The sequence below is a fragment of the Dromiciops gliroides genome, chromosome 3 (assembly GCF_019393635.1).
Source record: "Dromiciops gliroides isolate mDroGli1 chromosome 3, mDroGli1.pri, whole genome shotgun sequence".
Lineage (NCBI taxonomy): Eukaryota > Metazoa > Chordata > Mammalia > Microbiotheria > Microbiotheriidae > Dromiciops > Dromiciops gliroides.
The window spans coordinates 373000998-373073086 of record NC_057863.1 but is presented as its reverse complement, the minus strand read 5'-3'; positions in this window follow the sequence as shown (position 1 = coordinate 373073086).

The following is a 72089-nucleotide window of genomic DNA, read 5'->3' as shown; positions in this document are numbered from 1 at the left end:
CTTAGCAATTTAATGACAGTATTTTCATGAAACCTAGCCAGTTTGTTTTATTGTCATATTTTATACACATAACATAGCCAATTCTCTCAGAAATGTATGTCTTTGGCCATATATGGGATTAGGTAGGGGAGCATATTGTCAGTGCATATCCTTCCCTAAAACTGCTACCATTAGCACCCTACTAAATTTTCAGGATGGTGGGGCCTGTTTTAATTCTTATTTTTTTCTTTAGTACCAAAATGTTTTGCATTGTGTAAATGCTTAATATTTTTTTTGAGTGAATGAACATCGCAAAACCAACAACACACACACTCTATTGATGACAGGACCTTGTATTGTGTCCAGTAGAAGGCCAAAAGAACTCTTGTGTCTTGAAAGTAGGGGCTATTTTCATTTCATCTTTCTCTCCTCAGAACAATTTCTTGAATAAAGTAGGCATCTAATAAATGCTTGGTGGATTGGATCTTCGTATTGGATCTTCACATACCCTGGATGATATGTTGGTTACAGAGTAAAGGGCTTGCAAAGTCTTTAATGTTATCCAATTCAGATTTTACTTCAATATAGAACTGGGTGACTCTCCTATTCCTGATGTTCTGTGGTGAAGGTGAAAGTATCCCCACTCATTGATTTTAGTGTTAAAAAATGCTTCTGCCAGGTCATTCTGCTTTCACACTAATCTGTATTCTTCCTACCACAATTTTAACTTGTCCTTTTTAGAGATTCTTTTCTTTACCTTCTCCCCCTTCCCCTGACTAGAAATTAAATTAAAGTAAATTCAATTTCCCCAAAATGTTCTTTCCTGATCCTCCCTCAGTAGCCCCTAGAATATTTACAAACAGAATGGACTTTTGTGACTTTGCTGTCTCCTAAATTCTTTGTCTTACTAGGAGCTCTTGCATCAAAAATAGATTAGAGCTTTTCTGTGCAAACAAACTGAATCTTTTCTTGACCTTCAGCTATGCTCGTACCTTGATGTAGAGTTATCTATGTTTTTTGCTTGTTTATTTGTTCTAAATCAGTTTCTTCCTGAGAAGTGGTTGCATTTGGCTTATGAAGAACCTTTTAACACCAAGTTGGGCTTTGAATGGATTGTTTTATCTCATGAGAAAGTTGAATTTCTCTGCAAATATCTTATGTAGATGATAATATTTAACTACTGCCCACTCAAATGGTACCTGTGGGGAGTGGGTAAGAAGTCTCATCTTTATGCCCGTCTCACTTCTTTTCAGTAAGTTGCATCTTTGCTACGTGATAATTATGCCACTGTTCCCAGTAGGGGTTATTAATCTGGATGAGGGGTTGAAGGGGAAGTTTGCTCCTCCTTAATACCATTGTGCTCAGCAGCTCATCAACACAATGAATTTTCTGTTGCTTAAAGGTTTGGAAGCAGAAATGCAAAAAGATTAAATGGCCAGTGAGTCAATTTAAACTTATTTACTAAAGGTATTTTTTTTCTTTCTTGTTCATGGGGGAAAGGGGCATTCAGGGAAATTACATGAACACTTTCATCACTGGAAAATATAATTCTGGGAAATACAAAATGTGAAGAGTTTATTGTTCAAAATGGAGCTTCATGGAGTGCTTTCTTTTATATATCACAATGGCATATGAGGAGACAGATGCCTTCCTTTTAATTCCCTTTTCTTCCTATGTCCTGTAGTGCTGCCCAGGAATCAGAGCTTACAGATGAATCTCTTACTGGGTTGCCTCATTATTGATGATTCAACTTACCCTGTTGTCCTGTCTGCATGACCTCAACAATCTCCTTCCCTGACCCAAACCTTTACTTTTGGAAGAGAAGGGAGGAAATAGCTATGCCTCACTGACTTAAAAGAAGAAGCAAGCTCTCATAACCAAACCTTGTCCTGCTTCAATTTTTTTTGTAAAATAAAATAAAAATTAGCTTTTTGCTTTGTTTTATTTTATTTTCTGATAAATAGAAATGGCATTGGAGGAAACATTGCTTTATATTAGTTCTCTTTGTATGGAATCACCACCCCTGTCTTTATCAAGGTTCAGGGCTCCAGAAGGTGACCTATGCATCTGCTGCAGTACTAAATTCTGCCCAGGAACAGGAGGCAGAGCTCCTGGGTGACTGTTTCAAGGACTTGAGCTGATGCACAGAGCTCACAGAGGTGAAACAATTCCCCAGAGGACATATTACACAAAAACAAAAACAAAAACTTCAAAACACCAAGGCTCTGTGATTATAAAGTATGCAGTAAGTTACTAAATGAAAGATTACTTACATCTGCAGAAGTAAATTTATTGCTTTATTCCTATGAGAATCTATATTCAAGGAGCACATGAATTAAAGTCAATCTAATGTGAACTTCATACTTTAGCATCTTCCATCTCTCCCTTGCCATTGACTTCTTCCTTCTGATTACAAATATTGGATCTTTTAAATTCTTAAATAAAACAAAACAACAATAAAACAACAAAAAACCCCTGCCACTGAACTTTGTACTATATGCTCATTTTGTGTACCAAACTTCTCCCTCTCTTTTATTATCCTTCAAGTTTCTTTTAAAAAATCATATTTATACCAAAAGGCCTCCATTTTATGCATCCGTTTAGCCTTTGTTGTTGTTGTTCACTCATGTCCAACTCTTCATGACCCTGGAGAATAAACTGTTCATAGATTTTTCTTGGAAAAGATACTAGAATGTTTTCCCATTTCTGTCTCCAGTGGATTAAGACAAACAGAGGTTAAGTGACTTGTCTACAATCACATAGCTAGCAAATAGCTTAGGTTAGATTTGAACTCAGGTCTTTCTGACTCCAGGCCAAGTGCTCTAGCTACTGAGACACACTGTTACTTTATAAGTAAACAGAGATTTAGTGACATGCCTGATGTTACACAATTTGTAAGTGTCTGAGACTGGATTTGAGCTCAGGTCTTCCTTACTCCAGGTCAAGCACTCTAATCACTGAGCCATCTAGATGCTTCTATTTAGTTCTTACTCCCTTTCAGTCTGCTGCTTCTCTCCACCACATTTTGAAACTCCTTTCTTAAATGTCTCTAGCTATCACTTAATTGTTAAATCCAGTGGCATATTTTAATTCCTTTTTTCTTTGTCATAGTCCAGTATGGTGTTCAGCAAGTGATGCCTATGGGCCAAATCTGAACTACCATCAATTTTGTATGGCTGAAGAACTAAGAATGGTTTTTACATTTTTAAATACAGTGGATTGCATCAGATTCAGGGTTAGAAAGCTATGGATTGGGGCAGCTAGGTGGCGCAGTGGATAAAGCACCGGCCCTGGATTCAGGAGTACCTGAGTTCAAATCCGGCCTCAGACATTTGACACTTACTAGCTGCGTGACCCTGGGCAAGTCACTTAACCACCCATTGCCTTGCAAAAAAACAAAAAAAAAGAAAGAAAGCAATGGCCTGAGGCCTGCCTCTGATATACAGGCTGAATGAACCAGGGCCAGTCATAACCTCTCAGCATTCCTGTCAACTATCTGAGATTATAAATTGTAGAAAAGCTGCTGATCTGCATTGGTAGAGAGTTCTTTCCATTGGCATTTTCCTAAAGCAATGAAATCTAACTTGTGTAAATGCGTGCGCGCGCGCGTGTGTGTGTGTGTGTGTGTGTGTTGATAGAAAATAGTAGTGGAATACAGTGGAAAAAGCCTTGACATTGAAGTCAGAAGCTTTGGTTTCAATCCTGTGTCTGAAACTTACTCTTCATTTGATTCAGGCTTAAAGATTAAACTTTCTGGTCCTTGTGCTCCACATTTGTGAAGAAGATTAGACTAGATGGCTTCTGAGATCCTTTCTAGCTCCTGTGATCCAGTGATCACTATTTACTTATATAAACTTGGAATAATATAGGTATGTATTCCTCCTTGATAAGAATACTTCTCTTTTGTTCTTAATAGTAACCAATTTTTGGATTTTCAAATCATGAAGCAGTCCTTATCAATTAGAGGATCAAAGCTTTCTTGCTGACAGTTATTCTTACAATGACTGGAGAAAGTGGTTCAGAGTGTAGTATGTGAAAGAAGGGAAATCTATTCATCCAAATGTTTTAATAGGACTTAGGGATAAATGTTAGCTATAGCATATGTTCTTTTTTAAATTGATTTTTTAAACATTACCTACGTTTTCCCTTTTTAAATTTCTCGCCCTCTCCCTTTCCAGATTTTATATATAAACACACACATACATGTATATAAATGTACACATACATGTACAACACACATATACAACGCACACTATCCATGCACATACACATGCACATGTATATGCACGTGTACACAATACGCATTCAAACATGCACACATACACATATGTGTTTATGTATACCAACAACACATTAGTGTCCCAGTTTTCCTATATCTCCTCAAACATTTATCATTCTCCTTTTTTCATATTAGGCAATCTGATTGGTGTGAGGTGGTTACTCAGATTTGTTTTAATTTGCATTTCTCTAATCAATATTGACAGAGTGTTTTTTTATATGACTAGAGATAGTATTGATTTCTTTGTCTGAAAACTGCTATATCCTTTGACCATTTATAAATTGGGGAATGACTTGTATTTTAATAAATTTGACTCAGTTCTCTATATATTCAAAACATGTAGCCTTTATAAAAGATATTTGTTGCAAAATCCACCCCCTCCAGTTTTCTGCTTTTCTTTTCATTTTAGTTGCATTGGTTTTGTTTGTGAAAAACTTTATAATTTTATATAATCATCTACTTTACATTTTGTAATGCTCTCTGTATCTTCTTTGGTCCTAAATTCTTCCCTTATTTATAGACCTGACAAATAAACTGTTCCATGCTCTCCTATATTTCTTATGGTATCATTCTTTATCTGGAAATCATGTACCATTTTGACCTTATCTTGATATATGGTGTGAGACCCATTTTGACATTATCTATGGTATATGGTGGTCTCTACCTAGTTCGTGCTATGCTGTGTGGTAAAAATTATTTATGGTAAAGATTAATATTGGAAGTTTTAGCTGAATCACTTGAGAGATTGTTTCTATGATTTGTGCATTGACTCATTTATTTTGTTAGGATAGGTTATTTAGTTTTCAATTAATTTTAAATGTATTTTCCATTGTCCATTATTGAATTTAATTTTTATTTAATTGAGGCAATTGGGGTTATGTGACTTGCCCAGGGTCACACAGCTAGTAAGTGTTAAGTGTCTGAGGCTGGATTTGAACTCAGGTACTCCTGACTCCAGGGCCAGTGCTCTATCCACTGCGCCACCTAGGTGCCCCCTGTATTTAATTTTTAATGTGTTATGATCTGAAAAGGATACATTTACTATTTCCACTTTTCTGCATTTGGTTTTAAGTTTCTATGTACTAATAAATAGTTATTTTTTTTTTGTGAACTGGCCCTGACTCCAGGGCCAGTGCTCTATCCACTGCACCACCTAACTGCTCCCTCTCATTTTCTTATTTACTGTTGTTGTTGTTGTTGTTGGGTATTTTTTTGTGTTTTTGTTTTTTGGTTTTTTTTGGTGAGGCAATTGGGGTTAAGTGACTTGCCCAGGGTCACATACCCAGTAAGTGTTAAGTGTCTGAGGCTGGATTTGAACTCAGGTCCTCCTGACTCCAGGGCCGGTGCTCTATCCACTGCGCCATCTAGCTGCCCCTCTCATTTACTTTTTAGTTAGATTTATCTAGTTTTGAGAGGGGAAAGATAAAGTCCCTCACTAGTATAGTTTTATAGTTTATTTCCTCCTGTAACTCATTCAGCTTCTTCAAAAAAATTAGATGCTATACCATTTGGTGAATATATATTTAATATTGATATTACTTCATTATTTATGGTATCTTTTAGCAAGATGGTTTCTTTCCTTAGTTCTTTTATTTGATTTATTTTTGCTTTGTCTCAGAGAACCATCTATTTTAATATTTTTGAAGAAAATAGATGAAGAAGGAAAGTAAAAACCATATTTCACATCTGTGGACTCTGATATTTTTTAAAATAACAGGGGGAAGTGTCCTCTAGTATCTTTTCTTTTGTGCCTTTTTTAATGATTTCATAATATTCAGTTTTGATTATTTTGTGGTTTTTCTTTCTTTTGTATTATTATAGTCCTTGAATGTATTTTTTTTTAATTGCTTACTTCAGTTTTTATAGGTTTATGGAAGTCTTTCCATGCTTCTCCACTTTCATCATGTTCATTGGTTCTCTCAGCACAGTAATATTCCACCACATTCATGTACCACAGTTTATTTGCCATTCTTAAATTGATGGACAACATTTACTTTTTACTATTACATAAGGCTGGCTTACACAGTGCTGAAAAAATGGGATTTCCAACATTAGGACTCTCATGGATTCTGAAATGAGTCAAACAAGTATTCATTAAAAAACTATTATATGAGGGGCAGCTAGGTGGCACAGTGGATAGAGTAAGGCCCCTGGAATCAGGAGGATATGAGTTCAACTGCGGCCTCAGATACTTAACACTTACTAGCTGTGTGACCCTGGGCAAGTCACTTAACCCCAATTGCCTCACCAAAAAAAAAAAAAAAGGCACTATTATATGGATTACTATAAAGACTTCCAGGGGAGAGCCAAGATGGCAGATGAAAGGCAGTGAACTCTTGAATTCATGACACAATCATTCCAGAAAACATTGAAGTAATGTCATAGGACAATGCCTGGAGCAGCAAAACCCACAGAAGAATGTGTTGAAATCATCCTCTAACTAAAAATGGCTTGGGAGGTCAGAAGGAGGGAGCTGTTGTGCTGAGACAGGAGTGGAGCCCAAACCCACAGTCACCCTGACACAGATCCAGTCCAAAGAAGGCCTCACCAGAGAAAGAGATTCCCCAGAGCCTTTGAATCAGCTGAAGTGCCAGTGTCATCTGGAACTAAGCTCACAGTCTGGTGAGAGGGCTGAGCCCTTGGTAGGGGGAAGACTACAGGGGTCTATGCTTGTGCTGAGGCAGAACTTTGTTTTTTCACCCCTGCTGGGAACCAGGAGGTAGGCTTGAGTAGCAGTGGACCAGGTGGGGGAGGAGCACAGGCTCATTAGAGCTGACAACCACAACACACAAAGCTGGTTGATTAACAAGTTGTTCTGGGGTCATCTACAGACCAGGGAACAGGCCAGGTGAGTGAAGAACCTGTTCCTCCTTAAATCATACCACCTGGGACTTCTGAAGCTTGGCATACTGCAGCCTAGAAACAGTACCTCAATTTAAGGAGCTAAAAGTCAAGTTTAAAAAAAGGCAAGATGAGCAGACAGAGAAAGGTGAGGACCATAGAAAGTTTCTTCAGTGACAAGGAAAATTGAGGTGCACCCTCAGAAGAAGATGTCAATGTCAGGGCCCCTATATCTAAAGCTTCCAAGAAAAATATGAATTGGTCTCAGGCCATTGAGGCATTCAAAAAGGACTTTGAAGATAAAAAAAAAACTATTATATGCTAGGAACTGGAGAAACAAAAAGAAAAGTGAAATAGCTTCTGTCCTCAAAGAGGTTATACTCTATTGTGGAAAAAAATATACTTATAAGTAGAAACAAAATATATAGAAAGTAAACTGGAGGTTTCTAGGGTCATTGGATCACTAAGCTTTGGAATTCTCAGCCTGAAATTTAGCTACTGTAATTGTTGAATGATTGAGTTTAAACTTAACTCAATTAATATAGTAGATCTAACCTCTCAGGACATTAAATAAGATATAATGTTTATATTAATAGCACTTTCAGGTTTAAAAAGCACTTTACATTGTTATCTCATTTGAATTTAATAATTATTCAGAGTAATAGGGGGTATTGTTCCAATTTTACAGGTAAGAAAACTGAGTCACATAGAGGTTAAAGCAACTTGTCCAGGGTCATACAACTAGTATCTGAGGAAGAATATGACCTCTTGTTTTCCTGACTTGAAGTTCAACATTTGATCCATTAGGCTACCTATTATCCTCACCACATATTGATCTAGGCATCTATTTGGGCCATTTAAATGTTTATCCTGCTATCTTGAAGGATAAAAAGGGATATTCCCTGCTGAGATTCTCCAGACACTTCTTTCCTTGTTTACTCTATCTTTATTTGTGCTATTTCCCCTGTTAGAACACAAGCTTCATTAGAAAAGGGATTATTTCTTTTATGTATTTGTATCCTTATCTCCTACCAGTGTATCTTATACCTACTATGAATTTTACAGATGTTTTTGCTTTCATTCATTCACATGATTGAGGCAAGATTATGCCCTAATTGCTAGGGGAATCAGGAAAGGCCCCATGTTGAAGCAGAAGTACTTCAGTGATCTTCAAAAAAAGCTAGGGATTCTAAAAAGTAGAAGTGAGGAGGACAAGCAATTGTAGGCATTGAAGGGCCTCAAGGTTATTTCCACATTACAATGTCTTATTGGAGTTAAACTTTTTGTAGGAAATTTTGAGATAATCCCATTATGTATACTTATATATATATATATATATATATATATATATATATATATATATATATATATATATATAGTGTGTGTGTGTGTGTGTGTGAGGCAATTGGGGTTAAGTGACTTGGTGACTCACCCAGGGTCACACTGCTAGTATCAAGTGTCTGAGGCTAGATTTGAACTCAGTTCCTCCTGACTCCAGGGCCAGTACTCTATCTACTGCTCTACCTAGCTGACCCCCTCCATTTGATATTAATAAGCTGGAGAATGTCCAGAAGAGGATAACCAGGAGGGTGAGGGGTGTGAGTGTCTATGCCATATGAGAATTGTTTGGAGGAACAGGGAGAACAGAAGGGAAGGGAAAGAAGGGTGGCCTAATAGCTGTCCTCAAGTATTTGAAAAGCTGTCATATGGTAAAATACATGACTTGGTTTAATTCTGTCTGGGCACTGAAAGAAGAACAAAGAGGTCAATATTGTAATGAGGAAACTTTAGTCTTGATATAAGGAACAACTTCCTAATGATTGGAGCTGTCGAAACATGGAAAAGGCTGCCTTAGAAGGTGGTATTTTCCTCCCAAGGATGTGTTGTCAAATGTTTAACAACTGGTTCTGTGGGGAAAAATGTATAATCAACACACTTTTAAGTTCAATTTACATTATTAACATTTTAACTTATTAACATGAACATCTCCATTACTTTAATTCTAGACTAGACATTCACCAAAAATAAATTAAGCCATGATTCATAGAATTTACTAATAATAAATTTTCATGCTAAAAATTTAATAATCATCTCTCCAAAGTCAGTATAAGCTGACTGTAGCACACCTCTGGATACATGAATGAATACTTATCAAGTGTATGACAGTAAAGATTCCTTTTAAAAGAATAAGTTGGACTGTGTGGCCTCTGAGAACTCTTCTATCTCTAAAATGTTATGATTCCTTCTGTACAAAGCAGAGTATAAATCACTTATCTGAAAAATACATTTATTCTTTAGCATTTTCATTTAGAAGATATTTTTAGCTTTAGTTTACCCAGAAATTTCTTCAATTATGTATTTTACATCTTGTTTATCTTTAAGTTTAATTTGTCAAAAGCTGTAGGGCATTCTGGGAAGAAATTTACAGGCTTTCCAGAGTTCTTCCACAAACAGACAATGAATCACCATGAAATGAATGTAGAACACCAAAAATAAAGGGGTAAAGCAGTTGTCCTCCTAAGAGGTCCTTCTGAGGACTTCAGAAAAAACAGGACCTTTAGCGGCTGAGGTTTGGCCTAAGTGTAGATATCTCCTTGCTGACTCTACTGAATTAACAGTAGTCATTGACAGAAGCTCTGTCAGGAAACAGACTCAGCCTCAAGACATTTCACTTCAGGGACTTTCACCTCACAGTCTCACAAACTTTTACCACACAAACTTTCATCTAATGAACAGCAGATGGCTGAGTGGGGGAAGATTAAAGGACCCCCACTCATCCACCCCATCCTATTTCCAGAATCCAGGCCTAGCAGTGCTGACCAGAAGTGATCCTGGGATGTGGCTATAGGTGAGGAGCAATAAGCACATGACTGATGAGTTCAGTACCTCTTGGGAGTAAAAACAGTTTTGGAACAGCATGGCTGAGGGCCTTAACCATGCCTTAGGGGAGGAGAAGAGTCCCTCAAGTTGAGGCCCTGTACAGAATTCAGAAAATAACAGTAAAGAGGATCTGCAGAGTAGGACATTACCCACCACTAAGGATTAAAACCTTATTATAATAATAAGCAGATAAAAACAAAATCAAACAAAATGAAAATAAAAGTGAGTAAGCAAAGAAAATAGAACCCAACCATAGATAGCTAATTTGGTATTTAAAAAAAATCTGGGTTCATATTCAGAGGAAGTTAGTGAGGTTATAAAAAGCCTCTCCTACCCCAAAGAGTAACATTAAATGGTCACAAGCCCAAAAAATGTTCTTAAAAGAACTTAAAAAGAAATTTAAAAATCAAATAAGAGAGTTCCAGGAAAAATATAGGGAAAAATAAAAGCAATCCAAGAAAATTATTTAAAAAGGTTAACCAATTGGAAAAAAGAGATACAAAATCTCAAGGATGAAAATAACACCTTGAAAACTAGAATTCGGGAAAAGGAACTAAAATATATAATAAGACATGAAGAAATAAAAAAAAAACCCTGGAAAAAGTAGAAGAGGATCTGAAACACCTCACTAGAAGAACAACTAATCTGCAAAAGAGATTGAGGAGAAACAGTATAAGAATTGTCAGACTACCTAAAAGTTATGATTTAAAAAATAATCTGGATACATTATGAGAAATTATTAAGGAAAATTGTTCTGAAGTTCTAGAACAAAACTGTAAAACAGAAATAGAAAAAAATTGCCATTCACCATCTGAAAGAGATCCCTGGAGGAAAACTTGCCAGAATGTCATAGGCAAGTTTCAAAACTCCTAGATTAAAAAGAAAATATTGCAAGCAACAAGAAAAAAGCCATTTAAATACTATGGAAATACAGTCAGGGTTTCACAAGATTTAGCAGCTTCTACTCTAAGGGCCTATGGATTTTGGTACATTTTGAAGAGTAAAAGAGCTGGGGTTACATTCAAGAGTAACTTCCCCAGCAAAGCTGAGTATAATCTTGAATGAAAAGAAAATGGAGATTTGACAAACCGAAAGACTTTTAGGTATTTGTAACAAAAAGACCAGAACTCAATGGAAAATTCAATATAAAGGATCCAGAAGAAATATAAATAAAACATTAAAGACTAATTAGAAGGCACTTATTAAGGTCAAACTGTTCACATATATATATATGAAGATGTTATCGGGATTCTTCAAATTGTCATCATTACTAAGATTGAGAGAAAGATTAGGGCTGAGTTGTGTATGATGGGGTGATTCTAAATAACAAAATTGGGTAAAAAGGTAAAAGAGTAATTATATCATAAAAATGGTGTGTTAAGGGGCAGCTAGGTAGCACAGTGGATAGAGCCCCAGCCCTGGATTCAGAAGGACCTGAGTTCAAATCTGGCTTCAGACCCTTGACACTTACTAGCTGTGTGACCCTGGGCAAGTCACATAACCCCAATTGCCTCACCAAAAAAGAAAATGGTGTGTTCAAGGAGGAACTAATACAGAGGAAACTGGTTTGGGTAGAGGGCTGGTAATATTGGAACCTTTTCTTATCTGTACTGAAGAGCTAAGAACATGTACATCTGAAAGGGTGAAAAAGTCTTCTGAGCATATAGAGAAGTGAGAAAATTGGGGAACAAGGTGGGGAGGGAATTTTAGAGAGGTGTATAGATTGGGATTTGGGAAAGTAGAAGAGAGGATAGGTGAAACTCTTAAAGGGGTGAGTGGGATGGAGAATGGGACAGTGTGGGGAGAATATATGATATCAGGGATAAGGTAAAAAAAAGAGGCTGAGAGAAAATAGTGAGTAAAAATAAGATGGAGAGAAATTCACAAATAGTAATTATGACCTTGAATACGAATGGGATGTTTATAGCAGCTCTCTTTGTGGTGACAAAGAACTGGAAATGCAGGGATCCCCATCAGTTGGGGAATGGCAGAAAAAGTTGTGGTGTATGGTTGTGATGGAATACTATTTTCTGTAAGAAATGATGAGCTCAATGATCTTAAATAGTCATGGAAAGATTTACATGAAATGGTGAAGAATGAAGTGAGCAGAACCAAGAGAATATTGTATACAGTAACTATAATATTGTTTTTTTGTTTGTTTTTGTTTTTGTTTTTGGCTCAGGGCAATGGGGCAGTGCTTTATCCACTGTGCCACCTAGCTGTCCCCTACAATATTGTTTTAAGAATGATTTTGAAGGGGAAGCTAAGTGGCACAGTGGATAAAGCACTGGCCCTGGATTCAGAAGGATTTGAATTCCAGTCGGGCCTCAGACATTTGACATTTACTAGTTGTGTGACCCTGGGCAAGTTGCTTAACCTTATTGTCCTGCGGGGGGAAAAATGATTCTTGTTTTTTGCTCTAACATGATTCCAACTCTTGCTTTTTTGGATTCATCTGAGAAATAATAAATTTTGTTTCAGCCCTTTATTTTTATATTGCATATGTTTTTTGCTTTTTAGTAGCATTTTTAGTTAGCAACAGATGGAAGGGATTTTTTTTCTTATCCAATCTGTCAGTCTCTTAAATTTTATTGGATTGCTTAATCCATTCACATTTGAATTTATCAGAGTTAGACTTATATTTTCCTTCATTCATCTCTATTGCTTTTTATTCCCTGAATTAGGGCTTTTCCTTTTGTCCTTCCTTTTCAAAGACTGTATTTTGACACTTCAATTATTTTTGCTTAACATACTTTAAGGCAATTCTATTCCAAAAGTGTCTATTCCCCTCATGTTCAACATCTCTTTGCCCTGTTTTGCAGTTTTACTTAATGTATTAATTGCATTATTTTTTTCCTTTTGTCTGGTTATATCATTCTTCCCCTCTTTCCTCCTCTCAGTTAAGTAGTTAGTAGAATTTTCCTCATATGTTTTTTCAATTTTTGTTCGTTAATTCTTATTTTCTGCATCTTTTTCTTTTAAAAAGTTTTCTTTTACTTTTCTTATTAATTCTCTTCTCTTTCTATTCTAAATTTTAATTTTTCAATTCATGGTCTTTCTGCTTATTTATTACTTCGTTAGTCTTGATCATAGAATTAAAGTTTCTAAACTGCTTATTTTGACTTCATTCCTCTAAAAAATTTCTGTTATTGCTTTATAGATCTTTGTTCCTACCCATTTTTCTCTTGTACCTCATTATTAGCAGTATCAATTGCTATAAGAGATAGAGATGAGAGAAATATTGCTTCCTGAGTATAATTTTATGTCTCATTGTCACATTTACATTAGAACGTCCTCTTTGCTTCTCTGCCTCCAAACCCTTCTGAGTGGATTCTAGCGGTATTCAGGAATTCTGACTCTCCCCTGTAGGCAGGATATAGTCCATGGAGCCAGAAGACTCTAATTTTACATATTGGAAAGTGTGTGTTTTAGTTTATGCTTCCATCTATTCATTCATTTATTCATTTATCTATTTGTGTATTCATCCATCCATCTATTAATTAATTTATTTACTAACAATTATTCATTCATTTATCTATTTATTCATCCATCCATTTATTTATTCATTCATCTACTCACTCATCCATTTGTCTATCATCTATTATCTATCTATCTATCATCTATCACTTCATTCATTTATATATTTATTTAGTCATTCATTAATTAATTTATTTATTAATTCAGCTATTCATTCATTCATTTATTTGCTTGCTTACTCATTTATTTGAAGGAAAAGTATTTTATTGTTTTCCAGTTACATGTAAAGATATTTTCTATTTGTTTTTACAAGATTTTTATTTCCAAATTTTTCTCCCTCCCTTCCTTCCCTCCCCTCTCCCCAAGACAGAAAGCTATCTGATTTAGCTTATATATGTACAATCACATTAAACATATTTCTGCATTAGTCATATTGTGAAAGAAGAAGCAGAACACAAGAGAAAAACCTCAAAGAAGGAAAAAAAAAACAGCCAAAAAGTAGAAACAATATGTTTCAATCTGCATTCTGAATCCACAGTTCTTTTTTCTGGGTGTGGAGACCATTTTCTATCATGAGTTCTTTGGAATTTTCTTGGATCATTGCACAGCTGAGAAGAGCCAAGTCTATAACAGTTGATCATCACACAATATTGCTGTTACTGTGTAAAATGTTCACCTGGTTCTGCTCACTTCACTCAGCATCAGTCCACTTAAATCTTTCAAGGTTTTTCTGAAATCTGCCTGCTCATCATTTCTTACAGCACAATAGTATTTCATTACATTCACTACAACTTGTTCACTCATTCCCCAATTGATGGGCATTCCCTCAATTTCCAATTCTTTGCCACCACAGAGAGAGCTGCTATAAATATTTTTGTACATGTAGGTCCTTTTCCCTTTTCTATGATCTCTTTTGTATACAGACCTAGTAGTAGTATTACTGGGTCAAAGGGTATGCACAGTCCCATAGCCCTGTGGGCATAGTTCCAAATTGTTCTCCAGAATGGTTGGATCAGTTCTTGTCTCCATTTTTACAGATATATATACATACATACATACATACATATATATATATATAGTGTGTAAATTAATATATGCGTAAGATATATATAATATATGTATATGCCTGTATGTATGTATGTATGTAAGGTTGGATATACAAGGGATCAATGTGATGCATACACACATACTCATAGAGGTATGTTATCTATTAGTGAGGAATTTAAATAGATAATGATGTATATACATGTACCTTAAATATCTACATATGCATATTATATATACACAGATGTTACATATATACATTGTTAAAATATATGTGTACTATGTAAGCATGCATTCATATACATGTGTGTACCTAACTGAATAGATGGCAGTGGCAATTATGTGGCACAGTGAATAGAGCAACGGGACTTCAGTCAAGAGGCCTTGAATTCAAATCCAATTTTAGACACTTATCACCTATGTGGCCCTGATCAAGACACTCAACCCCGTTTGCCTCAGTTTCCTAATCTTTAAAATGAACTAGAGAAGGAAATGGCAAACTACTCAAGTAATTTGCTAAGAAAATTCCAAATGGAGTCATGATAACTTGGATACAACTGAAAACAACTCAATAACGTTAACAAACTCAGGTTTTTTTGTGTTAAAAAACAGCATAGTTACCTGGACCACAATAAGTGCTATGTAAATGTTAACTGCTCTTACTCCTCCTCTTTCTCTTCCTACTACAATTACAACAACTATTACTATTGCTTTTATCCATCCTTTTTTGCTTCTAAGAGAAGCAATGACACCATGGTGTGATGTCCACTCATGTGTGAATTGGATTTAAGTGAGGAAGAGTTGCACAAAGTTGTCAACCTCCCTCTTCCTCCTATAGCCATCCTATAGTCAGTAGCAAGACAAAAGTCAGGATATCTAGTGATGGCTTAGGATGGGTGACTTTGGCCTCTTCCATATATCACCAAACTCTAAGGGCTCCATAGTTTCTGCTTCAGCCACCTTCATGGCTCATCTGCCCATCACCTCCCTCCTGGGGAAAAGGTCATATGCTTGGGTTAGACACCCCTTAACTTACTAATGGACTTGAGACCTGTTTGTTACTCTTTACTTGGTTTAGCCCATCCGTCAAGACAGTTTGCTGTGGTGTGGTCACTGTACATTCCATAGCTTCTTGGACTACAGGTAAGAGTTGAATGCCAGGTGGATACCAAACGTGGATGAGCAGACTGAAGAGGACACAGCAAGCCTTCCCAAAGGAGCTGTTAGTCCTCTTTGAAAACCCTATATACCCTCCTCGTCCCCCTCCCCCTTTCCTCTTCTCCCCCACTACTATTACCACCACTACCACCACTACCACCACTGCTACTACTACAACTCCTCCTTCTCCTCTATTATCATTATTATTGCTTGCAATATACATATATACACATATATTCTTTTATACATGTACCTTACATATAGAAACATACATATACTTATACCTTAAATACATATAATTTATATACATACTTTTATTTGTATATATACTGTATCTACATATACTTTATATTCATAGAGGTATAAACATATATACCTTGTGTACATATAACTTACATGCATATGCATATTTTATAATATGCCATATACAAATAAAACCACACACATATACCTTATATACATATACTTAAAGTACACAGATACACATGTATCTATGACTGTTAATGCATATGTGACACACCTTATATACATATAATTTGTATACATGTATATACATACACTCTACAGGTATGTATATACACAGAACCATATGCTTCTTTTTATACATATGTATGTGTGTTTGTGCATGCATGCATGTGTGGTATATATGTGTAATATATTTGTCTGTATAGATAAATAGCTATATGGATATAAAGTCCCACACATGTATATACATACATACATACATACATACATACATACATACATACATACACACACACATAAGCATTAAATAAATACCTAAATCCATACAGACATGGATATATATGTTTTATGGACAACATTCTGTACATTGCACCATTCTATATGTGTGATATGTGTGTATGAAAATACATCTATTATCTTTGTCTATACCCATATTTACAGGGTAGGTCAAAAGTCATGATGTTTTAATAGCTTTTTGAAAATTTTATTCTTCTTTATATCTAGAGCTACATCATCTTCATTTATATCTATATTTATATATCTTCCCTTCTGCTGAGGAATCTTTTATACTGACCACTCAAACAGATCATGTGTGTGTGTGTGTGTGTGTGTGTGTGTGTGTGTGTGTGTGTGTGTTTTTACACTTTTTTGGGGCCAGGATGCCCTCCTATTTCCCTTGATTATATTAAAGAAATCTGCCCCTGGCATAGAAATGAAAGAAAGGGGAACTAGTTGAGCTATGTGGTTAGGGCAAGAGGAAAACCATGATCATTACACCATAATTATAGCATTAAACAGGATCTAAGAAGCCATCTAGAAACAACTTCCCCCTCATTATAGAGAGATAGCTAGGTGACACAGTAGATAAATTGTTGGGCTTAGAGGCATGAAGACCTGAATTCAAGTCAAGCTTCAGAGACTTATTAGTTATGTGACCCTGGGCGAATCATTTAACCTTTGAGCCTCAGTTTCTGCATTTTAAAAATAGGGATAATAATAGCACCTACTTTCCAGGGGTATGTGAGGATCAAATGAGATTTTAATTATAAAGTGTTTAACACAGTACCTGTAATATAGTAAGTACTATATAAATGTTAGCTATTATTATTATTATTATCAGAGATCAGGAACCTTAGCCTCATGGAATTCAAATGATTTGCCCAAGACTACTCAGCTAATAAGTGACAAGGTAAAATTGGAACCTATGTCCTCTGATTCCAAATCCAGTTCTTGTTCAACTCTACCATTTCCAAAGCTATGTTAGCTCACTGGAAAAAAGTCCTAAGTTACCCCATCCTAAGTATAATACTGCCTAAGAATGAAGGGTAGGAGAGTGGAGACTGAAAATGAGTGAGCTGTTTGTTTTAGTATCCTCAGCTGTGAGAATTCTACTTTTTGGTGTTTGTTTGCCATTCTAAATATATTTCTTCTTTCCTTTAACTTGCTAGGAATATTTGTATTTTTGTCTGGGAAAAGCTCATTTACTTTTAGAAAAATTTTTCCCCCAAATGAGTATCATTACACAATAATATTTTACATACTAATATATAACATAATATTTTGTTTCTGTTTCCTTCATTAAAGTCCTACATCAAATTTAATTATAATATAAAGTTCACCTTAGTTTCTTGAAAGTTGTACTAGCAGAATTTAGGCTCTGGGAGGTTTTACCAAACTGGAAAGGTTTCAGGATTTTAGGCAGTCCCAGACTTTATATCTATCAGCAGAGTCAGCTTGGCTAAATTTGCTGAGGCTAAGTATTAGAAGATTTATTGCCGGGTAATAATTTTTTAGCCACAACCCTCACAATAACTGTCTACTAAAGTGTAGAATGCTCATGAAATATTGAGGTAAGTAGGGGGAATCTGGTGTGTAGAGAGCGCTGTGCCAGTCTCAGAAATAAGACCTGGGCTTAAGTATTACCTCTGACATTTACTGGCTATGTTATACTGAGAAGGTGCTAAACCACTCAGTGCTTCAAGTGACTGTTAAGAGATTCTTCACTAGGTCTTTATACCACTGAAATCAGAGATCCAGTCTTAAAAATTTTCTCCCTAGTGCCTAACACAGTGCTATGCACATTCTATGAGCTGTGAGAAAATAATGGGATTTGGCAGATGCTCAGAGGCCCCACCTGAAGACTGATTTGGATTTGATTGAATTGGGTGAGACTGACTGAGAACCTACTTAAGGTTGATTAACTCTAGACCACACTTGGCCAGCCCTGAGTGGGGTGTTGTTCTCAGAGGCTGTGGACCATGACATCAACACAAGACCACCCTCACCCAATCAGCTTGAAGGACCTCCCCTTCTGGGGGAGGGGTCCAGGAAGTAGGAAGTGAGGCTGACTACTTGGCTCTGGTCTTTTTAGTTCCAGAACCTCAGGTTGGTGGCAGAAACGGAAGGAGAAGAAGGAGGCCAGTCTGAATCCTAAGGGAGATAGGCTTTTCTTCCTCTATTTTCTGTACTCCTCGTGTTCTCATTGAGTCTTTAATAAATGCTTAATGCCCCAAACTGGTGCTGATGTTTCTAGCTTATAAGTAAACCTTAGCTAGTTCTCCCCCAAACTGGGGGTAGAAACAAGGCGACCACACATTAGATTTTAAACATCACAGAGCTTAACAACTATTTATTCAATGCATTGGTGAGTAAGGTTTTTTTTTTTCCTTTGACAATTGATAGTATAATTGGGAGTGGAGGGTGGTGCTGGGAGTGTGTTGGAGCCAGCTTGGACTAGTTTTCAGAAAGTATTTATGCATTGGAAGTTGGTGATCTAAAGATCAGGGATAGATGTATTAATTTGCTGGTTGTCTAGACTTAAGAAAGTGGTGGAGAAAAGCATTAATAATGAAGATTAAACTGAAGACTATGTCAAGAGTAGTTTTTATTTTTCCCAGAGGTCTAGTTTTTAAACATTTACCAGCATAGTCTTAAGAAGGTGAGGGTATAGACAGAGTGGAGGTTATTTTGGAGTATGAATGAGACAATACTTGGCAAAGGCAGACCTGGGTAGGATGTCTTAATGGATGAGTCTCAATAATCAAGGGAAACTAGAAAAAAACAGGGATTTGGGGGAGGGGTAGCAGATGATTTAATTTTGGGTAAGAAGGAAAAAAGAAAAGGGAAGAAGGAAGAAATTGATGAGCAGTTTTGTCTCATTCCAATGTTAGCTTGGGTTATTCTACCTGCTATTGATACTTTTTTCTTCAATATTGTGTGTTTGTTTCTCATTCTTCCCTCCCCTCTCCTCCCCTCTCCTCCCCTCTCCTCCCCTCTCCTCCCCTCTCCTCCCCTCTCCTCCCCTCTCCTCCCCTCTTCTCCTCCCCTCTCCTCCCCTGTTCTCCTCCCCTCTCCTCCCCTCTCCTCCCCTCTTCTCCTCCCCTCTTCTCCTCCCCTCTCCTCCCCTCTCCTCCCCTCTCCTCCCCTCTCCTCCCCTCTCCTCCCCTCCCCTCCCCTCCCCTCCCCTCCCCTCTCCTCCCCTCTCCTCCCCTCTCCTCCCCTCTCCTCCCCTCTCCTCCCCTCTCCTCCCCTCTCCTCCCCTCTCCTCCCCTCTCCTCTCCTCTCCTCTCCTCTCCTCTCCTCTCCTCTCCTCTCCTCTCCTCTCCTCTCCTCTCCTCTCCTCTCCTCTCCTCTCCTCTCCTCTCCTCTCCTCTCCTCTCCTCTCCTCTCCTCTCCTCTCCTCTCCTCTCCTCCCCCTTCCTTTCCTTCCCTTCCCCTATATATGCCAAATTCTCAAAGCCCAATATTTAGGATCTTCATATTACTAGACAAGAAATCATATTTCTCAGTCAGACTGCCAAAGAAAAGAATGATCTTTTATTTATTCTCTGACATAACAGCATGATTACATTTTCTCTCAGTAATTACCGAATTCTCAGTAGTCCAAGCAATTATATGTCTGCCAAAAACATTCTCCATATCAATAAGCTGTAAACAGTACAAAAAGCATCTACATAGGGGTCCTTCCCCCATGGAACTAGATGTTTGCTTTGTTGGGAGACCCAAGGCCTTATACTCTCCCCTTCTCTATAGCTTCAAATACACGGCTACCTCCTGGGCTCCCTAGTTCTGTTTGCCTGCTGCCCAATTAACGTCCTGTGAAATTTAGTCAGCCTTGTTTTTGAAAAAAACTCCAGAATCTTTTCATCTTGTTTTAAGAAATAATGAGGGTGACCTGCCGTGAGAGAGAATGAAGCTAGACTGAAAGAGGAATTCCCCAACAGTAGCCAAAGAGTGGTGAAGCATTCTTCTGGAGCTTCCAAAGGAAACTCATCCATCTAGTTAGTTCAAGGAGCAGGACTTCCTTCAACAGGAAGAAATGTCAGAGATTTTCAAACTTTAAAAAATATACACACGTGTATGTACACTACATGCAAACACATATACAAACACATACACATATACTTCAAAAACACATGTATATACACATACAATACATATATGCACACGTGTCTACATATATACACATATACAATACATATACACATACATGAAATATATGGCATTTTCATGCAAGTGGAAAAAATTCTCTCTATTGGCTTAGCCACATGGCAGGAAGCATGAAAAGGGGGAAAATGCTAAACTTGGAGTCACAGGACCTGAGTTTTAATCTTACTTATGCTCCTTACTTCCTGTGTAACAATGCAATTTGCTTACTTTCTCTTGGCCTCAGTTTCCTCAGCCATAAAATGAGATTAGATAACATGATTTTTAGTCCCACTGAGCTCCAAAATCAATGATCCTATGAATATTGATTGAGACGTAAAGTTTCAATGTCATAAGTAAAAGATTAAATACACACATACATATATGTACGTGTATATGTGTATATATCTATAGTACATACATATATAAAGTTTATAGACAACACTCCACTTAGGGAGCATCTGATTTAATATTATTGATAACAATATTATCAATAACAAGAGTCAAGATGGTGGCACAGAAAATGGAGTTTCCCTCTAGTCAGGAAGACCTGGGCTCAAAGTTTACCTGTCGTATTTATTACCTCTGTGACCATTGGCAAATCACGTAAAATCTCTGAACCTCATATAAGTACCTGAGATTTAAATTACTGGGAATATTTTGCTTCTCAAAATCTTATCCTCTTAAGTAACACATTTGGCATTTTGGGGGACTTTCTGCAGAGATAATACTTTAAACCTAATGAAACTACTGATGGGAATTTCAAACACTATGGTAGGACAAGGTACAAGAATGTCTTCCCATTTTACATAGGCAGGCAGCTATAGCTTCTTTACACAGGGCTGTTTCTGACTGAATATAGACAGGCTAGAGATTGAACCCAAGATTTCTTTGGAATAAGGAATTCTGGATGAGCAAGCTCCCTTTATTAATGTAGACTGCCATTTCTTCTGCAAATTGTCTTAAAGAGGTGTCTGAAGTACTGAGGTTATATAATGATCATCACTAGCATTTGTTGCTTTAGGGTTTGCAAAGCACTTTAAAATTTTGTTTTTTGCTGAGGGTCACAGAGTATTTGTGAGAGCTGTGACTTGAAATCAGGTCTTTCTGGGAATGATCCTCAAAATTCAGACCATGGGGCCTCTTGACAAAATATATCATTTGCTGAAATACCTGAAAGTATTATTTTCTACACCAGAACATATGCTTCATTGCTCCCAAACTATTCATTTTTTTTTCTTTTTTCTTTTCTTTTTTTCTTTCTTTCTTCTTCTTCTTCTTCTTTTTTTTTTTGCAGGGCAACAGGAGTTAAGTGACTTGCTCAGGGTCACATAGCTAGTATGTATCAAGTGTCTCAGGCCAGATTTGAATTCAGGTCTTCCTGAATCCAGGGCCGGTGCTTTATCCTCTGCACCACCTAGCTGCCCCCAAACCATTTTTAAAAAGACTCTGTAGTAGTTTTTATTTTATTTCTTAGTCATCTGAGATCATCTTCTGTATTTTGTAGCACTGCTGAGGTTAAAAAAAAAGAAAAGAGATTACAATGGTGTGTGTGTGTGTGTGTGTGTGTGTGTGTGTGTACACATATGCATGCGCATATGCGCACGCACATATATGTGTGTTTTCAAGCAATTGCTTGTGCCAGGAGGGAAAACACTCTCCACTGGCTTAGCCAAGTATATAACAACATTTGCAAAAATGCCAGAAAATAGACACCAGGTTCCAAAGGAAAACATTATAGATCATATGGAGGCAGCCTCTGGCAATGAATGTGCTTTTAGTTTATGCAGAGATTAAAATGAGAGGAAAAAATGGATCTTGAAAAGCACATTAGTTTGTCTGGGATGGTGATGAGGGGAAGGAATATTGAATGGAAGTAAACTTTTGATTGTAATTAAATAAAAAACACTGTCGCATTGACTAATGCCAAAAAAGCATGGAAGGGAGAAGGAAGGTTAGGGAAAGAGGAAGAAGGGAAAGGAATAACATCTAAAATAAAATTTGAAAATTTCCCATGCCATTCAGGTGATATGCTTGCCAGCTGTACTAAAGCAGTCAAGCAGGTATATAGGACATTCCCCAAGTAACTTGTAAAAATGGTTTGTTACAGTGGCTTGACTGCATGGAGATAGAGAGGGTGCCCAATTCTTTTTTTTGGGGGGGGCAATGAGGGTTAAGTGACTCATCCAGGGTCACACAGCCAGTAAGTGTCAAGTATCTGAGGCTGGATTTGAACTCAGGTCCTCCTGAATCCAGGTCTGGTGCTTTATCTACTGTGCCACCTAGTTGCCCCCTTGGGTGCCCAATTCTTTTCCTCTTCTGTAAAATGAACTGGAAGAGGACATGGCAAACCACTCCAGTTTCTTTGCCAAGAAAAGCCTACATGGGGTCACAGAGAGTCAGTCACAACTGAATAACCAGAAACAATAGTTATCTACATATCTTTATCTACCTAAAGTTTGTGTTTTGAAGGCTAAGAAGTTCTTGCATAAAATGAGGGAAACAAGGTGTGGCTATGAAGTCATGAAATCACCTGTTTAGCCTCCAGATTGGATTGTTATGAAGGGGAAATAGTCATTTAGACATTTTAGACCTGTTATGCTAAAAAAAAATCTCTCTCATTGCTTTAAAATAAGACCCTATATTCTTTGGTATCAAATTTGTGATAAAGGTCAAAGATTGAAATGGTGCCGTAAATTAAAAAGACATTCTATTTTGTTGTCTCTAAAGATAGGATGAGTTCAGTGTTGGCTAGTTAGTGTTATCCATATCTGAGATAGACACCTATCAGCAGTATACTGTAGTACTATGATTCCCAAACTTTTTGAAAAGGACCAGATGATACATATTTTAGGCTTTGTGATCCTAGAGACAAAATCAAGAATAGTATTTAGTTTCTTATGCAACAAGAGAGAAAACAAATTTATACAAATTCTTCATTGATAAAAATTCAAAATATGATGGAGTATAATTTTTATTCAATTTTATTTTATTTTCATTTCCAAATTCTCCCCCTTTGAGAAGGCAAGAAATACAAAACCCATTACAGATATGAAGTCATGTAAAGCAAATGTCCACAGTGGCAATTAAAAAAAAAAAAACAGCAAAAAGAAAGAAAAAATGTGCTCAAATCTCTACTCCAAATCCCTTTATTCTCTATGTGGAGGCAAATTGCATCTTTCATCATGAGTCCATTGGAGTTGTGGTGGACCATTGTGTTGATCAAATTTATTAAGCGTTTCACAGTTGAATATTATAACAATATTGCTCTTACTGTGTAACTTGTTCTCCTGGTTTTGCTCACTTCACTTTTCATTAGTTCATATAAATCTCCCCGGGGTTTTCTGAATCCATTTTCTTCACCGTTTCTTATAGCATAATAGTATGCCATCACATTCACATACCATTACTTGATCAGCCTTTCCTTTAGTTTCCATCTCTGCCGTCAAAAAAAGCCCCACAAGAATTATTATAAATATTTTTGACATACAGGTCCTTTTCTTTTTTCTTTGATATCTCTGGTAGTACAGACCCAGTAATGATATTGTTGGGTAAAAGGGTCCTCATAGTTGAACATCTTATCATATGCTTTCTGACTCATGGTTAACTTTTTTATATCACAATTCCAAAACACAAATACTCCATTCCAGTTAAGCCAGTCTTGACATTATCCCTAATTAGTTACACACTATCTTCATTCCTCCCTCCATGACTTTTTTCATCTTCTAAGTCCTGCCAGCTCTCATCATCCCAAAGAGCAGATGGGGTCAGTAATGTCAGACTTGGTTTAGAAGGAAGTTGATTTTCACTGTTAATGAGCATAGAGCCTGGCTCAGGTTGCTCTATGGGTTTGTTTAATTCTCTGTCTAAGGACTACATCGGCTTGAGGGCATTTAGCCAATAAGTGGGGGAAGTAAGGGGAAGGCAAAGGGAAAAGAAAAAGGAGAGGAGATGAAGTGGCCCAGACTGAAGGGATTTTGGGTAGGGAGCTCGGGCAATAATTATAATCTCCTTTTGTACATTTTTCAACTGAAAGAGGAAACAATGAGCTAAACCAAAAGGTACTGTAAAAAAGACAAATTTGTCTGGTTTTGATACTAATACAATTCTTCTTTACAAGTACTGACCTGGGACATCGTATGTGAAAAGTGCTTTTCAATCAAGATTATTACCAACCTTGTTCTATAGGCCAGTAGTTTTACCTAAAGGGAAGTATGCTCCCTTAATCTAAAGTCCCTAAACTCTAAACCATAAAAATTCATTCCACTCCCCCTACCCCATTCATTTATTCATTAAAAAAAGATTTAATGATTACTTTTATAAAATTTAAATAGGATTTATTTTCAATCTCTTCCATATACCCCCATCCCACCCTATGGGCATGGGAGGAGAAACACACAATTAGGGAAAAGGGAATATACAAATTCAAGAACCCTACACCAGAGTGAACCAATTGGACACAAATATCTTTATAATCTGAGATTAGGTGGCACTTGAACTTTAACCTAACCTTAACTCTATCAAGATTGCCTTAGACCCCATTTGTCTCTTCTTGCCTGCAATCTCCTTCAACTCTTCTTGGATCCTTAGATAAGTGTAAACTTTTAATTTCCTAAAAAAATCATGACTGATTTTGACTTTCCTCAACTACTAAAATGAGTTTATTGGCATGTTTTACATATCTAGGATCACATTTAGCCAATTTTCTTACTTGTGACACCCTTTCCCATACACATTTTCTAGGTAACTTACCTTCTCTCTTACTAACAAACAAATAAGGAAATGTAAGCAAGGAGGTGAAGGAAATTGGATTTGGTTTCACAATGCTTGTTTTTGTATCCCAACTCTGATATTCTGTGACCATGGGAAAGTCATTTAACCTGTATGGGAAACTGTGGCAGATAGAACTGGTGGCTTGTACATGGTCTCACAGCTAGTAAGTCTTTAGGTCTTCTAGACTCTAGGGCCAGCACTCTTGTCTGTTGCACCCTCTAGCTATCCAAAAAGACAATGAGCAGCAAACCAGGAAATCTACTAAATCTGGAAATTTCCATGAGCTATTAAACCTTGAAGTGGGAGATAAGTCAATTCCAGGAACTCAGAGGATGTGTATGATGAATTAAGCATACCTTAAAGGTCAACTGAGGCAAAGAATTAGATTCCAAAATCTCAAAGGAATAGAGGTAGTGAACAGAAATATAAAAGTGAATTTTCATCTTTTCTCTGCACTGTCATACTTATAAGCAGGACTGGACTGCTTTGGACTTATGAGCATTTAATTGTACGTAGAGAACAACTCAAAGCCTGTTTGTAAGTTACTTTTGATTTAATTTAGGGGGTTAGGGGAGCTTTTTACAAAAAGACTCAAGATACAAATGCTGAGGCCAAGAGTTCTTAAGGTTGATCTACAAAAATGTGATACCCAGATTTCTAGTATGTAAGTATATATATAGACAACATTTGTGACCTTATCCCCATTGTGTAACATCATGGTTGTAGCCATTAGGAAATCAATCTGTTTAATTTGAGTCCTACAAACCAGACCTAGAGGAAAAGGACTTATGCCATTTCTGGCTCTGGCTCTGGCTCTGGCTCTGGCTCTGGCTCTGGCTCTCTCTCTCTCTCTCTCTCTCTCTCTCTCTCTCTCTCTCTCTCTCAATTAAAAGAGGATAAAGGTTCTCTGGTTGAGAAAAGAATTTTCTGAGATTGAACACAAGATAATAGTTGGATTGTTATTTTAGGGTAGATAAGATAATTTGTTAAATCTTTTAAGAATACCCTTCCTTGTACATTCCTTTAATTACTAGTTCTGTGTAACTTACCATTTACTATTAGACTAGTCAACTATTAGACTTTATTCTTTTTTTAAACATTTATCCCACTGCTTTCTAACACATTTAATGATTCTTTAAATTATTTTTTAAAAAAATCAGACAGAGTATGAGGTGTTTTGGGTTAGGAAGTAGAAGAGTGAATAGAGAACTTACCTTGAATCAAGACCTGTGTTTAAGTTCCATCTCTGACATATACAGCTATATGACTATGGGCAAGTCATTTAATCCTTCAATGTTTCATGTAACTCTAACAATATGTTTCTGGTCAGTTGCATTACTGGAGAGAATTCCCTACACTAATGCAATTACAGGTTTGAACCATATTCCCACCCCCCCACCACAGGCAAAAAACAACAACAAACCAACAATCCCAAACCAAAACAACAACAACACACCATGAAAACAGTCTCATGAGTTATTCAGTCTGGAAAGCTGGTTTCAATCAAAGTAATCATTTGTTATCCAGATGAGTTGCATTACAGTACTTGAGTAAAACAGGAGCTCATGAAGAAGGACAGGAATTAAGTGTGTGCTGGGTTTGAAGATATACAGGCAGACTGTAACTGCCACCACTGTCTTAGCTCTAATTTGTAATGCTAGAGTTGATATACTTCCTTTTTGTCAAGCATTAGAGTAAGCAAGTCTATTCTTCCTATCAATCACACACATGGCATGCATTGTGTGTGCCTAGTTCTTCTTGAAGCACTATTAAAAGAATATAACACTGGGCAGAAACTGTCAAAGATTTAATCTATCCATGTCTGACTCTCTCTACATCCCAGTTAAGTCATTGACTGATGAAAGATATTGGCATGTTGACAGTGCTAAAGGCGGGGAGTTGGGGATGGAAAAGGGAGAAAAAGGTAGAAAAAACCCAGTAGGCATGTCTCATTCTTGGGCAGTATTCTTTCTGTTTTGAAAGACTTCAATCAATGTATTTTGAATTTTCTTATTTTGTCTTTGCACAGTATATGCAAATTGATTCCAGAAAGAGGATTTTGGAAGTCCATTGTATATAAAAGATGCTTGGGTTGATATGTTATTTAAAGGAAAAAAAAGTTTGACTGATGTCACTCTTGTTATATCTCCTTGTTCCATTGGAAGAATAAGTTAATTCTGTTGTTTATAATAGGAAGACAAAATGGCATATGTCTAAATAGAAGAAGTCTCTAGTGTAGGTAGAATGAAAGCTTGATAGATCTTCAATGAATGGAGTTTGTTTTGATGACAAGGAAAAAATGGTGAATCAGGACTCATAGGTCAGATTGTCAATATGGTGGTTGTTTTTCTACAAAACTTCAGAGATTTACCTGGCATTAGAATTGTTTTCCAGCTCATCAGAGCTGGAGTAATATATAATAAGATAACACCTGGCTTTAGGGAATCAAGACTCATATTGGTAGAAATTCCAAATGTATAACACTAAAAACACAGAGAATCATGACTATTTGTGTATTTTTAACCCTTTAATTATTGAATTAATGGTGTTTGGTTTTGTGAGTCCATAATGACATTGATAGGGAGCTATTTTATTCCCATGGGAACGTTAAAATTAATGATTTTCAGAAATGTTACCAATATTAAGCAAGGGGAACTCAAAAGGAATTTTGTCTTGGTAGTGTCTGACATATTTTCTTTCAGTAATGTTTGACCATAATCATTGTTACTTAGAAATTTTGCCATGGATCATGATTGTAACCTACTTCCTAGCCTACTTTGAAGTTCCCTCCAATTTTTCTTCTTTGACAAATTGTCTCAGTTCATTAATTCTTAGATATCTTATATTGATAGTCACATGTATATTCATGAGGGGATCCCTATAGCATTCTTTGCTGACCACTTATTGATATATACACACAATAAATACACACATGTATAGGTGTGTATATACATGTAGGTGAGTAATAGCATACATACATCTACCTATATGGGTGTATGTCTACATATATGGGTGTATATCTACATATATGAATGTATTTAGACATACACACATATACTCAATCCTGTCATTTCATTTCAGAGGGAACTCATAAGGAAAGGTATAAACTTATTCTTCTAACACAGATAGGCAAGTACTCTACAACTTAAATTTTAGAGAGTTGCTTGGCTGCTTTATAAAATTCAATGACTTGCTGAGTCACACAGCAAATATTTGATAGGTGGGACTTGAACCCATGTCATCTTACCCTAAGGCTGTATCTATAACAACTTTATACATATAAAGTATTTGTGTTTAAAAGTGTATGTATGGGGGCGGCTAGGTGGCGGAGTGGATAAAGCACCGGCCCTGGAGTCAGGAGTACCTGAGTTCAAATCCGGCCTCAGACACTTGACACTTACTAGCTGTGTGACCCTGGGCAAGTCACTTAACCCCCATTGCCCCGCAAAAAAAAAAAAAAAAAAGTGTATGTATGTATATATATATATATATACATATATATGTGCATGTGTATATGTTTAAAAGTGTATGTATACATGTATGTATGTATATACAAATATGTCTGTATGCATATTTGTGTGTGTGTATATATATATATATATATATATATATATATATATATATATATATATTGCAAAGACCTCATCTTATAACTGATAAAAATATTTGTTTCTGGATTAAAATTCAAACAACTTTGGCAGGATTATAAGACACATAATTTTCTGTTTTCCTGGTACCTTTCTGTCTATGCTTCATACTATATCCCTCTACCTTATCTATACTCCTGTACACTGGATTATTTGCCATGACCCATGCATCTTCAGCACTTCATACTCTTTACCTTTGTGTGCTCGCTCGAACTTGCACTCGTGCTCGCTCTCTCTCTTGCTCTCTCTCTCTCCCCCCCCTTTACACACACACACACACACACACACACACACACAGCTTAGAATTCACTGAGCCTCATGGTCTGGATGAGTCAGCGCACCTGGGTTCATATCCTGCTCCTCATGTTTCCATATGAACTTGAGTACATAATTTTTACCACTGAGTCAATTTTCTCAACTATAAAATGATGTTAACCTGATTTTTGAGGTCCCTTTGGGATTAATATCTATAATTCTATGACAACTTTCAATTTCCTCTCTTTCCTTTAAAGCATAATAACAATGCCACATATTCAAGAAGGTCTTATTTGATCTTTATAGCTGTTAATGACCCTTCCCCAATTTGTGTTCACATGCCTCTATGTATTTGTATTTATTCTGCATTATTGTTTTTCATCCATTTGTCAGAGCTTCCTAAAAGACTCTGAGACAATTTGGCAAACATGAAAAAGGGTGGCAACCTTACTTAAATGGTTTCTCCTATAATATGTTTGTATTCTACACAATATAGTAGCTTAAATAATGCTGTTGAATGTAATTGAAAACAGAACACCCAAATATCTCTCTTGTCTCTCTCTTCTTTACTAAAGAGAATGATGTTCAAAAAAATAGTTGAGAAGGAAGTAAAATTCAAGACAACAGAAGACATAGTAAAAAAAGTACATAACTGATCTCAAAGAGTTCAAATAATCTATATCAGATGAACTAAAGGCAATGAAATATATTGTGCATATGATTGATGAGCCACTATGAGTTACCTTTGAAGAATTGTAAAGAAAATAGGGAGTATTGTAGAACTGGAGACAGGTAATCATTGTCCCAAATTTCAAATGGGAAAAGGTGAAATGTGTAAACTATGGGCTAGCCAATTTGACTGATTCATAGGAAAAAATATGTTGTACTATTAAATGATTGGTTTTTGAGTACTCAGAAAGTGAATTTGTGATTATGTTGTAGTCAGAGCACTGGGCTTGAAGTCAGGAAGACATGAGTTCAAATACATCCTCAGATGCTTTATAGCTGTGTGACTCAGGGCATGTCACTTAACCTTTGTTTTCCTCAGTTTCTTCATCTATAAAATGAGAACAATAACAGCACCTACTTCCTAGGGTTGTTGTAAGGATTAAATGAGATAATATTTCTAAAGTCCTTAGCATAGTGCCTGGCACTTAGTATGTGCTATATAAGTAGTAGCTATTATAAATACTGAATTAGTAAGAAGTCACTAAGAACAAGTCGAACCTGGTTTAAATTTTTTGGCAATATTATTAGACTGATAGATTAAATGAATACTATAAACATAAAATTTCAACAAGGCATTCAACAAAGTTTTTTTCGCAGTATTTTTGTAGACAACATAAAAAAGGAGCACTGGTTGATATCATATTTATGTGGATTAAGAACCAATTGAAGAATTAGGCTCAAGGGGTGTCAATTTAATGGACCAATATCTATCTAAAAGTTGTCTCTAGTGGGATGTCTCAGAGTTCTGTCCCTGGCCACCATCTGTTCAACATCTTTGTTGATTATTTAGATGAAGGAAGATATGACATGTGTAACAAATTTTTGAATTACCTTGATTTGGAAGGGATAATTGATATTTCATATGCAAGAATCAGGATCCAGGATAATGACAGACTTGAATGGTGAGCCAAATCTAATAAAATGAAATTGAATAAGAATAAAGTACAAACTTGTATATTTAAGTTTAAAAATAAATTCCATAAATAAAATGTGAAGATAGTTGGCAATTCATATGGTACAATTTTCATTGGACTACATACCTGTTATGTACTAGGAGTGTGGCATTGGTGTGAAATTAATTAATTTGATTTTAGGAGGTATTAGTGGTAGTTTATAGAATGAAGGAGAGGATAGTCTCACTTTATTCTGCCCTGCTCATACCATATTAATGTATTAATGTTTTTTTCTGATGCCATATTTAAGTAAAGATAAACAGGAGCATATGTAGCAGAGCATATCTAGCTCATCTGAAGGAAGAAAAATCTATAGCTTAAGATCACTCCTGTATTTCATGTGACATGATCCTTGACTTCAAACATTTTAAAATGCATCCAATAGAAGAGAAGTTAGACTTCTTGGTCCCAAAAGTGGGCCTAGGATTAATGAATGAAATCTGAGAGGAGGAAGAAGAATGTTCTAATTATTGAAGCATTTCAAAAACATAAATTGTTTTGCCTTGAAAAATACTGAGTTGCTAGGACATGATGTATCCCAAATCTGCAGCTCTATGATTCTATGGACTAATGGATAACTTTGGAGATCTGAGCTGAACTAAATTTATTCACTGGATACCCCTTTCTCTTAGCAGCACAATATTAGGAATTACTTTCAACAAGTGAGCTACAGCCAATTTGTAGCACTGAAAGCATTTAAAAGAATGTCAGAATTAACCCATCTGCATCAATCTAGCTCCCCATAAAAGTGACAAATCTTCACTCTTTTCTCACATGCCAAAAAGAGTACATTTGTGTACTGAAGAAAACAAATGTCAATGGTATTAAAAAAGGAGAACACCTAAACTAGAAGAATTTCAGACAGAAGTTTGATAGGCATGATGTAGGAACAGATTCCAAACTTGGACTTGAAGTTGGAAAGAGTTGGGTTCAAAAGGATTTGAATAACCATTGACTAAATCATAATGTAGTTATTTATAAAGTATATAGATATAGATATATAGAGTCTGGGTTTATAATTTCATTATTATAGGGAATTCTTGGATGCTAAACATCTCGCTACCAATTTAGGGTGACATCTTATCTATAACTCCAAATCTTAAGAGAATTTCCAGTAAAACTAAGAAGTTAAATTATTTGTCCATAGTCACATAGCAATGATGCAACAGAAACAGGCCTTCATAGCTCCGAGTCCTGATTTTTATACAATGTATTTCAATAGTTATATGATCAATCTCAATCTCAGTTTTACCATCTGTAAAACAGGGATAATAAAATCTATAGTACTTCCTTCATACACCTATTGTGATGCTCAAATGAGATAATGTATCTAATGTCTAATATGTGTCAAATTGTTATTATGCCAGCTGTCCATCTATAAACACATACTTACTAGTCTTGTCATTTGACTAGTTCAATCAGTTAATTCAGAAGTTGGAAAACTGACCCAAGAGCCAAATTTGAACCATTCTCTCTTTTTTTTTTAGGATCATGAACTTCTATTTTTAGCTCAATGGTTACACAAAGACTGGAGGTGGGCCAACTCCCAGGTTACTTCAATCATAAATCACTTAGTTCATTCAATCAACTTGGACAAAATTATTGTTTCATTAGTGGACCAATTCAGTTGTTTTCTGTCTTTTGTTGACAGTGATGATATAGGAGTGAAAGCAACAATCCTCTACATCTTGTAGGTGCTTAATAAATAATTGCTGAAGTAACACTGAAGCATAAATATCTTTTCCTTCCAGCACATATATAAACCCTATGAAAATCTGACACATTCATGATTGTCCAAAGACCAAATATAATTTATTGAGGTTTGCCTTCAGTCACCCATCCAGAAACAATTCTGCAGCAGGAAGTGGGAAATTCTCACTGTGATTAGTATCAACAAATACTGATAACTAAACCCCTAAATTTGGAAAGTGCAATATGTTTACCTTTCTCTAAGTGGATCTGTTAATTAAAATCTTTTCTCATTAACAGCTGTGCTTATTTATAATACAAACATTTTTCATACCTTTAATTTGTGGAAAGTCAATAAGCATATGACAATTTTAATTGAATTTCTGTCTACTTGGATGAAAAATATATTTTTCAATGATTTATCAAGCAGAGTCCCTTTCAGAATTTATGTAGGTATATTTTTTCATAGTTAACATTAAATCTCCTTTTGCATAGTTGCCAAGTTTTCTGTTTTAGAATATGATGTTTACAAGGGCATATAATTATAGGCCAAATCTCTCTGGGTCTCTAGCTCTATTTGTATCTGTGTCTGTGTCTTTGTCTGTGTATGTGTCTGTCTTTGTCTCTCTCAGATCTATAATTTAATGTTTTTGGTTTTTAGTTGTTTCAGTTGTGTCCAACTCTTTGTGACCTTGTTTGGTTTTGTTTTGTTTTTTGGACAAAGATAGTGGAGTGGTTTGCCATTTCCTTCTCCAGGTCATTTTACAGATGAGGAAACTGAGGAAAACAGGGTTAAGTGACTTGTCCAGAGTCATACAGTAAGTATCTAAGGCCAAATTTGACCTCCCATCTTCCTGGCTCTGGGCCTGATGCTCTATCCACTATGCCACTTAAATGCCCATAACTTAGTGTAGGGAAGCCCTAATGAAGAAACTCCCTTTAACAATGAAGATCAGGAAGTTTGTTATAACTTACAGTTTTAGAATAACTATGGGGAACCAAAGATTGGGACTTGCAAGTGTCACAATTTACCACAGAGGTGCTTTGTGAATCTAGGTCTTTCTGATTCAAAAGCTGGCTCTCTAGCTACTTTATCATGTTTTTTCTCATATGACCATATATTTTGTGTTTTGTGGTGCTTTTAAAAACATGTCAAATATAAATTTGACACCCACCCCACCCTCCTTTATAATAAAGAAAAGTAAAACAGCTAACATATCAACTCTGATAGCCAGCATACCTAACACTCTATATTCCTGAGTGGAGGGACATAATGTTTCATCACTAATTTTGTCAAATCAAAATTGTTCATTACATTAATTAGAATTCAGAGGGTTCTGTGATGCTTTCCTTGATATCATTATAGATATTGCATATTCTGTCCTCTTCATTCATAGGACCATAGGATCATAGACTGAGAATGGGATAGGGCTTTAGAAGGCATGCACACAACACACACACATATTTACATATAGAGCGAGGGGTTAGGGGAAGGGGAAGAAGAGAGAGGGAGAGGTAGGGAGAGAGGGAATGGGCATTTGGCACATTTTCTCACATGTTTTGCTGATATTAGACCCATATTTAATTTGCTCTGGGTCTGCTCAAAACCATAGCACATGGGTCACTACCAATATGATTATTTTTTTTCTCTACTCAGCTAGAGCACAGATTTAGTTCAAATTAAAGGCATTCAACAACGTAGCAATAAAGGTAGCAATAGGGGCAGCTAGGTGGTGCAGTGGATAGAGCACTGGCCCTGGAGTCAGGAGTACCTGAGTTCAAATCCGGCTTCAGACACTTAACACTTACTAGTTGTGTGACCCTGGGCAAGTCACTTAACCCCAATTGCCTCACTTAAAAAAAAAAAAAAAAGAAAGGTAGCAATAGAACATTGTCCCTTATCAATCTATGATATAGTCTCCCACATATATACACAATACCCATGGGGAGAATAAGTATGCTTAGATATTACCCAGGAGTGGCAGACACATGAAATACCAGGCTACACTCCTAGAACATGAGATATCATGAGATATCATGGGGCAGTTCAAGCCACTGGGGCTCTATCTAATCTTCTCTGGTGGTGTTGTTCTGCTCCCTTTGGGCCTACTCTGTGGTCCCTGCAGTTCATGGATGACAGGATCATAGATCTAGAGCTCAAAGGGAACTCTGAGGCTATCTGCTCTAGGTTCTCCTATTTTATATATGAAGAAACACCACCCTAGGGAGGTTAGTGACAAGATGAAAGTCACATAGATAATAATCATCAGTGGCAAGACTAGAATTCTGGGCTTTCTGGCTCCAAGGCCAGCCTCTTTTTCTTGCTTCTTATTAATGCTATGTAGTATGCAATTTAATGGGTAAATGGGTGTTCAAGGAGAACTAGCACCTCTGGTGTGAGGGCTGCTGAGTCCTTTTCAAGGCCGCTCATTCATCTTTGGTGTCTACCTGTCACTCAATTCTGACATGTGGCTACAAGAAGCTGTAGCACTGGTATTGTGATGTTTAAAATCTAAATGTGTGGTCACCTTAAATTAGAAGCTTTAGCACCAGTCTTTGGGCATTAAGCATTTATTAAAGCATACCAGGTATTCACATGGAGTTCAGAAAGTTAAGAAAAGGCCTATCTAGCCTAGAGTTCCAGCCTGGTTGGGTTCTTCCTCAAGTCCTTTGCCACGAGTCAGCTTCAATAACAAACTCTTCTCAAGCTGAGTGTGGAAACTTTTTATAGGTCCAGAGCAGAGGCAGTCCTAACACTCTGCTCCAAGCTGATTGGCTAGCATCATCCAAATCCGTTGGTTCACTGGACTTGAAGGTGGTCTCGGGTTAAATTCAAAGTCTTTAGCTTCTGAGAACAATACCTTCTTAAAGTCTAGTCAGGTGTGATTACAATCTTATTAACCTGAAGTAGGCTAATCAGCAGTCAATCACTCTCACTTAATTCAATCAGTTTAGATTAATCTTCAGGTGGGCCCCTGAGTATCTGCTAAATCCCATTATTTTATCATAGTATTAAACACCCCAGTAAACCATCTCAGCAGGTCTAAGGTAACCAACAAGCCACAAGCTCATCGATGACTAGAGGGAATGTCTACCCAAAGTGTGCAAAGACTTCCCATGGAGAAATGGGTAGATACAAAGTGTGTTCCAATAGCTATGAACAGAGCTGAAGCAGGTGCTGTGGGGTGTTTAGAGGTTGGTCAGACAATGAAGTCAAGGTCATCTATTGCATCCCAAACATTGCAAGTTATCTTGACTTTATTGTTGTCACTGTACTTGGATGAATTTGGAAGGGAGATGAAGCTGACTCACTTAAATCCAATTCATGAGTGAGTCAAGACATCACTCTGTGATATCTTTAGTTTTATTAAAAAATGAAGGATAAACAAAAACATGGAATTTAATATCTGATAAGATCATGTCTAATCAATGGCTTAATAAAAATACTCTTTTTGCTGTTGTCACCTGACAGTTTATATGTTTATATACATATACACACATATATACATACATACATACATACATAAATTATATATATAAAAATGCTGATTGTCACTGGTCTCTTTGTATTGGCATCAGAACGGTGTTTTCTGAATGTGGCAAAATAAAAGATTCTATGTTTATTTTTTTCTTTTTTCTATCCAAGGCTAATGTGATCTCAGTAGATTCTATGGTGCTTGGATATGGAGTAAGTGTTAGAAGTAAGGAGAATACTGACCTATTTATTCAGTATGTTTTGAGAATTTCCAGGAGGATTTCATCACCTTAAAATATCTCCTCCACTGGCTTACCCAATTATTCTGAAATTCCTTCTTTTAAAGTGACTAATAGGAGGCAGCTAGGTGGCCCAGCGGATAAAGCACCAGCCCTGGATTCAGGAGGACCTGAGTTCAAATCTGGCCTCAGACACATGACACTTACTAGCTGCATGACCCTGAGCAAGTCACTTAACCCTCATTGCCCTGCCCCACCCCCCAAAATAAATAAAGTGACTAATAAGACAGAAAATAGTGGCTAGGGTGCTATTTTTAGGAGGTCTGGTTGTAATACACACACACACGTGTATATGTATATATATATATATATATATATATAAAACCTTTCATTAGATATTAATATACATTCATTAGCAATGCAGCATGAAGAGATGGATACAGAGGCAGGTTCAGAATCAGAAAGACCTAGGTTTGAACTTTCCTCCTACACATATTAAATTATGTGACCATTGGCAAAACACTTAAATTCTTATTTAGGCCAGTAAGACCAAAGACTGCATATGAGTTACCAACTTCCATTAGTTGATATCTAGTATTCCACCACAGTGATGGGGAATATGGATCTGGATCAAATAGAAAAAAATTCAATCAGACCGTAGAGTTGATACCAAGAAAGAAAGAGACACCTAGAAAGAGTTTTATTACAAAGCAGGTGAAAATAAGGAAGTTGAAGATTTTACACTTAAACTGAATTTTAGAAACAGCATGAAAGATCCAGGAAATGTAGGGCAGGCCTGGGCTGCTTTGGGGTTAAGAACAGGGAATCAGTATAGAACCAAGAAGTTGTTGTATTGTTTCAGTCAGGTCCAATTATTCATGAACATCTTTGTGGTTTTCTATAAAAGATACTGGCATGGTTTGCCTTTTTCTTTTCTAGCTCATTTTAAAGATGAGGAAACTGTGTCAAACAGTGTTAAATTACTTGCCCAGGGCCACATACCTAGTAAGTGAGGCTAGATTTGAACTCAGGTCTTCCTAACTCAAGGCCCAGCTCTCTATCCATTGTACCACTTGGATACCCCAAGAGGTAGATTTGCCAAAAGGTGATGTAAAGTGTAGGGCAAACTCTGAATTCTTTACATTTTGACTAGAGATAGCCCTGACTATCACCAAGGGAACAAAATCTTTTGAAAATAGAATGGAGAGTGGTGAGCTATAGATGTAGGAGTGCAAAAATATTCTTCCACAAGACCAATGACGAGAATTGTAAACTAAAACTTAAAAAGAGAGAGAATCATAAATGTAAATGACAGCTTTCATTTAAATTGCAAGTGAATTTGTACTCCCTGTTTTTCTCATAAACATGGAGGTGCTTAGAATTTTCTGTATGTACAAAGCCACATAGAATTTATCTAATCCAAGCTACTCAATGAAGTAGTGACATTACGCTGGCTTCTTTATTACTCTTTGCTTTAAAGCTTTATCACTGGGGGCAGCTAGGTGGCGCAGTGGATAAAGCACCAGCCCTGGATTCAGTAGTACCTGAGTTCAAATCTGGCCTCAGACACTTGACACTTAATAGCTGTGTGACCCTGGGCAAGTCACTTAACCCCCACTGCCTGGGGGGGGGTGGGGAAAGCTTTATCACTTAAAGCCAAACAAAGTATAAAACAAGACCCCCATGTTCATACAATATTCATTCTTGCCCCAGATTTAGAATTAAAGTATCAGTGGAAAAGGAGGAGATGATGGCAGTAAACACAAGCAGCAACTATTTGAGAGTAGCTGAAGATGGGGAAATTCCTAGGTGGAAATGTGGGAAGTTGAAGGAGTATCTATTCAGTGGGTCAGGAAGCCACTTGTCATGTATTCTAACCTGCTAATAGATGGAAGTTGGAGTAGGGTTGGTAGGTTTAAGTGTTAAGAAAAGGTTTATAATAGATTATAGGGGGCATTTGATAAAGTGTATGTGTCTTATTCTATTCAACAATTTCATTGGTGGCTTAGATGAAGACATAAAACATACTCTTATCAAGCCTATGGACCACACAAATCTATGAGGGATAGATAACATGTTGGATAACAAAACTGATGCCAAAAAAGAGTTATCAACACATTAGCCAGTAAACAGAACAAAAATAATTGATGAAATTTAATAAAAACAAATGCTAAGTCCTAAATTAGGTTTCAAAATGTCCATTGCATAAATTATTGCTAATTAGCATGCCCATAATAATTACAGCCTTTGAAATCCTGAAAGACAGCTATTAAGTCTCACTTCTTCTTACTTTTTCAGTTCCTTAAATTTTATACTTATGTGGCATGGTATTCAGTCCTCTAAGCATCCCAAAGGAGGCAGTGTGGAACAGGGGAAAGAATATTGAAGCTACTGCTAATTAATAACGTGAAAAAGATTTGGAAAGTTTAGTCACCCACAAACAATGTGAGTCAAAACTTATGACATGACAGAGAAAGTCTTAGGCTGCATTTCTGGAAGCAGAGGCCACAGACCAAAAATAACTATAACTCTTCTAATTAAACCACAAATGGAGTTTAATTCTTAATTATGTTTTAGGATAGACAATGTCAAGCTGAACCATAGCTAGAAGAAGGTCATAGGGTCATAGGTTTAGAATTGTTACAGGCTTCAAAGTTCATCTTGTCTAACCCTTTCATTTTACAGATGACTAAACTGAGGTCCAGAAAGGTTAAACAACTTACCCACTATCACACAGCTGGGATTTAAGCCTTTTTGTTTTGAATCTAAATCCATTATTCTTTCCTTGTTCCACACTGCCTCCTTTAGGTAGGTTAGAGGACCAAAAGTCATGCCCCATAAGTATAATTTTAAGGAACTGAAAGAGTTTAGTCTGAAGAAGCAAGACTTAATAACTGTCCTTAAGGATTTCAAAGGCTGTAACTATTATGATATAGTTATGGTGAATGATGTACTTAATTACTGGGGCATGTGGAACTCCCAAGAAAGATTACTATTTTTTAAAAGGAGAAAAATACAGTCATTAGTATAGATATGTACTCATTGGCAAGGCTAAATGGAAAAGTCTTCTTTTTCTCATTTTTGAATAATTTCATTTTGCCTACAGTGTTACATTGGATAAAGGGTTGGCCTCAAAGTCAAGAAGACTTGAGATCAAGTCATGACTGAAATATACTGGCTGTGTGATACTGAACAGTTTACCTAACTTCTCAGTAGTTTGGGCAGCTCTCTGGCTGTAAGTCACAGAGTAGATGCCAGGCTGCATTAGTTGAAGGAGTTTTCCTCATTCAGTAGTTCTCTCATCTAGTAAAATCACTGATCCAATTGCCATCAGGTTTTGTGTCTATGTTGCTAAGTCAGGAAATGAGAGGGCACCATGTTCTGATCCATGATAGAAGATCCCATCTGCATTGGGGACTCTAGGAAAAAGACCAGAATATGAGTTGTTTCTATTTGCACAGACTCCCTTTGTATGAATTCTTTCTGAATTTCACTTGAGGTCTGAAAGAAGAGATGATAAAAAGTGAGGGACCACCTAGTGAAATGGGACCTATTGAGACTGATCACTGTGACTGTGGGTATTAGAGATGTTAGCAATCCTCTATTTTTGTCTTTCAGGAAGCATTCAGTAACAGACAGATGATCTAGCTCTGTTCCTTCTTTCCCTGAAGGTAGTTTATAGCATGTCAGAAATAACCTCTGAATTTCTTACAGTAGTAGAACCAAGTGCTCCTTACTTAATCATTGCCCAGGCAACCAACTGGTGATTTTTGCTCCAAACTTCTTCCACACACTGACTTGTAGAAATCAAACCCCTGTCATATTCTGCAGGTGTGGGGGGGGTGACATATGTTAGCGAAACTAGGCTCCTATAGGAACTGTGCTGAGCATGATGATGATGACGATGGCAAGAGCTAACATATGTATAGTGCTTCAAAGTTTGCAAAACAGTTCACATTCTCATTTGATTCTCCAAACAACCCTGGAAGGTAAGCACTACTATTTGCTCCATTTTACAGAGGAAGAAAATGAAGCAGAAGGACTTGAAATGATTTGCCCAGGCTTATGAAGCTAGTAAGTGTTTGAGTTAGGATTTGAACTCAGGTTTTCCTAACTCCAAGACCAGGATTCTATCTCCTATGCTACATAGGTGGTTTACACCATCTCCCCCACCTACCTAAAGATATGGTAATTGAAGTAAAAACAGAGGTTTCAGTCAACCATGAATGATCCTTGCTAACAAGGACAAAGCTTAATGAAAAGTTTGATAAATCATTCTTTTGTGGAGGTGACCTTGGCTTCAAGAAGCCTATATTAGCACAGAGCAAAATTCTTATAGGTTCTGCAAAGTTGGAAAAGTTTTAAACAATGACCGGCAAAAGACTTGTTGATCATCTGAGAACCAGCCTAAATAAGCATCAAAATGATTAATGGGATCGTTGTCAATGGAATAGAATTCTTTTAATAATTATCATTGTTGTTGTTGGTGGTGGTGGTAGTGGTAGTGGTAGTGGTGGTGGTGGTGGTGGTGGTAATGGTGGTGGTAGTAGTAGTAGTAGTAGTAGTGGTGGTGGTAATGGTGGTGGTAGTAGTAGTATCATCAGCTGCTACAACAACTGCCAGCGCAGATTATTAGGCATATTTCTTTAATATTTTAAAACCTCTTTACTTTAATACAATGTATGCTTATTCTATCAATGTAGATCACAAACTCTTCATGCTTTATCACTGGTTCCATGAGTTACCCCTCCCCTAAATCATCCCTGGCTGATATGGGGATTGTTGCCAGATGTTGGGGAAAGGAACAGAGACTGAACATTAGCTAGGGATCACCTCCCAACATTAATTTAATTGTTAGTATTAAATTTCTTCTATTTGTCTAATGAGCAATGAAACAATTCACTGTGAGATCTAAAATACTCATGTTCTTAAGTAAAACTAAAAGACCTAAAGAAATATCTCCTAAATGGACACACAATTCAGAATTTCCTTTTGGAAAGGCAGATAGACAATATGGCAGAGGAGATTTCATTATGGAGTCAAAATGTGGATTAAAATATCACACAATCTCAGAAGAGCTGTCAGAGCACATCTTAGTCCAATACATTCCTCAGAAGTATCACCTTTATAACATAACCAACAAGTGGTCACACAACCTTTGCTTAAAGACATCTGTTGTGGTAGGAAAGATCCCACTGCCTCCTAAGAAAAGCTACTTCCAAGAGTCCAGGGAGCCAAAACCATGGTCCAAGCCCAAATCCCCCCAGGCCAATCAAATCTTAAAACTTTACCCCTTTAAAAAGAAATTAGTCAGCCTATGTTAAACAAATGTTGCTCCTATCACTCCAAATATGTATTTGCCCAAATCATTGATAAAAAAAATAGTATGGGGTCAATCACAGATCACTCACACTCTCTACTGGAGACTTCCAAATGGAAATCAAACAACAAATCCCTATTCTTTTATTCTGCCAATTTAATCAGCTTTGGGTGCACCTAATTTTATTATCATACAGCTCCCATGGCTTTATTTTGCCTCCAGGATTAGCATGAGAGATTGTCAAATCTATGTAAAATCCATGTCAGCTTTATTTATAGCTTTCTCTTTATTTGTCTGTCTAGTAACTATCAAAAAAGGCAAAGACAGTCTGAATTAGTCTGGCAAAAATGATGCTTTATGAAACCCTAGTGGTTCTTCATGTTAACTGCTTTTTTAAAACTTTCAGTAACTTAAGTAAATTGTTCTAAAATGGTTCCAGGGCATCAAAGTTAAGTTTACATGCCTATAGTATATGGACACTATTCTTTTCCCAATGTTGTACATTAGGAAAATATCTTTTTCTCTTTTTGGTCCTATAATATCTCTCCTATTCGCCATAATCTTACAAAGGTCACTGACATGACTCATTAATCATATCTGCCAGTTCTTTTGATACTCTGGAATCTGATTCATTTGATTCCAGTGAATTGAATTCATTAAGGGTCCTTTGCTAGTTTCCATTTTATCTCATGTTTCAACTCCCTACAAGATTGATAAATGTTTGTTGACTTGATTTGACTTACCAGTTCACAGATCACTTTTCTTTTACTGGCAAAATAAAATCAGAAAAAGGGCTCTAGACCTCTGCTTTGTCTGTGTCATCTGCTATTTTCCTCTCTACTGCCAGCAGTGATTTGATGATCCTAAGAATTGATTTCCAGAGTATCATACATGTGCTTCCCATGACTGCTCCTTAGGGAGTAAGCATCTGCTTTCTGCTTGAAGGCTTTAGTTTTCTTCCCTTCAAGAAGAGCTTTATATTTCTTACTCAGCTCTGTTTCTTACTTAGCTCCATATATTCAGTGGCCATTTTTCCCCTTTGTCTTTGATGTGACATCTACTTTCTAATTAAGCTTAGGATACCCCACTACTTTATAACCCTGCTTGTTTTGTTTTGTTTTCACACTGGAACTCTTCTGCTTTTCTAAAAGGAATTGCCATTGTCTCTGATAGCATGGAGAGTAGAGAATTAATATTAACCCTCTTTATTTTTTTTCTTCTCACCTGGGAGAGACCTTCCATTTTGCACAGAAATGATAATTAATTGTCTGTGGAAAAAAGAGAAATATCACCCACTCTATGTCACTGTCAAGTCACTACAAAATTCTTGTACTTCATAGCTTCTGGAAGCAAGATACTCATTCTTTGGTTATTCTTAGTATTTTTTTGTTTGTGATCAACTCTCCCGAAGATTTTTCATCTCAATACTTTGGCATCAGATCTCTCCTCTTTGTGTCTCATTCCAGCCTTTTTCTTCAAGGCTTTCTACTTCTTTTCCTCCTTTTAATTTTCTTGTATTTCTTTCCTTTTTCCTCGGGTCTTTCTCCCTCTTTGTATTGCATTCTCTTTCAGCTTGTGTGCTATCTCAGTGTGAATTCAAGTCCTTTGCCTATCTTTTTAGCTTTTCCCTAGATACCTCCACCTTTCTCCTTAAAATCAGTCTTTGGATTTTTTTTTTTTCACAATTCAAAACCTTCTGAGTCTCCCTTTTGAGAATTTCTTCCTTCTTCGTCATCTGGGTACCTTCTTCTCTTCCTTCTTTTGCTAAATCTCCCAATAACAAATATAAATTCATGGGAAGCTTGGCAATCTTGCTTTTAAGAACCCATAATTAGGGTAAGGAAACATATCCTCATGAAGAAAATTGTAGCTTGGATATTAATATCCTTTGTATGGAGTAAAGAAGAAGAGAAATCCTATGAAGACTTTGCCAAGGTCCGGCAGTGCCAACATATACCAGTGTCAGGGGTGCAAATACAGAAGAAACATTGACCCTGGAAGCAAAGGATCTGAATTTATTCCCCCTCTGATTATTACTACCAATGTAACCTTTCAGATAGAAGGGTTAAAATTATATAATGTTTGAAGTTTTTTTCCAGTCCTAAATCTATGAACCTTTATTGCAAAGGGAGATTACAGGCTCAGCACTCTATCAACTGCACCACCTAGTTGCCTAGTTATATATGTCCTTATCAGTTAAAAGTGGACAAAGTTTGAACATAATTTCCAATATGTATATATTTACTTATAAATTATAAGTATGTAATAATATATTAGTACTTTAAACATATAGTTCCCATATGTATAGATTTACTTTTTTTTTCATGAGGTAATTGGGGCTAAGTGACTTGCCCAGGGTCACAAAGCTAGTAAGTGTCAAGTGTCTGAAGCCGGATTTGAACTCAGGTCCTCCTGACTCTAGGGCCAATGCTCTATCCACTGTGCTGCCTAGCTGCCCCCGTATTTTCTTTCAAATTAGAGGCAATTTATAAGTAAATAGATACATATTGGAAATATATGTTCAAAGTTTCTTTTTAAAAAACTGATGGGCAAAAATTAAAAAAAAAACAAAATTTTTTTAAAAAAATTAAAGAACTGATGGGGATATATGATTTAAAAAAGTAAAAGTGGATACCACTGCTTTAGATTGTCAAGTAAATGAATATATTAATATTATGATATCAGAAAGTAATTATGACCACTGCCTGATTACAATACTGCCCCTGAAATGAATAAAAATATAATCACTCTATAGAATGTATCTTTTCTAATGAAGCATTTTGATAATAGGACCCATTTTCACTGCTTAATAAAACCTATACAATAATAAAGTTTTGATTTGCGTTAGCTTTAGATTAATGGTATTTACAATCCCTGGGACCCAAAAATTTATACAGAATAACAGTACCAGGAAACTTGCTGGGGTTGGAGTCAGTGCATCTTCCCACAAAGCAGTCACATGCTAATTTTTGGCAAAGTGATAAAAACATCACTGAGATGACTCAGCTGAGCTTGAATCTCTTACAACTAATTGTGAGTCTAGAGACTTTTGGGAAAAGAAAAGTCACTGCTTGATTTCTTTAATTAAAGAAAAAGTAACTCTGTAATGGCCCATTTAAAACCAAAGACATTTGAAAAACTAAGCATGAGAATTTTAGAGGCAAACTAAAGACTGGGGTTGTTTTGAACATGTAACTACAGGTTGAAAAATGTGAGCTCACAGTATAAGCCATCTACAGTGGAAAGATTGGTATTTCTCATTTTACTTTTCCTTTTTTTTTTCCCTTAAAGAGAACTCAGGTCCAATCAATCTGTGGCAGATGAAGCTAGAGGTCTGTTCAAGGATCCATGTCATGCTTTTGGAGATGTAACATGGGGAAGATGAGTAACTCTCTAATGGCATTTTTGAGATATAACAGTCTACATATTCTTCTGAGAATGTATTTTCTCTTCTTCCACTAATACCCTGGTTCTACAGACATAATGAATGAGCTTAGGGACTTGCAAGAGTTTCTGTACCATTTGTTTTTTATCCTAAAGGAAAATCTGAACCCTTTTGACAGAGAGGACTATGCATAGAAATAAGGACTTCCTATAATGGAATGTTGAAGGTGACCTGTTGTCAGTAATTGATAGAAACTTATTTTTTGAAAGCTGAAAACATTGCTCCCTAGGTATTTATTTGTTCTACCTTGTACTTTGTGATGGAGAGCCAGGTAAGGCATTTTTTTTGAAAGAGAGACTTAACAGAGTAGCTATTTGAATGAATTATCCATTTAATGTTTTATTCAATAAAGAGACTTTTTCCACTAATGAAGAGAGATAAGTTATGATCCAACACATTCTGTAGATAGGTGCAAATAGTGTGTCTGTTGCCTGGTTCAGAAACCAAACCAAACTTTCTCTTTCTAAATCTGCCCCTGATTTTATACAGTGGAAGATACAAAATCATTAATGCTGGGGATCAACTAGTTTGGGCTTTTAGCAGACTTTAGAAAATGGAATAAATCATCCCTTACCTCTACATCATTCTGTTCCTTCTGTGGATGCATTGTTTTATCTCCTCATTCCCTGCCCCACCCTCTGACAAATTCTCCATCTTAGTCATTAAGCAGTATACTCATAAAGCCTTTATTTTTTTCTCTAATTTCCTCAGATTGATTTTCACATTTTAGGATCACAAAATTAGAACTGAAAATGACCTTATATGCCACCTAGTCTGACATTCTCAGGTAAGTTAAATTGAGTCCCAGAGGAGTTATGTGGCTTCTTTACATAATAATGGTGCTTTGGTAGATTCTTCCACCATATATTCTGTTACCATTGGGGCATCTAGGTGGCATAGTTGATAGAGTAGTGGTTCTGGAGTCAGGAGGAAGTGAGTTCAAATATGGTTTCAGATACTTGATACTTACTAGCTGTTTGACCCTCGGCAAGTCACTCAACCCAGATTGCATCAAACATCCAGGGCCATCTCCAATTGTCCTGATGTATATCTTACCACTGGACCCAAATGGCTCTGGAGGAGAGTGAGGCTACTGACTTTGCACAGCCCTCCCTCATTTAAATACAAATCACTGCAAGTCATAATATCACCTCCCAATGAGGACCATGAGGTCCTCTTCAAGAACAAAGGACAAACAACAACCACAATATAAGATAAGACAGTCAAAGGAACATGTGGGATTCAGATGTATGTACTGTTTATCTGTCATATGACTCATCTATTATACTGAATCAATAAATATATTCCAGAGTAATACAGTATGATATAAAAATTCAAGGCCCAATTCTTTTGAAATGTAATTTGTTTGTTCCCATGGAGTGCATTAAAATAATTTTTCTTTTCCTTTAAAATTAATAAATGCAGTTTATTTTTCCTCCTTTGATATGCATTAACATTAAAAAGTTCTTTAGAATGTTGGCTATTAGTCAAAAGTTTAAAAACAACATCTAAGTATAAACTCACTTAGGCATAGAGGGAAAACACAGTGACTTCAAAGGAAAATTAGCCCTTTACTTACTCCATTTCCTGAAGCATGATAGCATGATGGGAAAATGGGCACCACTGATATTTTTTCTAATGTAGATTCAAGTGATTGCTATCAGCTAAAAGAAAAAAAAGTTTTGTTTATTTCTCTCTATTTAGGTCACTGTATCTTAGTATTTTTAAACTAATTGCTTGGTGCAAAGTGCTTTGGGCTTATATTTACATTAAATCTAAGTGGTGCTTTATTTTCAAATGAAATAATTCCCAAAACATCTTACGATTTTATTACACTGGCAAAAACAAATCATGAAAGTTAGTATGTTTTCAGGAAGTGAAGAAACAAATACTTATGTTTGTCCCAGATTAAATCATAGAGAAGGGTACTTCAGATTGTTCCATTTAGAAAAAAGGGCAGACAAGGGTCCCACCATTAAGTGTTGTGAATGGTTATGCAGAAATGACTGTTAACTTGGTGTACAAGTTAGGCTGGCTACTTGAAGTGAGACTTGGCATGCACTAGGTTAGGCAAGCTGGATGTTTCCACATAGTATAAACAATAGTTACTGTTAGAATCAATAAATATTCAAGTTGTAAAGGACCTCATATACTGCTCAGTCTAGCCCATAGCAAGTAAGATCTTTCTCAGAAGGACTGGCTTGCCAAAAAAGGATTGCCAGTTATTGTAGGCTTTTTATAGGATGTCTCAGAGCTTTCCAAGTAGAGCCACCCCAACTTGTTCCCTATACACAAATACAGACATCTGCTCCTCCCTCCTCTGCCCCTACAAGTCTCCTTTCCCCGAGGAGGAGTGGTTCAATACCTTTGATACTCAAAGGTATCTTAAGTTGTTCTCAAGAGATGAGCCTTGCCCTGCTAAAACCCCAGCTTCACCCTCCTGAGCATTTTATGACTCTGGTGAGAAATGCAGGGTTATAAACCTAAAAAAGATGGAGGACTCTTCTGAGAATTAGGTAGATAAAGTTTTGTCTACCTGTCACCCTCACTCTATCGATTAAATTCTCAAGTACTATTGAAATGCAACTCAAATACCATCTGTTCCATCAAACTTTTCTTGAACCCTGAGTTGGTAATGTCCTCACCCATCATCATTTTGACTTTTTATAGCATAGGATCATAGATCTAAGGTTAGAAGGGACCTGAGAGGTCATCCCTTTAATCCAATGCTCTAATTTTAAAAATAAAACTGAGGCCCAAAGAAATTAAGTGTCTCCCTTAGATTTACTGAGGTAGGAAGCCTTGCAGGTAGAACTTATGCCCCAGGTCCTCTAACTTTAGAGATTTTTTTATTTCACTGTAATACATTGTCTCCCAAGCACATGGGTTCCATCTCTCATCAATTATATATGATACATATTTTATTAAGTGATTGTATGTTCTCTACTGGAAAGCAAGGACTATTTTCTTTGAACTTTGTATCCCCCCTTCTAGCCTAGCACATGGCTCTGTGTAAAGTAAGTGTACTTCCTGCTCTCACTCACCCCCTCACCCATGCTAATGCCTTGCTTCTAAGATTATTTACAATTTATACTATGTGTATACTTTTTTTTTACTGTCGTATATTTATAGATGTATTCTCTTGAATATCCATACTAATTAAGGAGACCATTAAAGCAGATAATCCTAACAAGAGATACTAAAAAGTCCTTTATAATTAGATAATACACTAAATTTAGGACTGGAATAAGGGTGATTTCTGTTGAGATCTTTTGTGAAAGTATATATTTCCACTCTACTACCATTTCAGTGTACACTTTTGTCCTGTTGTGTTTCATTTTGGTGTCAGTTTGTCCATCCTTCATGGTATAGCTCCTTTATGAATTCTTTCCTGATTTCTCTCTACTCTTAATTGTTGCACTATAATACTTCAATTAGTCTGTGGTTTTTTCCACCATATGTATTACTTGAAATATCAATGACAAATCATCCATTCCTGCTGGTTCAGTGTAATTTTTATTTATGTGCTCTTATAACTTCACTGCAGAAATATACCTAGTATACTTGAGACTTTCCGCCTAGTCTTTTGACATAATAAGGCAATCCATGGAGCATAAGACTATTCATTCATTGGTTATCCCTTACTCTCATAGAATGACCAGTCCATTTTCTTTTTCAATCCCATATTTGTTTAATGACATCCTCTTCTCCAAGTGATGCCATTCTGAATGCCATTAAATGTTCTAACTCTCCAGAGCTATAAGTTGTAGAGCAGGTATAAATCTTTATTGGAAGACAGAGTTTCCTCACTACATAATTCCCTATACCAATGAATCCACATGTCCAATCTCTTCAAAACCCCATCATTGAAAAAGTGTTTTATCTAAACAAGATAAACATTTTGAAATGTATTTTGTACAACAGTAATGACAAACTCAAATAGAAATAGGGGTCACAAATATGTATATAAGGATCCCTATGGGCCACATATTGGATTAGTTTTAAAATGTGATGTTACATTTTATTATATTTTTATTTATTTTGGTAAATTCCTTAATTACATTTTTTTTTTTTTTTGCGCGGGGCAATTGGGGTTAAGTGACTTGCCCAGAGTCACACAGCTAGTTAGTGTTAAGTGTCTGAGGCCAGATTTGAACTCAGGTACTCCTGAATCCAGGCCTGGTGCTCTATCCACTGCGCCATCTAGCTGCCCCCCTTAATTACATTTTAATGTAGACTTCATGAAGCTCACTACATGTTTGACAACTCTGTTGTTCAATATTCAACTTAAACTTTAGCAGCATTTATTTGGTGCCTACTAAGAGAAAGACACTTATTATAGGCTTGAGTTGAGGGACTTACAATGTTCCTTGTAAATCCAAATGAAAGTAAATGGCCATTTAAAGTGTAAATTCACTTTTGATTTCATTGTACTTTTTCTGATTTACCTAGGAAATTAAACTGTCAAATGATGTTTGCATTAGGGATGAGTATAGAGAGTTGAGTTTCAAACCAATTTTATGAATGCCTTTTGTTGAAATGTAGTTGTAATATTGAATACTACATCTGTCTTTTGTTATCAACAATTATTTAAATACTGCATATTTGTTCATTTTTGAATGGGATCTTAATGTTCTTTTTTTTTTAAGATTTAATAACTGGCAGTGTGTCTGATCTTGGTGACATGCTCTTGTAATTTTTGTTATTGAATAGGCTAAAGATGACTAAGCAGATCTCTTGAGCTCAGGGGTTTTGACTTATAGTGGGACTAAACCACTTGGACATCTGCACTAATTTCAACATTAATATAGTTAGTCCTTGGTGGAGGTGGTATGGGCATGCCCTAAGTTGCTTAAGCTCCTCTACTAAAGGTCTGATAAAACTTGGGAATAAATCTTAAAAATCTATCCTGGGAGAGATAGGAAGACAGTCTAAAAATTCAGTGTGTTGTTGTGGGAAGAATGGAATGTATCAAGAGACCAAGTTTCAAATACAGACATTAAGATTTCCTGGAAGACATTAAGATTTCCATGAATAAGCCTCACTTTCCTCATTGTTTTTTTTTTCTTTTCTTTTCTTTCTTTTTTTTTTTGTGAGACAATTGGGGTTAAATGACTTGCCCAGGGTCACATAGCTAGTAAGTGTTAAATGTCGGAGGCCGGATTTGAACTCAGGTACGTCTGACTCCAGGGCCGATGCTCTATCCACTGTGCCACCTAACTGCCCCTTTCCTCATTGTTAAAATGGAGATATGAATACACGAACTACCTTCTGTGTAGGATTGTTGTGAGAAAAGAAAAATTTTAAAAGCTATATAAATGTTAGTAGTTTGTGGGCTGCTCTGAATCAGGGAACTATTAGCTCTATGCCAAGAGTTGCATTATTGAAGACAAAAAGAAAATCCAAATGAATGAAGACCATTTTAATTTATCTTCTGAATATTTGGTGCCATAGAGGCTTGAAAGATAGATAAGACAATCTGAACTAGATGAAACACATCTGAGCATAAGAAATAGGTATCTTTTTTACATAAATTAATACTCCCGTCCTTATTTTTAAATTCAGTCATCTATCAGCCATTTTAGAAAGGAAAACATACACAAAACATGGTAGAGAATCCCTAAGCAAGGTTTGAAAATAAATTTTAAAAAGCATTCTAGTTCTGATATAAGCCCCATCATATCCCTGAACAACAGTATATAGGTTTGGATAGTTTTATTATTGCTTTTTTTCTTCCTCCTTAATTCATGCTTTCCATGGTGTTGAAGCTCTTACCAGTTTTGTTCTACCCACAAATCCACAGTCTCTTGAAATAATATTTGTTCAAATAGCATCAGTCTATTCTCAATAAAAGTACTCTGGCCTTCCTCACAAGAAATAGTGTTATTGCAAGTTTGAACTATGGAAAAAGTAATATTGCCTCCAAGGGGGTATGCCATCTTAATAAGACTTATCTTCAAGACAAGGAAAAATGTACTTTTCAAATCCTACATGCGTTATAAACCACCACTTACAAAACCTTTGTTCTAAAGTGTTGCCAATTCAACCTGAGGCAGGAGTTTTACTACATTTAAAAGGTCTCCAAGGATGCTCAGAAATTGGAGGTGAACCCAAAAGCCTGGTGGATGTAATGAAAACTAAAGTTTTTTTTGTTTGGTAAAGTTTTCTCGAGGCTTTTCTCCTGGGCATTGAAATACAGCTTCCATTTTGCTAGTCTTAACTTCTCCATGCACTGCTGGCAGAAATTTCACAAGGAGAAATAGTTTGTAGATAATAATAAACTGGGAGGAGAGTTCCTCTTCCTCACTCAGTTTCTGTACTACTAAAGGAGGGGGGGGAGTCTAATGGGGACTATTAAAAATGGATGACTAAAGTCCAGGAATAAAAGACACAGTGTCTGACCTTACTGGACTGGCCCAAGGAAAAATATGACTTTTACAATAATAACTATTGGCATTCATATAGTGCTTTCTAGTTTGCAAAGTGCTTTATATCTCATTTGGTCCTCATGTCAATGCTGAGAGGCAAGTGTTATCACTATCTCTCTTTTACAGAAGAGTTAAGAGCCAAGGGACATGACCAGGGTCACAGAGCTAGTAAGCATCCCAGAAAGGATTCCATCTCTTCCTGACCACATATCTAATATTCCATTCATTCTGCTTTTGTCTCTGTCATCTCTCTACTTCTTGCTTCTTTTCTTTGTCTATAAGTTAGACAAGGAGAAGCCATCTAACTTGATGGCTCTATCTATTCAGTGTATAATAGAAAGGACATTGGGCCCAGAAGACCTTCCTTGGAGTTATGATTCTTATACTTCCTAGCTGCGTGAATATGTACAAGTAATGAAAACTTATTTGAGTCTCAGTTTCCTATAAATCTGTGAGGGTTTTTTGTTTTGTTTTGTTTGGGGTGTGGGGGGGGGCAATGGGAGTTAAGTGACTTGCCCAGGGTCACACAGCTAGTAAGTATCAAGTGTCTGAGGCTGGATTTGAACTCAGGTACTCCTGAATCCAGGGCCAGTGCTTTATCCACTGTGCCACCTAGCTGCCCCCAAAACTGTTTCCTATAAAATGGGATAATAATACTTCCACTACCTTCATCACAGGTTTATTCTAGCTAAAACACTTTGTAAACTGGAATGTGATATAAAATTGCGAGCTATTAATCCATTATTAATGTGAATAAAAGTTTAAAAAAAAGTCATTTGCTTAACTCAAAGGAAGACATTTTATGTGATTAAAATGCAAGTACCTTGAGACCCATGATGATGGAGAGATTTGGGAGATGGTCTTTAAATCAAAGGTTTTGTAACATAATAAATACACCTTAAGCTTATTGAAGGAGGGAGAAAAAGGAGGGAAAAGAATAAGCATTGAATAAGCAGCTACTTTTTTCCAGGCACTGTGGTAAGTGCTTAAGAAATATCACATTTGGTCCTGGCAACAATTCTGGGAGTTAGGTGCTATTATTATCCCCCTTTATAGTTGAGGAAACAAAGGCAGACAGAGCATAAGTGACTTGCCCAGAGTCAGATAGCTAGTTAGTATCTAAGGCTAGCAGCTTCTATATTAAAGGATCAGAGGAAATGGAATATGATATTCCAGAGAGCAAAGGAATTGGGATTACAACCAAGAATCACCTATCCAGCAAAACTGTGTATAATCGTTCAGGGGAAAAAAATGGGACTTCAATGAAAAAACAGTTTTTATTTTTTCTTTATCTTTTTCTGTGGGGTGGCTGGAGTTGGGTGACATGCCTGGGTTTGTACAGTGAGTGCCTTGTGTCTGAGGCCAGATTAGGGCTGGGGTCCTCTTGGGTCGAGGGTGGGTGCTTTGTTCACTGTGTCACCTAGCTGCCCCATGATGACATCTTTAGGGTAAAATTGAGGGGTGAGAGAAATGCACTGGGGGAGGGGGAAGGGGAGAGGTAGAAAGGGGTGGAATCCCACATTAAAGAAACAGAAAAGGGCTTATGGAGTGGGGGGAGAGATGGAGGAGAAGAAGGGCATTACATGGACCTTATACTCATTAGAATAGGCTCAAAATCCTTAATCTCATTAGAGTTGGCTCAAGGAGGGATTAACATACACACACCATTGGGTGGAGTAATCTATCTAACCCTGCAGGAAAATAGGAGGGGATGGGGATAAGGAGGGAGGGGTAAAAGAAGGGAGGGCAGATTGGGGGAGGGGGCAGGCAGAAGCAAATCCCTTTTGAGGAGGTATAGGGTGAAAGAAGATAGATAATGGAGTAAATATCATGAGGAAGGGAATAGGATGGAGGGAAACAGTTAACAATAGTAACTGAAAAAGAGAAAAGGAGAAAAAAATTATACAAAACATTTATAGCAACTCTTTGTGGTGGCTAAGAATTAGAAATCAAAGGAATGCCCATCAATTGGGGAATGACTGAACAAACTGTGGCATATGATTGTAATGGAATATTATTGTGCTATAAGAAATGACAAGCAGGATGATTTCAGAAAAAACCTGGAAAGACTCATGAACTGATATATAGTGAAGTGAGCAGAACCAGGAAAACATTGTGCACAGTGATAGCATAATTGTTCTGTGAGCAATTGTGAATGACTTAATTACTCTCAGCAATACAATGATCCAAGACAATCCCAAAGGGCTAATGAAGCATACTATCCACCTCCAGAGAAAGAACTGATATTGAACACAGACTGAAGCATGCTATTTTGCTCTTTCTCTTTTTTTTTTACCTGAGTGTTTTTATGTAAAATGACTAATATGGCAATGTTTTACATAATTGCACATGTATAACCTATACTGATTACTTGCAACCTTGGGGAGGGGGGAGGGTGGGGAGGGAGGGCATGAGAGAGAGATATAATTTGGAACTCACAACTTTAAATAAATAAGTAAAAAGACTAAAAAAATAAGAACATGTTATTCAGTTTGTATCCATTGATAAATGTCCCACAAATGTCATTTCTGTCTTGTATTGGTCTGATCTCTCCCTACCTAGGTACCAGTATTACTTTGTCATAGATTTATGTCCAAGCCCCATTCTACATATTTCCTTGAACTTTGAGTCCTAGATTTCATGATTTGAATCACTTTCTTTTCATGATTTAACCCTAGTTTCCACAATTTGATTTTAATTTTGATTCTTCCTGTTCTGTCTATGCCAACATTTGGTAAGTTATTCCTTTGCTATTGAAAAATTAAGAATCACTTCTTACTCCCCAATGCTCCAAGTTTGAATTCTGGGTTACCAAAGCATTCCACTGTAAAATCATATTATCATAGGAAAGCCATTAATGTTTCTTCTCTGTATAGAGCCATTCACCCAGATCTGAATTCACCTATGACAGCATAAGTCTTCCTTTTTCACATGAATAACTCCAAATACTTTATGAAATGCATTGTGAAAATCCAGGTTATCTATATGTACTTAATTACCTTGATGAAACCGTTTTGTAGCTATATCCATTAAGGAAATAAGTTTAGTCTTATATGACATGTTCTTGAAGACATACTAGCTCATTGTGACCATAACTTCCTTTTATAGCTATTCACATACCATCTCTTCTAGAATTTTGATAAAGAATGGAAGTCAGCATAATTCTTCTGTAATTTGAATATTGTCTTTATTCCTTTTTCGGAAAATCAGGATAGTGTATATGCTTTTCTAATCCCCTGGTACTTGACCATTCTCAACATCCCATGTTCTTTCTAATTAACTCAGTTGGCTTCAATAACAAATACTAATTGATCAGAATTTTCTAGAAAGGCAATGAAGGGTATTCAGTTACAGAATGACCACAGTGGGTATGCAATTAGGTCTTTCTCACCTAATATTCCATATATGTAAGTTAATTATATACGAAAATGTCCAAAAAACTTTTTTGATAAAAAACTCAGGTATACTTTATCCCCATGTTAGTTGTGGACATTTATATTCAAAAGTCTGGGGGGAGGAGCTATGTTTGTATGGCATAGTTGGACTCATGAATGGGAAAGCAAAAGAGGCAGCTAGGTGGAATAAAGGAGAGATTGCATTTGATTAAGGGAAATCTGAATTTGATTTTTGACTTAGGAATTTAATAGCTATTGACTCCAGGCCAGTCACTTAACCTTTTGCAGTTTCTATTTCCCTGTCTCCCAAATATGGATAACAAAGCACCTATTTCCCAGAGGTTTTGTGAGAATCAAATGAAGAGAAGGGGAATAACTATTCATATGTGCCAGGTATATGCTAAGCAATTCCTTTTTTTCCCAAACAAACATCTTTTCTGAGATTCACAACAACACTGTGAAGTAGTTGTTATTATTATAAAGTTGAGGAAATTGAGGTAAAGAGAGGCCTAAGTGACTTGCCCAGAGTCTCACATAGCTTGGAAGTGTTTGATGCTGGATTTGAATTCAGGTCTTTTTTATTCCAGGCCCAGTACTTTATCTACTGCACCACCACCTATCTCAACAAAGGCATGAGAATATATACATATATCTCTATCTATCTATCTATCTATCTATCTATCTATCTATCTATCTATCTATCTATCTATCTATCTATCTATCTATCTATCTATCTATCTATCTTTCTATCTATCTCTATATCTATCTCTATATCTATATCTATTTAAAATGTATTTAGCTATCTCATTATACCAATATGAGTTAATTAGAAGAGAAAGAATCATTCCAAATACTCAGTGCCACACAGCTTCCTTGCAATGAGCTATCCTGACTTACCATAGAAGTACCATTACGTTATAAGATCCTCAAAGCTTTCCCTACAGAAACAAAAATAAATGATCTCTAATGAAATCTTTATTCTCTATGTCAAAAGAAAGCAAATTCCCACTATAATTAGCTGTTTGGTTGGATCTATTGTGTGTTTCCTATATAAGGTGTTTGGTTTTTTTTTTTTTTAAATAAAATTGTCATTTTCAAAACTCTCCCAGAACATTTAACTTTGAAAAATTAGTTTTAGAAAGGGTTGTGTAGTTCAGTTCTATTGTTCTAAGGCATTCACCCACACATTATCAACTCACATTTAATGAAATTAAATTAAAATAAGAAGAGAAAAAATAGGACTTCTCTTCCTTTCAATCATTCTGATTAGAACATTTAAAAATGAAATGATTTAACTCTTAATCTGCCTGGTTGTGCTGACAACACTTTTAGGAATTGCCTTGTCTGCTTCGATGACTAACTTTAACCTAGTAATAGGTAACACTGTTAGCTATACTGGTCCAAGAAGAGAGGAAGTCAAGCCTCTAGCTGCAAAATACGGTTCAAAAGACTCTTCCTCAGGGGGCAGCTAGATGGCGCAGTGGATAGAGCACCGGCCCTGGATTCAGGAGTACCTGAGTTCAAATCTGGCCTCAGACACTTAACACTAACTAGCTGTGTGACCCTGGGCAAGTCACTTAACCCCAATTGTCCTGCCCCCCCCCCAAAAAAAAGACTCTTCCTCAGATAGATGCCTAAGATTGAAAAGTAAATATATGTCATGGACAAATGAATAGGCAAGTGGAACTCCAGGAAATAGGAACCTTTATTCTAAAGCACCAGAAATTGGCCTGAAGTTTATATGATCAAAATTCCTTTTTATGCTAAGCAATTGAAACTTTTTCTATCCTTCCTTAGCTCCTTCTCCCCCACTTCCCTAACCCTCCTTATTGTTAGTACCTTACCTTGGGGATTACTTCCCATTTTTATTTTATATATAATGTATGTGCATAGTTACTTGTGTTATTTACAGAACTGAACACAATAATACAGATATGGTATTACCACCCCATAATATCAAACATAGATATAATTTCTCTAATTCTTGATGTAGTGACTCTTTTTGAGGCCCAAGACTGAATTAACTATTATTATTATTATTATTTTATCACAAAATTTCATTTATTGAGCTTTCCATCCAGAAACCCCTAAACCTTTCAATATAAAATGTATCTAAGAGATTAAGGGACTATAATAATTTCTGCCATCATTTAACCTCTCTGGGCCTCTGTTTCCTTTTCCTATAAAATGAAATAGTAGATATTCTCAAAGAATATTTCCAATTATATTCACCTCTATTGAGGGATTACACACAGCTTCAGTCATCACTTCCACATCAAGATTTACTCTACTGTAGTTTTGATATATGATTCGTTGGCATAAGAAATTAAATGGGAATTTGGGGGAATTAGTGCAGCCACAGGCAACACTAGAAGGTCAAAAGATGACCCATAAAAAGTTTAGAAACTCAGAAATGTAAAAATATGTGTATAGTATCACATAATATAGCCTATGACCAAATACTTAACTCAAATTTTACAATAAGGTACTGTAAACACTCCATAAAAGAAAGAAAAATTCAGACTTCTTTTCTGGTACAAAGGTGAGGATCAAGAAATTTTATGTGGATTTTCCAGATCGCAGTGATGCTATAACCCTAAACCCCACAATGTGGAAGTGGATAAATTGTATTTCTCATATGATAGTATTATTACAACTACCAGAATCTTTAAAGTAGGGATTCTTAATTTTTTTGAGTGTTTTCTTGTTTGTTCATTCTTTGTTTTCAAAGAGGACCAATAATATCATGGGGTGATATCTTGACTTGCCTGGGAATTGGATGTAATGAGGCACATAGTCATCAGACACACTTTATCTTCCAGAGTCATTGAAGTCCAGGGGCAAGACAGAAGTCAAGATGAATGGCAATGAAGACCTTGCATTTTCAATATCTGTGTTGCCTGCTTCAGCTGCCTTCACATGGCTATTGGAACAAATTGTTCTCATCTGCCCATTCTGTTGAAGGAAGTCTTCACATGCTTGGGATTGACATCATACTGACTCAACAACAGTTTTGAGGAATCTTGGTTACCTTCAACCTAGTTTAGCCCATCTACCAAGACAGTTTATTGCACATGCTACAGCTTCTTGGAGCCATGTGTGAGAATTGGGTGAAGGTAGACACCAAACGTGATTGAGCAGCCCTTCAAAGGCTGCTCATACCAGAGGTATGAGTTCTTCCTGAAAACTCCACACACCCCTATCGGCCCCTCTAGCAGTCTAGAGAAACTAGATACCCTTTCTCAGAATAATATTTTATATGCATAAAGAAAAAAATTATGTTGAAATACAGTTTCAAAATATATTAAAACAACAACAGCAATAACAAGAAGTTAATGGATCCCAGGCCAAGAAGTATTGCTTTAAGGTGAGCACTGTTTGAAAAGGGGAAGCTACACTATGTGGTCTAAAAATAATAATAATTTTTTGACCTGTGTCATGTAGTTCCTTTAAAAAAGTGTAGGGGGGGCAGCTAGGTGGCACAGTGGATAAAGTACTAGCCCTGTAATCAGGAGGACCTGAGTGCAAATCCAGCCTCAGACACTTGACACTTACTAGCTGTGTGACCCCGGGAAGTCACTTAACCCTCATTGCCTGGCCAAAAAAGAAAAAAGAAAAACAAAAAAACAAAAGTGTACCAGTCAAGTTCTATGCTTAAAATAAGATGCATCAGTAAAACACAGTTACTATTCGCCAGTGAAATTTCTTTTGGGTTGAAGTTGTTTGTATGCTCCCCCGCCCCTTCACATGATTCCCATTGAGTGGTTACACCTCTGTTTCTAAGCTGAATAATATATCACACTTAAGCTGACATTTCACCAGAGACAGTACCTCAGAGAGACTGAGATATTGAAAATAGATGGATATTAAAGTGAAATATTAGACCACATAGTTGTATATGGTTTGTTGAATGAAAATGCTGAAAAGATGTTATTGGTAAGTTAGAGAGCAAAATGAGGAAAAAATGAACATAACAGCCAGAGGGAGAGAAAATGACATCTTATGAAAAATTCATTTATTACCTTAAAGGGCTTGTTCATAATTGTTACTATTTTCCCATTGTGCCTAAGAAAACATAAACCCTTTCCCCTTTGTGCATAAGTCAATAATCATTCTATTACATTCCTTGGAAATTTAGATTTATTTGTATTTTTCTAATTGATGACAAGAATACATTTTACTCAAACCTTTAGAAGCAATTCACAATAAAAATCTACATATGGTATTTCTGACAGTTACTTTTGGTTCTGGCTTTGCTAGATAGGTTCACAAGTACATCATGATAGCACATAATTCTATTACCAGCAGCACCTTTGCTAGTCAAACCTAAAAATTGTCCACAATAATAATTTCACATGTGAAGTTTTAGTAAGAGTTTTTTCTCTGGGCCCAGACTTTGAAATGATGCCCTTGAAACAAGGACTTTGAGAATCAGGCTGACAATTAGACCACATGTTAAAAGCTCTGCTTTCCTGAAAGGAATGTAATTAAATATAAAATTATTTGTAAATTTCTATGCTATGAGCTTAACTTGACCACACATTGGCTGTGCCTCTTAAAATGAATTTAATGTGTATGTGGGAAAAAAAATGGCCAGAGAGTTGGAAGGGATTCTTATCTTAGAAGCTTTAATGCTTCTTTCTATCCTCTCTTGACCAGAGTGCTATTTTTATTTGGTTTCATTTGATTTCTAGACTTTTAATGAACTTGTTGAGCTTTGTAATAGTTGAACAAACTTTACCGTGATACCTGTGGAGCAAATCAAAAGTTTGGAAAGAATCAAGGAGAAAAAACTCAGTGGTAAAGAATGGAGACAGGTAGGATAGGCAGGCTATTTATGCAGACAGAGATTAGGTAGTTACCTACTGAATATAATCTGAGGGCCTGAGAAGACCCCCTACATGGAAATGTTTTCTGTGGAAGCATGTAAATCAAATACTTGGTATTCTAATGCTCAAGTAGATTTGTCCTGTAATTGATATGGGCATTCCCATCAATAAGGCAGATCACAGCCTCTCTGTGCCTGCCTATCCTGTGGGCTTCTAGTGTGTTTTTGCCCCAAAAGTTCACAACAGGGTGTCCACTAAACATGCTGGGGGACTTCCTTCATTTCATTTAACATGATGAAGACACCAACAGAGGAAACAATGAAGCATGGAAAATTTTCAACAGTTATCATTTACTCTTGCTATGTAATTAGGTTCTTTACTCTTTAACTCATTCATTGCTTTAATAATCTAATTACTTTATGCCATTCATTTAGAATTCTTTGTCATGTTCTATGACCTACTGAAATCCCTCATATACATCCCCATTAACCTTTGTGCAGTCCTCATTCCCTTGGTTTCCATGGTCACTTTTCATTCATGTAAATCTCAAATATATATTTTCATTCTTTTTCCACATGTATTCATCTAGATAATAAGCTCAGCTGGTATTTTTATTTCTCCTGAAATTGTCCCTGAGCTGCTCAGGTGAAAGTGATTTCTTCCTTCTCAAATGTATCCAGGTAGGGTTCCTCAGTAGTATGGTCAGTGATAGGGTATTTGACATTATATATTCTACCATATGATATATAGGATTTAACTATAAAAGGATGGAATTTGCCAAATATATGAACATCTTTAAACCAATAGACCAGAATTTTATTCCTACAAACATATATTTAAAATAGTTATCTTGGAGGTTATACATATAGTAATGGTCTTTACATGAAACACTTTTAAAATCATATTTCAGGAAAATAATTTTTTTGAGTTGGTACATTATATGTCCTTCATGCCAGGCCCCTTTCCTTGGCCTTGATGAGTAATAAAGGATTAACCTATGGAGGTCTTGATGACACTGGTGGCCCTTTTTTAGAGCATTCACCATGGAATCCAATTTAGTGAAGCCCATTAAGGATCTTCTGTTCCTTGCTTTTATGTTTTTTAAATTGAGGTACACATAAGAAGTGGGAATTATTTTCTTTTGTGACTCATAAGATATTTCTGAAAGTGATTATTACTTAAAGGGAGTTGCAAAACTTTTTAGAGCAATGGGTTATCTCATTAGAATAAGTACATAATCTACTATTAGATTTGAAAGAAATAAACTATTATATGCAAATTTTAGTATTATTCTTTAGAAATCAGGGATATCATCTTGTAGTTACACCTTATAGAAGTGACCATTTATGAAATCATTAAATAGATATTTATCACATGCTTATTGTGCATTAGATATTGTCCAGAGTTTTCGGAGAACCTTTATTTTCAATTAATCTCAACCAGCATTTGTCAAACACCTAAGGATTATTACCTCCAATGTGAGGGTTGCCAAATCTTTTTCTGGGCTGTTTATCCAACTCTGGTGCCCACCTCATTCATCAAATTCTCACCCAAAGCTCTAAGAAGCTGCAAAATGCACAGCAGGCACACGTCAGTAAACCTCAGCAGATGGGCTAAACAAGGCTGAGGTAACTGAGCAGCCTTAAACCTCTTGGTGAGTTAGGGGGATACCTACCCCCAAACACGTGAAGAGTTTCCACAGTGGAATGGGTGCATGAGAACCATTTGCTCCAATGGCCATAAAGGTGGCTGAAGTAGGTGCTGTGGAGTACTTAGAGCTTGGTCAGAAATCGAAGATGACAAGGTCATCTACTGCATCCTTGGCTATCACCAGTCATCTTGACATTTGTCCATCCACTAGACTTTGATTACTGTGGAAGAGAGAATGAGGCTGATGGCTTTGTGCAATTCTGCCTAACTTAATTCTAACTTATGTGTGAGTCATGATATCATCCCATAATGTCATGGGTCCTCTTTGAAAACAAATGATAAAAACAGCAACTATTCATGAAGTAGGGTGTTATTCAAGACAATACAAGTATACATCTACTTATATATCCATTTATATGAGGAACCACACACACACACACACACACACAAACACACACACACACATCTGTCATTGTTCTCAAGGGACTTCTAATAGGGGAAGGGAAGATGTGTATGTGAATAACTGTTTTCAGAGTTAGATAATTGCAAACAGTTTGCTATGAGAAAACTCCCTGAGGTCATTTCACCATTGCCTTTTCACCAGCAGACTGTATGACAGTACTTGGGAAATATTATGCACTTAGTGTATTCTAGTTGATTGGTGGATTAATTAATGAGAAATTGTCAGGAAAAAAAATCACTTTCAACAGAGAATATCAAGGAAGACTTTGTAGAAAATGTTCCACTTGAGTTGAGTTTTGAATGAGGGAACAGACTTTAAAAGAAGGCAGAGGTTGGGATAGATGGTACTCTACTGCAGGGTTTTTTTTTTTTTAAACAAGGAAATGATTATATTTATTTATTACATGGGAGACCTTTGAAGAAGGGCTTATAGGGCAGGGATAAATTCCTGAGGAGGGATTTTAAAAGTGAAGGACAACCCTTTCTAGGGCAGGGAGACAGGAAGTAGGAAGTGAGTCTGGCTCCCTGGCTCTGTCTCTTTCATTCCACCTTGTGTTGGTGGCTGAGAAGAAGAAGAAGGAGTCCAGTCTCAACCCTAGGGAAGATAGGTTTCTTTTCTTAATTTTCTGAACTCCACATGTTCTCTCTTTACTAACTTCTAATATACTTTAAGAAATGCTTAATGCCTAAACTGCTGAAGCTTTCTAATTTATAAGTAAATCCTAGCTAGTTTCCCCCCACACTGGATGATCACACATTCAATTTTAAATGTCACAGTATCTACCCATATGATTCCATATAAATTATGTTTCCAACATATATGTGACAAGTGTAATGTAAACAGTGTTGGCAGTACATGCTATAGGAAGGAGTTGAGAGGAAACTATCATTTATGAGTGGGAAGAACAAGAACCCTAATTCTACCCTTTACCTAAAAGCTAACATGCTCTTTCCTGAATGGACTAGAATTTTTCCTGGGCCTTAAAATGTGTTGAGGATTTAATGAAAATAGAATAAAACATAGGTAATGTTAATATGTGGTTTTGAAAGGCAACATGTGCTTATGGCTATCCTTATGTATGGTATAGTGACCACAATTTCTATATGAGTTTGACACCACTGCTTTAGACCACCTCTAAAATGTCTAATAATAAACCAACATGAAAGGGTTTGTTTACAGGTCTTAAGCAGTTTAGTGGAGTGAACACTGGACTTAGAATCAGGAGACATGTACTTAATCCTTCCTAGTTTTAAAAACCTGAGCAAGTCAATTTATTGGTCTGAAATTCAGTTTTATTATCTTTAAATAGGCAAAAAATTTGAACTATTTACCCTCAGTGTTGTGTGGAAAGAATTTTGTAAACCGTGAAGTAATTAATACATGCTAATTATTATTATACAAATACAAATTATCAATTTGAGAATATGGAATTTGATCAGACAACATATGCATGGAGCATTAATAATCAAAATGAGGTGTATGGGGGTATTCAGGGAGGACTAGCATCTCTGCTGTGAGAGCTTGCTGAGTCCTTTCAGGGTTGCTTATCTACCTTCGGTGTCCACCTTTCTCCCAGCTCTCACTGGTGGCTCCAATAAGCTATAGTATCTGCAGTGGTCATATCCTGGTCACTTTGGCAGACGGGCTAAACTAGATTGACAGTAACCAACAGGTCTCAAACCCTTCATCCAGTAGGGGGATGACTACCCCAAGCATTCTACAACTTCCCCTGATGGAAAGGGTAGATGAGAATAATTTGTTCCAGTGGCCATAAAGATGGTTGAAACAGGTGCTGTGGAGTGCTTAGAGTGTGGTCAGACATTGAAAACACCAAGGCCATCCACTGCACCCCTGCCACTGGACTTTGATGACTTAGAAGAGACAGTGAGGCTGATGACTTTGTTCAACTCAGCCTCACTTCAATTCACACACTAGTCAAGACATCACCTCATGATGTTATTGGTCCACTTCAAAAATGAAGAATGAAAAATGACAATAAACAAAATAGTTGCAATGATGGAAAAAGTACAAAGATGCTACAAATGTTAAACAACTTTGTAAATATGTATTTGGAGACCTATGATTTCATTGGTATTTCATCCATTGGTCTTTCACCCCTTCCCTCATGGAGATCAGCAGCCTCTCTGAAATTTACAGGTGCCCTGAGACACTAAGAAGCTAAACGTCTTCTCCAAGGTCACACAGCCTATATGTATCAGAGGCAGAACTTGAAATGAAGTGTTTCTGATAATAGGAGAGACTGTCCACCTGTCCACCATGCAATGAACATACAAATATGGGTATTGTCATTAAAAAGAGTCATTATTAAGCACAGAAAATGATTCCCACCCAAATCTGCCCATCTTATATCACTTAATCTTCACATGGTCACCAGACAGCAGGGTTCTGGAATAGTTTGGATTGATTTGCCCTCCACTTAGCATTTTCAAGTTAACTACAGTTTTTTGACTGATTCTAATAGAAATATTTAACTTTTTTGTACTTTGGAGAAAATGCTGCCTCCATTTAATGAATAAAAATAATCTTTTAAGAGCAAATGGGCTGGCAATTCTCTGTATGGGCTATCCAATTAGAGGAAATTCTAACATTTCTAGAGTTTACAAACTCTATAAAATTCTTAACTCATACAGATTCTCCTTGCTCCTAGCAATTGATTGTGGCAGTTATAAAATTGATTTTTTTTAGTGGGGGGGAGGGTGGAGTTGAATGCTCTCCAGTATCCTAGCTAATTGGAAAACCATGCTTGTGATATACCATGCTTCTAAAATGGTCAAGATAGCAGATGGCCTCTAAAGCAAATTAAAAGCTAACAAGCTCATTTTGGGGATCTTTGACAGAAGCACTTAAAATGCAAAGGGAAAATGGATACAGTTCTATTACTTTGACAATGGCAGTATATTATCTCTCTATTTCCATTTTGAAGAGAAACCTGAAGGCATTTCTGTTTCTGTTAATAGTCTCCCATTACAGTGAAGGCGCCTTTTTGTATCATCTTTCTTAAACCTCTAACCCCCTGCAACTGGGGTTCACATAACACAGTCTTTTTATTCTAAATTATTTTTGCCATCTGAGCCAGAAGACATAATGACCATCCTTTGTCCTCCCCAAACAATACTGTCATTTCATGGTATCCTTGCTCCTCGGGTTATCCCCAGAATTCACAGTAGCATCTAATGAAGTAGGAAAAAAAGAAGCAACAGATAGACCACCCTTTCCTGTCACTGACTCTGTCATGCAGATCTAATCAATCAGCCCCAGCACAAGGAGTGTGAGTTCTGATGGCTGTGATGGAAATTAAGAGTTACTTCTTCCCATTTGCTAAATCATCACTGGAGTAAATGATGGGCAGCTGGTGAATCAGAATTATCTCTGCTCCCAAACAGATGTGATGACTGTATTTACTGTGGAGAATTATTCCTCCAATTTAAGGAGAAAATCTGGGTGGATCCACACAGCTCCAAGTTACACAGCAGGAGAAGTTGGTTTTGTTCAAATGTTTTAATATGAGCGTGTGTATAGTTAGGTGTAAAAAGAAGATACAATGGGTGAAAATAAAGAAAATCTCTTACACTTCGTCTGGATGACAATCAAGAACTTCCTTGGGTTCCAATTTCAGTTTTACCCCTTAGTAGATATATGACGTAGAAGTGTATTACTTCATTCAATAAGAATTTATTAAATAAGAAACGACAGGACAAGTGTTATGGCTATAGCTACAAAAGGGAAATAGCTCCTGCCTCTATAAGGAACTTGTATTGGGGTGTGTTGGGGGAAATCACACAAACACAGATGTATAATACAAAATATATACAAAATAAATTAAATATGGAAATGCTTCTACTCAGTTGGAGGAAGAATGAGACAAATCTTCATGTAGGAAATGACATTTCAGTAGAGCTTTGAGGAAGTTAGGAATTTTGGAAGGGAAGGGGATAATTTACCCATTTCTCCAAGCCCCAGTTTCCTTATCTGCAAAAAGAGAGGGTCAGAGGGCAGCTAGGTGGCGCAGTAGATAAAGCACTGGCCCTGAATTCAAATTCGGCACCAGACACTTGACATTTACTATCTGTGTGACCCTGGGCAAGTCACTTAACCCTCATTTCCCCAAAGGAAAACAAAAGAGAGGGTCAAACTAGATGATATCTAATGTCCCTTTCTACAGTACAAATCATGATATGATCTTTCCTCTGCTGTGAATTAAGTATACTGATACCATCTCCATTTAGCTCTTCCACCATATTTGAGCTTTAGTGGTCATTAGTGTCTCCCCTCTTTTACTTCCAGGCATGCTAGCCTGAGACAAAGGAAAGATGGGCCCTTCATGTCTACACAAATATGAATAAAAAGGACAGTGACAGCCTTGCTTACACCTGAAGTTCAGACAACACAGATGACTAACATGGTGCCCACTGGAAGTCTCTCCTCACCCAGAAAGACAAAAGTTAGTTTATCATGTACACTGGGGCAGAGAAAGCCCAAAGGCAAGCAATGCTATTGGATGTCTTTATGAAGTGTAGAGTTGACCAGTCAGTACTCTCTTTTGTCTGTTCCCTCCTCCCTCCTGGATTAGGCTAAGTTGAATCCTTTCCAGGCTATGTCATGCCAGGGCATTTCAAAAAGAAAAAAAAAGATGAAATAAAAAGGAGAGAGCAGCATCTATGCCACCACTGAGGGGTCATGCTCTCCCTCAGACTGTGTCCCTTTACAGAGTCAACCCAGAATGCAAAAGCAAACAACATTGATAAAAAGGTTGCCAGTTTGGTGGGGATCTGAGTTAAGGGGGGGACTCTTGTCAGTTGAGAAACATTACCAATTTGATGATGAAAGATACCTGTCAGAGGGCCTTAACTTGGAGTCTAAGAATAGATTTCAGGGGAGTATATGAATTTGAATGACAACATAAGTACATCTTTATTTTCATTAACCTTGAAATGAAATTGATAATGTCCTTAAATTCTTTAAAACCATCATTCTGAGATGGTATCTATATACATTGCCAGATTTCCAAAGGTGTCCATAATACATCCCCTCTCCCCACAAAAAGTTAATATCTCTTTGTCTAGGTGGTTGAAAATTCTGGGGAAAATCTCAGCATTAGTAACATCAATTTCCTTATAATATAGTGGAAGAACCTGCATCCCCCTCCCTGGAGATTATACCTTGACAGGTTTATGGCAGAAAGGGATGGCTTGGTAAGGAGTTTGTAGTGAATGGAGAGCACTAACCAAACCCTGCACTAGTGTGTGAGCAATGGACAGAAGTGAAAGTTGGATCTAAGATAATCAGTTAAGTCCTTTATGGAGTGCTGAGGATGGATTATGATGCCAAATTACATTAAACCCTTACTTAATAGACTGTGTATTTCCTAAAGACAAGCTCCTAGAAAGATAGATTTGCGATTTACTTCAGTTTAGTTCTCTCTTATCCTGGAGACAAAGAACAATTTGAGGAACAGCCTACAACATTTTCATCATCCAAACTATTTATTCCTTTACCATAACAGAAAAGGATACTTGTGAATAATGATGATGTTGACAAAAGGGAGAGAAAATAAATGCTTGTTATTGGAAAAATAATTAAAATTAAAAGTATCAATGAAAGGTTTTCTTTGTTTCCATTTATATAATTTTTTTTTATTAATCTTCTACTGGCTTTGAAATCTTGTATCATCTTTTACATCACTAACAGCACTTAGCACAAGGCTGTGCATAAAAGTGTTTGCTCATTTCTTGTTAAGCAGTTCCTTGAGGAATTCATTCAATATTTAGTTACCTATTGCTAATATCATTTAACCCCAAATGTTTGTCATTTGGAATCTTTTTGGATGTGTAACACCAGGGTTCTTCACATGGTTTTGTGACATATCTTCCTCCATCAAACAAATACTTTTAAAAATACTTTTTTGTTTGTTTTGCGTGTTTTTTTTGTGGGGGGGTCTGGGCAATGAGGATTAAATAACTTGCCCAGGGTCACACAGCTAGTAAGTGTCAAGTGTCTGAGGCCAGATTTGAACTCAGTTACTCCTGGATCCAGGGCTGGTGCTTTATCCACTGCTCTACCTAGCTGCCCCTGCCCTTGCCCAATTTGTACTTTTTTACAGATTTTTTTTAAACTAATAAGCATTTTTATTTAAAGTTTTGAGTTCCGAATTTTATCCCTCCTTCCCTCCCTGTCCTTCCCCCCCCCCAAGGTGGTAAGCAATCAAATATAGATTATACATGTGGAATTGTGTAGAACATCACCATATTAGTTATTTTGTACAAGAAAACTTGGATAAATGAAAAGAAATGAAAGAAAGAAAAAAATAGAATGCTTCAGTCTTGCTGCTCAATCAATATCAGTTCTTTCTTTGGAGGTGGATAGTATGCTTCATCTTTAGTCCTTTGGAATTGTCCTGGATCATTGTATTGCTGAGAATAGTTAAGTCATTCACAGCTCTTCATCAAACAATATTGCTATCACTTTTAAAACATTCTCCTGGTTCTGCTCACTTCACCATACATCTGTTCATACAAGTCTTTCAAGACCTTTCTGAAATCATGCTGCTTTTCGTTTCTTATAGCACAACAATAGTCCATCACAATCATATACCACAGCTTGTTTACCCATTCCCCAATTGACAAACATGTATTTATTTTAGATACATAGATTTATTTCTAAAATTTAAGTGAGTGAAAATTTTGAGAATCTCTGTTTTTGTGCCTCTGTCATTGTCTTTCTCTGTTCATACCTAAAGTAATACCCCTCCCTCCCTCAATCCCTCCCTCTCTTCCCCCCTCAATGTTGTGATTCTACTTTATACCTTATTGTGATTAGAGACACTACTCTGTGATGCTATCAAAACAGGACCGGATATCCCTTCTGTATGTTCCCCATGCAGGGCAAAGTAATTTCTTTATTTTTCCTTTTTGTTTTTTAGGATTCGTTCCTTAAAAATCAGAAGGGAGAAATACAATCCCTGCCTCATCCCACTTATGTACTGTCTACATTAACAATGTACATAAATATCTTGCTAGAATTCTGAATCTTTGGAATCTTAAAGATGTAGGGAAGTGTTAGGAGCATGTCCAGATTCTGTCATATTGGGTTCAGTGTTATTAATAAAAGTGGATTATTTTCTCAGAACACAAGACATATGGCTTAATGAAGTAGAAATCTGCTTGATAAAGAATAATCAGAAATATTCTTACATATTAATCAGGTTCAATGGATTCTGCATACTATACAGAGTAGTAGACTTGAGCAAAGAAACTTGGTATCCAAATCCTATTTCTGGAACTTGTAGGCTGTTTAGTCATGGATATCACTCACCAATGGAAGTATTCCCTGCTACGGTTCAGGTCACAACACATCCATACCTCACCATTTTGAACAATTTTTCTATGTCCTCCAATAAATGCGCTATAGGGGATTCCACTCAATGGCAGAAGTTCCCTTGAGGTGGTAAAGCTGCTGATTGGGGTAAGCTAGCTACCCATTGTTTAGTTTCCACTCCAGCCATTTGATTAACTCACCTATTTTGATCATATATTATTTTGATGAAATTCTTCACATTATCCCCTCACAGATAATTTTTCAATTGTGGTGTTACAACTTTCTCATATCCACCGTGCACTTCTCCTTTGCTCTTTGGGTGATCTTCTACTTCATGTCTTTGTAGAATGTGGTGTGCTATGATTTACAGCAATGCAACATCATCAGAATTATCTGAGAATAGAAAATATAGGTTTTATTTCGGGGAGAAAATTGAATTTTTTTTTTTTTTTTGGCGAGGCAATTGGGATTAAGTGACTTGCCCAGGGTCACACAGCTAGTAAGTGTTAAGTGTCTGAGGCCGGATTTGAACTCAGGTACTCCTGACTCCAGGGCCGGTGCTCTATCCACTGTGCCACCTAGCTGCCCTGAAAATTGAAATTATTAATGGAACTTTTCAATTTCCCAAAGTAATGCAACCCATTTTCCTCCACCTATTTAGCTCTGGGACCAACCCATCATCCATTTAAATGTAAGTTTTATCAACGTGTTCTTTTTGCATTATCATAGTTTTATCCATATTCTTTCTCTTCCTCTTTATAGAGAGCTATATTAATATTTTTAACATTTATTTAGAATTTTATTTTTCCCCAAATTACATGTAAAAACAAATGTTAAGCGGGGCAGCTAGGTGGCTCAGTGGATAGAGCACCAGCCCTGGATTCAGGAGGACCTGAGTTCAAACCCGGCCTCAGACACTTGGCACTTACTAGCTGTGTGACTCTGGGCAAGTCACTTAACCCCAATTGCCTCACCAAAGAAACAAACAAACAAATCAACAGCAACAAAAAAAAAACAAAAACAAGTGTTAACATTGATTTTATAAAACTTTGTATTCCAAATTATCTTCCTCCCTCCTCTGTCAGCTCAGAAACTTCAGTGGTGTTGGGTGGGCTCCCAAGGTCTGAGGTAGGAATAGCCAGGCTATTTCAGGATTTTTGTGTGGTGTAGAACAACTCACCTTAAAGGAACAAGTACAGAAAGCATTCTGCATAACAAACCCTCAGTTGTATCCTTACAAATTTGGAAAAGGGAAAAGGAGAAAAAAATGGATGTAGGCAAAAGTAACAAATGACTTATTTGTAAGAGAAAGGAGAATTAAGGTAACAGACCTCCTGATCAGCTCCTACCACACTTTAGAGTGGGCTGGTCAGGAAGAAGTAACATTTCATGGCTGTTTGCTTGTTGTTTCATGCCATTCCTCTGTTTCATATCTTGTGCATTTATGTGTCTGTCAAATGTAAACGTTGTAATTGTGGGGCAGCTTGGTGTCACAGTAGATTAGGCCTTAGATGAACATTGTAAAAGATGGTTTAAAATCAGGAACTACTTGTAATGTGTAGAAGTTGCAAAGAAAAATGAAGTCTAGTAAATGGTGACTTATGACTGGAAAAGCCTTGACAAAGAAAAAAATAAAAGTCTCTGCTCTCTTTCTCTCTTTCCCAACCTCCCTCTCGGGTGCTGGCTGCCCAGCTCTGGAGCAGTGGGTGGATGAGAATGTTTAGAAAATTTTAAAAAGGTGTCCAAAGAAATTTAAATAATTGTTAAAAGTAAGTAGAAAGGTATGTCATTTTAAAACTGAAAAAGGGGAAGTATACATTTTAAGAGCTTGCTTCAATTTTAAGGTGCACTGCCACTTTAAGTGCTCATCTGCAATTTCAAGGCCTGTGAATTTCAGAAAAAAACAAAGAGTAATTTCGTTTGATTAGAAACCTAAAATACTGTAAGTTTTAAGGTTACTTTTAAATGGGCATATGTGTTTTAAAATTAGGAACAAATGCAATTTATGGGACTTCTACCTGTTTTTGTTAATATTATTAATTGTTTTGTTTCCTCTAAGACACTGAGGAAAGCATTGGAAGAATTTTGGAACTAAGGTTATTAAGCTGGTAAATTATTACACAGGGAAAAAAGACTTTCTAGACTTCTTTTAATTTGGAAACTTGCCAGAAAAGAGCCTGTTATAGATTGTGCAATTCCTAGACAAGGAATAGTTTTACTGAGGATTTTGCTTATATATAGAGGTGATTTCTAATGATCTTTACACCAGGATAAGGTTTAAACCTGAGAAGAAGGAAAGAAAAACCAAGCAACATGGGTGTTTCTCCTGGCAAACTTTTTTGTTCATTGCAACTTCATGATAGTAGAGGTTTTCTATTTAAGATAAAATATTTTGGGACTATAATTTATATTGTTTTGAGTTTTGAATTCAGGTATAGTTGTCTGGCTCATTAAGCCAGTAATCCAGTCCTGGAGAGAATGCCATGAAAGGGAATGTGCTGCTTACAGGTGGAGGTATCTGGGAAAAGCTGAGAGGACAATCTGGGTCTCAATCTTGGTAGGATCCTTCTGGCTCAGTTCCCATTGTGTTTATAGGAAATATTTCCCCACCTGGCTATTCCTGAATCTATCTGGCTATCACTACATGACTGCAGTCTTACCCAAAATCAAACAGAGCTAAGGATGTTTTATCCTGGCCTTATTTTCATGTCTCTGTTTTTTCTTTTGTGGCAGATTTCTATAATCAGAGCAAGTAGACAGTAGAAGAAATTAGCACAATGCAAGTATGTAAGATTTTATTGTTTTCAATCCAAACATGTGGTCACTTGATATGCCAAACAACTAGGTATATTATTAGTCAGGTTTGCCATTTGCCTGCAAATGCCTACATGATATTATGATAAGGTTACAGTAACT